The following is a 72,089-nucleotide window of genomic DNA, read 5'->3' on the forward strand; positions in this document are numbered from 1 at the left end:
TAGATCCCCCTTCTGTCTCTTCCTAGTGGAGAAGAGGCAACTTTCATTGATTTCTTTCTCTCTCTACAACCCCACTGTTCTCCAAAAACCCCAGGTGCAGGGGGAGGGGGAAATCAACAGAAATCAACCCTTCTCTTCCACCAGCAGAACTGTTCCACTGGATCAGAAATCTTCCATGAATGGAAGGAGACCTTCCAAATGGAGGAGGTAAACTCTGAATCCAAATCCATATTTTGTATTTCATACTAGAATCTGTTATTCTTATATATTAGTATATTACAAATAAAAACACACACACCATCAAAATGCTGTGGTCACAATATCCACATTGTTATGATGAGGTGTATTTGTGCATGTGATTGTGTGTTGCATGTTTCTATCTGTGTGTGCAGTGAGTGGGATCTTCTTGCTTCATTTGGTTCTATTTCATTGCCTCGCTTGTGTTTTCAATTAAATTTTCAAGGTGTTAATGTTATTGTTGATTATTTTCATACACTGAATGTATGTGGGTCTGCGTTTAACATGAAATGCATTCAGAAGTAAATTCTTGTATTTGACCTTCGTAATATAATTACATTTGTAAAGCCGGGATTAATGAGCCAATTATTTTTGACAAGATAACAGGCACATAACGCAGTTTGCTTTTCTTTACTGCTCTCTATTTCTAACAAATGATAAGCATCCTCAGTGCTAGTTTTGAATTTGATTGACTTTTATATTCATCATCTATTCTCAAAGAATTAGCTACAATTTGGAATCTTGCTACAATAAGAACAATGAAATTCTTAGTGCATTTTGTGTTTATAGAACTATTTATAGTCATATTTACTGTACACTTCTCCGGTAAGGATGAAAGGTGCTTTACAAATTCTTTTAATAAATAAAAGCAAATTGTAAAGGGCTCTCTCACAGAAAAAGAAACATACACTGATAAATATCAGGATCTTTTCCCCTCACATTTCTTAGAAAAAGAAAAGAGAGAACTTTAAAAGAAAGTACACCTTCTAAACAAGCAGAAATTAAGGACTAAAGGAGATATGACATTGTTCACGCATAGATCATCTGTACATTGACAACCTTTGTGGAACCCCTCAATAGACAAATGTCTTTGCCTTTATTTTCAAACATGTCCTGAGGTTAGTCTCTCCCCCGCCTCCCCCACCCCTTTCTCTCTCTTTCTTTATTTACAGGTAGGCTGTCAAGATTTTCATTTGGGCTGCTTTTTTTCTGCATTGCTCAGCTGAAGAATCTTGCATATATGCAAGATTTGTGCAGAGGTGCTGATTCTCACAACTGACACTTTTATGTGCACACAGCTTGGCTGTGAGCAGTGGCTCCGTGTGTTTCCAACACACAGGCAAGACAACCACTATAATGTGTCAACCAGCCCTAAGGTTGCACTACACACACACACACAACCAGTTCAGTACATAACAAGGGTCGCTCTGGGAGAACAAGCAACTATGCTACAAAACACTTCCTTATCATATCTTTGCATATAGCACACCTATTTGTTCCAAGGGCTTTCCCAAAAGGAAGCAGCTGCCTCATTCAACCTAAATTAGGCCATTGTCTTGATGCCATTCTTAAAACCATTGACAAATAGACACAGGGAGCAAAGGAATAAATTCTCTCTTATTTTCTCTCTTTGTAATTCAACAAAAGCTGTAACATTTGAAGATCATACATGGTGCTTTTATCTGAACAAGAAAAAGGTTTGATGAGCTGAATTGATATTTCTGCTGGCTTAATTCCCCTTTCAAATAAAAGCCTTTTGAAACCATATTCTTCAAAAGATCAAAAATGTTCATGGCGTTGGAAAGGAAGGGAGTAAAAGGGGAAAACAAAGGAGAGGTGAATAGAATGATATCCAGTTTAGCCAAACTGTAACTAGCAGGAGGCATAATGTTATTCCTGATGTGGGGAGGAGGATGTGAAACATTTGCCAATGATTAAAGTTTATTTGAAAAAGAAAGGAAAGAAAATTGGTTGGATCCAGATCTAGATGTGTGCAATGGGGCTGGCAGAAGCAGACTTCCTAGCCCCACTTCCCGAAGGCAACCCCTTAAAAATGCTGCATTGAGGGTCAGGGGACCCAGCTAAATGGGGTAGGCTATGGTGAAGGGGGGCCACTCCACTCAGCAGAGATCCAAACCTTCTATGAGGGTGGAGGGGTGGAGGAGCAGCAGTAGGGAGGAATGTCCTGCTATGACTGAATTAAACTCAGCATTAGAGCAAGTTCAAATGGCAAGGCAACAAAGCAAGCAAATGGTCACACACAAAAGTTCTGGTTCAGTATGGGATCAGGCAAAGGCAGTAGTGGTCCAGCTACAAGCAAAGGTCCAAGCACAGTAAAGCAGTAAGTTACAGTCCAGAGGCAGAGTCAAACAGGAGTCTATGGCCTTAGCTAGACCTAAGGTTTATCCCAGAATCATTCCTGCCTGCTCCCGGTATATCCTGTGCATCATTTACATGAACAGGCATGACCCCAGGACGATCCCAGGATAAACCTTAGGTCTAGCTAAGATGTAAGGGTCAGTAACATAGAAGGTCTAACACACAACAAAGTCTAGAAAGCAAAGTTCATAAGCAAGTTGTTTCTGCACTAGCTAGGCTAAAACTGAAGGCTTATATAGGCTGAGCTTTCTGAGCCCCACCCAATGCTCAGCTGCAGTGCAAAAGTCCTACACGGTAGGAGGGCCTTGCTCCCAAGGAGTTATCCTATGAAATCAAACATTCCTTCTCAGAGGATCCCTACTGGTCTGCCTCTTGAAGCAGAAACTCTCTCGGGGACTACATGGTTGCCCAGCCTCTGCTTCAGAGGTGGAACTCCTCTCCTCCTACAGAGATAAACTAGGTGTGATTTCCTCTGAGGGACTAGGCTTCCACAGATCTCCTGACATGGGTGGCACCTTGGCACTGTCTGTCCCTGGGTGCTCTAGCTCCTCCTCAGAGGTGGATTCCTCCAGCAGGGGCATGACAAGTGGGAATCATAAGGGAATTCCCTTAGCTGCAGTAATTTCCAGTAGTTCATTTCATACAGGATGTATATTCCAAGTTTTAACAAGTGCCCTCAAGGCAGCTTCCAAAAAATGCCCATATAAAAAAACATATTAAATAACAGCAAGTTATAACACCAGTAACAACTGCAAAAGTCGAACAGCAAGCTAAACAAAAAGCAAGTTAAGAAGAGCTGCCCAAGCCAATTAAAAGATGCTAATTATAACTAAAGGTTTGTGAGATGGCATCTAAAAAACAATTACCTGGGAAGAAAGTTCCAAAGTTTGGTCCTCATAAGAGAAAAGGTCTTTGTTGAGCAAAATCCAAAACAAGTCCTTCTTAGAGCAGACCCATTGAAATGAATGGGATTTAACTTAGTCATGACTAACTTAAATTCCATTCATTTCAATAGGTCTACTCTAAGTAAGACTCCCCATTGTATCAGCGCACAGAAGCAGTGTGTTGAAAAATGAAGCCACTAATCTGGAGTTGTACATGTAACTGTGTCCTCTGTGGAAGAAAAATGCATCCCTTGATCTTTGTAGTTTGTACCAAAGAGCAAGTGAGGTATAGTAAGGTGTGTGTGTGTGTGTGTGTGTGTGTGTGTGTGTGTGTGTGTGTGTCTGTGGCCCAATTCTTTTTTCATGTTAACAACCTCTTGTTGTATCAAGGGCATTTTCCCTGTGGTAGACTTTTCCCTTTGCAGCATGCATGTATGTCTACAGAGCAGATCAAATGCCTTAAAAATAGTTGTTTTGAAATTTTCCAGTTCATTTCCTGCTGATACAGCCTCTCAAACAAACTCTGTTGAATGGCACACATCCAACGTGAATTGTTGCTTTTTGCTTTAGGGCTTCTGAGCCTTTTGGAGTCAGCTGTATGTTTAGTTCAGCCAGGTTTGCTTCATTGTTTTCATACCTAGGTGGCCATGTGTGTTGGGAAGGCCTTCCAGAGGTTTCCAGAGATGTATAATGAGATTCAGAATCAAAACTGAACTGGAGGCACGTTGGCTAAAATACAATATAACGGCCTGAAACGGAATACATTGTTTCTTCGTGTGTATGCCAGAGGAGCGTGCTATTGTCTCTGCTGATTTGAAAGCAAACCACTGCGGTTCAGAAAAAAAAATAAACACTTGAAAACAAGGGCTGCAGGTCCTGTGCATGTTTAGGGCTCAACCCTATTCATGTTTTTTTGGGGGGAGCCCCAGAACTCCCAGCATTCCCCAGCCAGCATGGTTAGTTGGCAAATGCTGGAAGTTGTAGGACTTTTTTCTGCCTAAAAATGCATAGGATTGCACCCTTAATGAAAGCCTGATCCCAATGGAGGCTGCTAAAAGGCCAATAGAGTTCTTGAGGTGCCCTCACCTAAGCACAACCTTGTTTATTGGGAAAATGTCTCTTCTTTGTTGTAATAGTTTTCAACAAGTTCCATTGCTTATCTTACAAAATGGTTAAATTGGTACATCCACGAACAAAGAACAAGATGCATGTCAAACAAACAGAATACTATGTGCAGACGAGTTTTTAAAAAACCTGTGCAGATTAAAGAACAAATAACCTTTCCTAGGCTTGAGGAATGTTCTGTTTGTCATCTGAAGGCAAAAACTATCTAGCATGAGCTTTGATCATGTGTAATGGATTCTTGCAGACTGGTTGTCAACCTGAAAATTAAAACACCACATTGGAAAGCACACACAAGCAGCTGCAGCGAAGAGCGATTAATCATTTGCTCCAACTAATGAAGACATCATCATCCATGTAAATCAAACCAATCCAAGATCATTATCAGCTGAATTTTCATTAGAAATCAAAATGCCTTTATCCACCCGTGTAAAATACTAACATGAAAATGACGATATATCCTTTTCCTCGGGTTGCTCTCTCTCTCTCTCTCTCTCTCTCTCTCTCTCTCTCTCTCTCTCTCTCTCTCTCTCTCCCCAGCAGCTCTAATAATCTTGAAAGTATCAGATAAACAGACTTTGCTCATTTTATGAGGAAATGCCGAGACAGAAGATGCTGAAATAAAAAGGCACTATGCTCATGAATGCTAAGTTATTCAGATATTTAAATTAATTACATAGTTACTGAATGATTGCTTCCTTTTATCCCCAACCAAGTAAAAGCAAGAAAAAAATAGATCATGAAACACAGCTGAGATTTTATTAATTTTCATCTCCCCCCTACAATTAAATTTTAATCATTTTCAAAGATTTGGGTCTCATCCAACCCAGTTGCTAAGTTTAAATCACTGATTTAAAAAACATACATAAATTACTTTAGCATAGGGTACATATGAACATAGGAAGCTCCCTCATACTGAGTCAGACCATTGGTCCATCTAGCTCAGTATTGTTGACACTGACTGGCAGCAATGGTGCTCCAGGGTTTGAGGTGGGATTGTTTCCTAGCCCTACCTGAAGATACCGGGGTTCAAACTGGGGATATTCTTCATGCAAAGCAAGTGCTCTACCACTGAATTAGTGGGTTTCAGGGGTTTAGAGCAAGAGGTGTTTTTTAAGCTCAGGGGGAAAAAATTCAGTGTTAGTAGTATAGACTTCACAAACTTTAGCTCTGCAACCCATATCTAGGCTGCTGGGTTTTGCCTCCTCAGCCCTTTATGCATTTATTAGAAATGTCTTCTTAAAAGATTAGATGTAGTGTGGGAAGTGCAGAAGAAAAACAAATAGTCAGAATCTCTTATCTCTCAATATCCATATGATAATTGCTCCCCAAAACCCATTTAATTTCACAGCCAGTCTAGGATAAATTCATATCAAAATGCTGTATATTCCACAGCAAGTGGCAAGCTTGCTGGAAAGACATGCAGGCAACCTCCCCGCCAGCCCTGCCTGAAATTTGCACACCACATTTTTGTCTTTTTCTTTTCTTTTCTTTTTTGGTTGTTTGTTTTAAAGGGGCAACTGGGGCCGGATCTACACTACTGGTTTAAAGTGCTTTATAACAGTTTTGACAACTGTATATGGAGTGTGTCCTGGGCCCCAACAGTTGTCAAGACTGTTATAAAGCGCTTTAAAGCAGTAGTGTAGATCCGGCCATGGAAAAGAGTTCAGCATCAGGCACTCTATGGAGTTACGGATGGGCAACAAATGGATGGGCAAGAAATTCATTTATTAGTAGATGGGCAGCCACTGTTCTCCACCTCTCCCACCAGTGGAAAAACAGAAAGAAGCCCCATTCCTTTTCTACTCATGACAAAATCCCAAACTAGAAGGAAAGCAATCAGACGGAAAGAGGGTATCAATATCTGTCAGGCTGCAAAAAGCCGCCACTGCTGCCTTGGATGTCACATTAGATCAATTGACCATATGGGTGAACCCATGGAAGAACAAGCAGAGAGCATCAAGTAGCAATCAGATTCCCGGGGGGGGGGGGGGATTTCATCCCCCTCCTCCAAAACAAACAGAAATGGGAGGGAGGTTGCTTTAATATCAACATAGCAAGGAGCTAGCAATGTGCTGAGAATTTTAAAAATTTAATAAGAATGCCATTTTCAGTGCATCTTTCTACTCCACCTTTTCCATGTAAAGAGAGTCTGTTATGAGGAATCTTCTACTGACACCTGAATAAACATTACTTCATGCACAGCTCTCAGTTGTTCCAACAATTCATGCAGAGAGTGTAACTTTAAAATCCTTTCCCGTGTATGCAGCTCCCAGACCATGCAGTGACTGCCTCTCAGGATCATGTGGCATGTAAGAAACTTTTGAACATTGTGGGGTCAGATGGTCTAGTTCTAATGTGGGATGGGGAAAGGGATGGACCTTCTTTCCATTTGTCCACGGGTGGGAAAGGTTGTGAAAAGTAGCTAGATCCCATTGCACTTCATTTCCATTGAAATCATTGAGACTTAAGTTATAACCATCTTTGGACCCTCTTCCCAAATGGATGGCACTAGGCTCTCAGCATATCAGAATAGATAAACACCCTCCCACATTTTTGGCCATTAGAGAGGTGTGGTGTATAGTATCACATCAATTACAGTTTGATCCATTCTCTCCTGCTAAATTGACTTTATGGGAAAGAATTGGAGAGAAAATGTTTTTGTGAAGGACATGGATGGCTGGGGATGGTTTTCCCCACTTTGGATCAATTAGTGGGAGCTGACAATGAGTTTTTGTCATTTTCTGATTTATGTGCTAAATATAATTTAGCCACTATGGCTGAATGGCAAAACTTGCAATTGCAACACTTGCTAGAATCCAAGTTTAGTCTGGTCACTTTTACAGCTTCAGAGTTTTTAGAAACAATATTTCGGCTATAGCTTTGGCTATTGGGCGGTATAAAAATGTAATAAATAAATAAATAAATATTAGTAACACTTTAGGTGTATCAAACAATAAACCATGTATATAAATACCTATTATCAGTAAATAAATATACTCAGGGTCTAATACAGGAATGGAATAAAGAACTGGAGCTTTCTATTTTGCCTAATCAATGGATTGTTGCATTAGCATCTGTAGCTGAAATTTCTATGGATCTTAGCCTATGCTTTACTCAGCAAAAAATCTTGTTTCGAGTTTATTGGACTCCACAACACCTTTTTAATAAGGGCCTGTCTAATTTGTATAATTGTTGGGGATGTACCACACCCAATGCTTCTTTTAGTCACATGTTTTGGCAATGCCCAATAGTTGCCTCCTTTTGAGAGGAGGTCATAATAAGGATAAACTTTGTATTGGAACAGACTTTATTATTGAATGATGTGCATGTCCTCCTAAACTATTTATCAGTCTCTTAGAAGCTAATGAATAGTCAGTACAAATGGATTTTCTGAGCCCTTATGACAGCCAAAAGACTGATATTACTATTTTGGAAGGATAAATATTCACCTCCCATAATGCAATGGACTGAGGACCTAACAACATTATCAACATTTGAACAGGTGGTGGATAAATAGACATATATTTGGCTGACTTTTCTTGAATCATAAGCATAATCTCCCCCCTTTAAAAAAGGGGGGGGAAGAATGTTGTACTTGATGGAATTATGATATTTAATTTTCTGTTCCTTTTTTATTTTTATTCTCAGGATTTGTTTTCTGTTTTGTTTTGCTAAATTCACATTAAAAGGGAAAAAAGATTAATAATTAAAAAGTTACATGCATCTTATCCCATGGATTTCAATGGGACTTAATAGCAATCAACTCGATCTGGAAACAAACCCTCTGGGCTTCTCCACATTGGGCTTATATTGTGAAATCAAGATCAGTTACTCACAGTGATTTGCAAGTCCTTTATACTACATCGTCAACCTCCAGGACCCTTCGACGGTTTATTACCATTATCCCATCATTGTAAAGTGTAGGGAAAGTCCATATTTTTTCTCTAGGAAGCACTTATGAAGCACTTTACTTGCTGGGTGTACTTCCCTAATGGTGTTATAACAGCAGCACAATCTAGCAACTCTAAAATGAAACCTATAAGAAGGTAAACTTCAGAACCTGGGCCAAATGTAGCCCACTTGGAAGGCATGGCTACACCATGCATATATCCCGGGGTCGCCTCTAGGTTGTCCTTGTGTGTCCAAATGATGCACAGGGGATCCCAGGATCAACTGGGGATGACCAGAGACTTTCCCGGGGATAAATGCAACCACAGATTTTCCAGTTTTTCTATGGTCCCGGGACAACCCCAAGGACCGCGCCCTGTGTAACGCAGGCTCTCGGGTCCTCAAAAGGTCACGGAGCTGCACAGGGTGGCTCTGTGCCCTTCGGGGGGCAGCAATTTTGCCATCCCTGGGATGGGAGGGGGTTGGGGTGCAGCAATTTTTTTTCTTACTTACCTTTTTCTCCAGATCAGGGCCATGCAGCTGCTCTTCTAAAAAAAAATGGCACCTGCAACATCCCTCTTCCCTTCCAGGATATCACTCAGCCATCTAGAAGCTGGAGGTGGATCACAGAAGCAGGTAACTCCACTACCCTCAGGTGTAGATGAGCCTGGGGTCTCAGTCCATCTGCCCATGGTTCCCCAGACAGCCATGCCCTGTTCCCTGGCCACACACCCTTTGCCCCAGCTTCCAATCATTTAGTAGTTTCCTGGCATTTATGCAGTCCCTCCACATTCTAAAAACTTGAGATGCATCTCCTAAGGCTTAGTTATTGGCAAGAAGAGCTTAAAACTACAATAAACTGGTATTGTTGGTATCTTGGCTTTGCTCCACACCCCTTTTCCCTTTTGTCCCCACCCACCTGGGAACTTTTCTAAAATGGCATTCAGTCCTTGAGCTGAAAGAGGTTCAACACCCCTGTACCAGACCCATCCAGCAAAGCTTAAAGCAACAGATTAGCAATGCCTGATGGGAATTCTGAAAATCATTTACAGCAGGATAGGTCCACAAAATACAACTACCTAAACCTGTTGTTACCTGCTGCTTCCATTAAAAAAAAACCTCTTGTAGATATAATTATGGTGTTCTGGAAAATGATGGTTTCTTCTTCTTGAGTGGCAGATATGTTCATACTTAAAGGCAGCAGCCCTCTCCCCTCAACCTGAAGTGGCAACTCACTAACAGCTGAAAAATGAACTGAGAAATAACCCTAATCTGGAAAGACCAGGCAGGACAGTATTTACAGCAGAAAATGAAGAGACGCAGATGAACTGCTTTCTAAATGGCAGCATTCAAATACCAATATGGAAAAACGTCAGTCTTCCAGAGCATTAATATGGATGACACAAAGTTATTGAGTTAAAATCCTTAAGTAAAGTTTATACTAAAGCCCAGAAGTACAGAACTATTTCAGGTGGAGGGCTGGATTACCCACCAAGGCCAGATGATGTCAGGGGATGTGGGCCTGCCCTAGATATTATGTCAGGGGGTGTGGCCAGACTGCCTGCCAGCCAGCCATCACCCCCCTTTTTTTTCTCCTTTAGACTGCAAAAACACATAGAATTGTCCTTCCTCCCAGCACAGGGAAAGGGACAGAGGGAGCCCCTCATCGCCACTGCTACCTCCAATCTCAGTTCAGAAATAGCAGAGGGGACTCACCCATACGAGGGAAGAACAGCTGTTCTCCCTGTGTGCAGGGCAATCCCAATGCCCAGGCCACCCCACATTGGAGATAACAGTTTGGGTTCCACTGCTAGTGCAACAGGGGTTGCCCTCTGAGGAAACCTAAGCCCCACCCCTGGGGTGCCCCATTGTCCTGGATTAGGCCCCTCAGCTGATGGTTCTGCACCCCTGTTTCAGACCTATTCAGGAATTCAACCTACTCCCTTCAGGACTAGAAGCAGGGAGGGAGATGAGCATGCACCTAACTGCCAAAATCCCTGTCCCTCAATCCCTGACCTTCTCATGTTGAGCAGGGAAGTCTGAAGGGAGTTTCTACCATTCCAAGAGATTTGACTGCCTCTGACAGAGAAGCAAATGGTGCTTCTACCCAGCAGAAGTCAAGGAGCAGAGCATCCATAGCTGGTCAAATTTATATCATCATCATCATCATCATGATTTCTATACTGCCCAATAGCCAAAGCTCTCTGGTCAGTTCACAAAATTTTTGATAACTTGATTAGCTATGGGAGTCAATGTGATGTAGTGGTTAGAGTGTTGGACCGGGGCCTAGTCCCCACTCAGCTCAGTGGTTGACTTTGGGTCAGTCAGTGACTCTCTACCTCACGGGATTGTTGTGAAAATAAAATGGAGAGCAGGACGTTCATGTACAATATGCCTCCTTGGGCTCCTTGGAGGAAAGACAGGATATAACTGTAACAAAGAAATACCTGAGGTAGAAAATCACTCTCCCCCCATCCTGAGCAGTAGTAATATAATAATAATAATAAAAAAATAACTAACCATTTGGTCCCTTTCCTGTCACCTAGAAACAGCTGCCTGCGGCTGCTGCCTCATATTGCCTAATGTTAGGGTCAGATCTGTGATCATGTGATTATTTTATTATTTATTATTTTATTTATTTATTGTAGTTTTATACTGCCCGATAGCCAAAGCTCTCTGGGTGGTTCACAAAAATTAAGAAGCCTCCATGCAACTGGGAATCTTCCTTTATCCGCTCCGGTACAAGCTCAGCACAGGAAGGCTAAAATGATGATGCTGGGATGGGTTTGTATCAGCACCCATGTCCTTCCCCACTTTTAGCCCTCACATCAATGCCTGCATAGGGCTTATGTATCTTAGGCTAAATAAAATGGTTCCCCCCCCTACCATTTATATTACCTGTGATCCCTATTAATACTGACTTTTCCAATAAGCACATTCAACCCTGCTCATGTTGGGAGGGTACTTTCTGTCAACGGTAGCACAGGATATAATCTAATTCCTCTTGATTCCAACAGGAACTGGTCATTGTAGTTCACATGGCATTATCGCTTGCATTTCTTTGTGACAGTATATAAAACCTTTCCGTTCCTTAATTCGTACCCAGGCATATTACACACCGATTTCAGGCCACTTCATTTATCCGATCAAGTAGGCATCTGCCAACCACAAAACCAGGCCACAATAACCATAGACACATCTTTAAGCTCCATCAGACTCTGTTTCAGACCAGCACAACTACTCTATGTGTATTTAATGTGGCATAGGGACAACTTTAATTTCAGGCTGGGTCTGCTTCCTTTTCTTTCCCCACTGTCCACCCTCACTCTAAATAAATTTAATGGCTCCCCTCAGTCTTGTTAAATTAATTTGATTTGTTTTATGGCACATGTGTCAATGGTTCACAGACCATAGGGTCCAGCATTCCCTTTTATAAATAATCCCCCTTTTATGGTGCAATTAGGACTCTGTGTTTTTCTGATATTCACTCAGAGGTAAGTGTGAAAAATGATCAGTAGTAAAAAGGTTGTTTCCTGTCCTCCCTCACACAGGAATCCATAGAATCCTGTCTAAATGCTACAATAATCTGCACAACTGTCAGATTATTATTATTATTATTATTATTATTATTATTATTATTATTATCATCATCATCATGTTTAGACTATTAAATAAATTACTTTTAAAGCAAATCAAGAAATACAAATACATTTCCTGCCACAGAAAGAAAAAGCAGCTGCTAAATCATAATCTTTTCTGCTCCAGTGGAATCTCCAATGTAGAAAATCTCCAAAGTGGAAAATTTTGACCACTGTGTTCTAATGAAAATAATACAACTTGCAGCACACGTATTGGAGCAGATAACCAAAACTTTATTTTTGTTTATTTAATCAATTTCTTAGGCAGCTTTAAATGCCATCGTCTTCCCAAGGCAGCTGACAGAATCTAAACAATATAAAAAGTGTAATAAAAACATAAGCAGTTATAAGTAAAACAAGTTCAAATAAAATACAATTTTAAAATAAAATAAAACCAGCAGCAATTAAAAGTAAAACTTTCAATGAAAAGCCAGGGTGAACAGATAAGTTTTCACAAAAACTTCTTAAAAGTAGCCATGGAAGGAACCAGCCGTGTGTCTCTTGGAAGGGAATTCCTTGGGTCAGGGCCGACACTGAGAAGGCACTATCTTGGGTGGTCATCAACCGAACTGATTTTGGTAGCGGGCCAACAAAGCAAAGCCTCTGAAGCTGAGCTTAAAACATGGGCAGGTTTATATAAGAGCAGGCAGTCCTCCAAATAACTTGGCTGAAACCAAAATAACAGGGACCCAAAAGAAAAGGAGAGATATTTAATTCTTTGTGTTCTAATTTAAGATTTATGGGATGCAGCCCTATTAGTTCCTATTACCACTCAGACCTCAGTGGCTATATTCCAAGGAAAAGCCATGCTTCATTGGGTGCACTTACTCTACAGTAAAAATGGAAAATAAAACAAAAAGATGTAGGCTGTAGCTAGACCTAAGGTTTATCCCAGGATTGTCCTGGGGTCAAACCTGTTCATCTAAGTGCCACACAGGTCATCCAGCGCTCAGGCAGGGACGAACCCGGGATGATCCTGGGTTAAACCTTAGGTCTAGCTATGACCGTAGTCACTGCTAGGCACAACATTAAAGTAATGTCTGCTTCGGCCATAACTGAGGCCTCATCTGCACCAAGCAGTGTAGCATTGCAGTATGAAAGTGGTATATAAAAGAGAAGTGGAAAATGATCAACATATTAAGGAGACATTTGCAAGTATGCACATAGCATATAATATTACCAAAATGACTATGTTATCATAGTTCTTTGAGAACAATAGTCAATGGAGAGAAATTACAGAAATAAGAGTGAAACAGAGTATGGAGTATGTGAAAAAGAAAAAGGCAATGCCTAAAGGATTGCTTAGAATAAGCTGTGAAAAATAAGAGGATGTTTAAGAACATACGCTCTTCCTGCAGGTATATAAACTAAGAATAGAGACAGGGCACATAAGGGAGGAAAGGAAAATATAACATGGCAGTGGTCAACTGGGGCAGGATCTACTCTACTGCTTTAAAACGGTTTCTAACAGTAGTGACAACTGTTGGGGCCCAGGACACACTCCCTATACAGTCTTCAAAACATTTTCAAAGTGTCATATCCTTCTTGGTGTAGATCTGGATACATATGTTTTAAGAAGGAGTGGAATATAAAAACAAAGGAACTGAGCTGGATGGCAGATGGAAGGCCATTATGGAGATATGAACTGAATGGGGAAAGTCTGCAAGTCTGTAAAATTTGTGCAATTCAGAAAAAGCCGGTCCTCTATAGAATTTGCAAGTTGGGTTCATAGAAATCCACAACTCATTTAAACCCATTGCAGATTTCTCCCACATTCCTAGAAATGAACCATGTTTTCCTTATTGAAATCAGAAAGAATTCTAAAAAAAAAATGCCCCCCGGCAAAGTAATGAAGAAACATCTCTGCTCCCTCAAACCCTAAGTAGCATAGCCTCCCAAACCTAATCCACACTTATTTACTTGCTCACTCTTGAAACGGTGTCCACATGTTACCTCAGGAAATGGAGGCTGGCTCTGGAGAAAGCAACAATGAGACCTAAGTGGTCCAACTGATTTTGGCACCTCCCCACATGCCTGGTTGTGATGGCCTTGTGCATTCATTAGATGGCTGTTGCTGTATGACTAAGCCAGCCCAGGGAATATCTGGTTTATGTTCACAAATGAAGGACAGCTATCCAATCAATTCATGAGAAGCAGCTCTAAACTTGCATGGCAATGGAGAGATTACGATAAAATGTAATGTGCCAGTCAGGGCAGTGCTTAGCTTTCATTGAACCAGAGAATTCTGTCTTTGCCAGGAAAACAATTTGATATGAGAAACCTATTTTTAAACTTTAGAAATCTAAAAAGAAATATGCATGAATCAGAAAACAAATGAAGAACAGATGTGACAATTAGAAAGTCTGTGTCGAAATAACATGTCTTTTGAAAGTTTGTCAAAATAGCAACATGTATGGAATAGTTTGGGAAGATGATAGGATTTAGTTTTCATGACTACAAGAACTATGTATGTATAAACTTCTCTGAAGTCCCATTTTATCTGTTGACTCACTGCTGCTAATCTGTTTTCTGTATCCTTCCCCATGTCACCGCGATCTACAAACCACTTAATGCAGAACACAAACATAAGGCAATTAACCTGTCATTCAGTTACTAACCTGTTTAGAGATTGACCTGCCTGTCAATGAAAGCACACTCTCCCACATGAGTTTCCCAGTTCATTTCAGTGGAAGGACTGGACACCTACATGCAAAGAAATGTATATGACATGTAATGGAGCTATTGAAATGAATGGGGAAACCTGCATATTCAAGAGTTCTCTGTGCACATGCAAGCACCAACAGATTTCTGAACTAGGGTGATGTGATCACCGTTTCAAAACATGTAGAGCTGTATGCCCATTTAATTGTGAACTACCCAGAGAGCCTCAGCTATTGGGCAGTATAAAAATGTAATAAATAAATAAATAATTTCAAGTGAACATTGTCTCTCTTTCATTGCTCTGCACACCAAAAGCCATCCCTTTACCCAATTTTCACAAGACACTCTCAAGCCAGAATTAATCCAGTAGAAAGCCAGAACAGGCATGATTTTAAATCTGTATCTAGCACCTAAAGCATTCCCCAACACCCATTTTTACACTAGAATAGGCACATGGAACCCAGCATAGCAGGGCGGGTAGGATTTTAAGACCTGGATCAGGGCTCCATGTGCCTACTCAATAGTAAAAATGAATGAATTTTAAAAAAAGATGTAACTGCTAGATACAGAATCAAAGTAATGCCTGCCCAGAGTTGAACACAGCATAGCTTGTGAATGATGCATAATTCAATTAAACAAAAGCTAAGAGAAACTCCATGGGCTCTCACAAATCATCATAATTTCCTTCCTTCAGCTGGGTGTAAAGTTTGTATATCTCCTTTTGTATGCGGGGGGGCATTTCTTTCTCTGCGGTTTATTCAGGAGGTAGTCTTCATGCTTATAGATTCCCTCTGATACAGAGGACGTCCCTTGGGTTTCCTTTGAGCAAGTTATAGTATTTTAAAACTTGCCTGTGTTCTGTCAAGCAAAGACTGCTTGAGCTTCCTCTAGAGAGTCCAGCAGTTATGACAGGATTTGCAGGCAGGTTTGAACACAACATTTTGTGTGGCAATTAGGGAACGTTTCTTATACAGCAAATACTCTCATGGCTTAACATAGGTATTACATCAACTTGTCCTTCCCTGTTCTCGGGATCTAGGATTGCATTTCTATTGAGCTAAAATGGAAACAACTCCCCTCTCTTTTTCAACTCCTCTCTCTTCTCCCCCTTTGTGTAAGACACCTAGCAAAACAACTTTGCACCCTTTAAACAAAACCATTATCAAGAATTCAACTGCCCCTAATGCATTGTCTGCGTGTCCTTGGGTAATATGTCATCTCTCAAACCTGTTAATCTCAATGGAGAATTAGCCCAAGAATCATGTTGGGTGCCTCCACCCGCCACCACCGGCAGTGTGCAAATGGCACCTTAGAAACCCAAGAGCTATTTATACTTTGTTCCTTCTACCCCCTTAAAATAAAACCCCACTATCAGGCTACTATAACAAATGCAGGCCTGTATCTGCAGAGTTCTTTTGGTGGGATCAGAAAAGACACTTCTACTAGCAGTTTGAATGGGACCCAATTTTAAGCAATTCTCCTTTTCAGGTGCAGCCCCCTCTCCATGCCCCTTCCCATGATGTTCCAGATCCTCCCATCAGATCTTAGGCACATCTGGGGATGCACAGACATGTGCATGCCGCTTGCCTCTACTTAAGATCTACTTGTAAAAAAACCCCAAAATTAAAAACACACACACAATGATCTAAGGCCGTTTCTACACCTGCCTTTTCCCCCGGGATCATCCCTGTGCATCCAAATGACACACATGGCATCCCGTGAGCAGGCAGGGATGATCCCTCCATTTTCCTGGGATAATCCTTAGGTGCAGAAAGGGCCTCTGTCTCCAATGTAATCTTCTCCAATGAAAGCCAGACTTTTTACCGTTCAGAGATGTTGGGAGCACATAACAATACCATATCATTGGCTGTCTTATGGGCCGATATTAGGCTGTTGTGCGTGGAGTGTATTTCAGCTTTCTGGAGGTATCTTTCAAGTACACATAAAAAGAGTGGCTGTGGGTATTCCAGCACAAAGTAACTGGGGAACAAGAGAGAGGGAACACAAAAGTCAATTTTGTTTTTGTTTTTTAAGCAATTTTGCTTCTCGAGGCACTGAACTGGGTGTTCCATTGAATATGTGGTTTCCTTTGAAAGTTTATGGAAATGCTCCCCCTCTCATCTACTAAAATTCAAAACATAGACACAAATCATTTATAGGAGACAAAAAACAATAAGTAGTGTCAGCACAGAGGGCTATATTTTACTCGGCTGTGCCATGAGGAATTATGGTGGCTTGCAATGAGTAGAATATAAAGTAACATACGGTGCCTGTTGACAACATGGTTGGAAATTATAAAATGTAAAATCCAATATATTTTCTTCCTAGTGTCAAACAGCTGGGAGTTTTTTTTATGGCTTCTAGCAGGATGTCAAGCCTTTTCTCATGGACCAATAATTCTAGAAGCACATTTAAGTGCATGCTGTTCTTTATGTATTTTGATATGGTGTGTTTCTTAAAAAATAATTGCAGATTTTAATAGACTGTGACTCAGGCAGACACGACAACACTTTAAGGCTGCAATCTTACAGAACTTAATGGGAATTACTTCTGAGTAGACATGAAAAGCCGGGGAAGGCAACGGCAAACCACCCCGCTATAAGGCCTGCCAAGAAAATGTCAGCGAAAGCTGGCGTCCCTCCAAGAGTCAGTAATGACTCAGTGCTTGCACGAGAGGTTCCTTTCCTTTTTTCCAGACATGAAAAGGGTCATGTTGTCAGTGGTGGAAGTTGGTATCATACTTGTTTAGATAAACATGTAGCACCAAGATATTTTAAAAATAAAATTATAATGCAGCTTTTAAAAGAAGATGATGGTAACACAGTTCAGATAAGAGTTCTCCTGGTGAAACATGAGGCTAAGTAAGCTGGATAGTGGGCAGGGCAATCTTATATATAGATGGCATCAGAGTACTCAAAGGTTGGAGCATCTGACACATCTAATGCCCTGCCCAGTTTTTGTTTTTTGTTTTGCAGGGTGGAAGGAAGGAGGAGCAGTGTTTGTGAGGAACAGGATGCAATGAATTTAGACCAGCTCCAGGGCTGCTCTGAATTTTTGAGCTGGTTGGCAGCATAGTTTATTAATGATGATGATGATGATGATGATGATGATGATGGTGGTGGTGGTGTAAGGAAATAGCTCAGCAAAGCAATTAAAATACCAGATCTGTAGAATAAAATAAAATAGATAAAGATAAAAAGAAGTAAGCAAAGTCACAGAACTCACCCAAACACAACCGCCATTGCCATCGTCATCTTAGAAACTCTGAGTCAGTCTTACTTCTGGCATTTTCCTGAAAAGCCAATAATAATCATAATCATAATCATAATTCTTACCTGCCTCTCCCTCTGGATCAGGGCAGGGAACAACATGAAATACAAAAATATTATAAAATACATAAAATTGATTAAAATATATAAAACTAATACATTGTTAAAAACAGCCAGATTTCTTAAAATTCTACTGGGAAGGCTTGCCGGAAGAGATCAGTCTTTATAGCTTTTTTATATTCAAAAAGACTGTTGAGTTGTTAATCTTTCCCGGCAAGCCATTCCACAGTCTGGGAGCAGCAGAAGAGAAGGTCCTCTGGATAACAGTTGTCAATCTTGTTTTAGATGACTGGAATAAATTCTTTCCAGAGGACCTGAGTATGGGGGGGTGGATTGTTTGGGGGAAGGCGATCCCGCAGGTAACCTGGACCCAAACCATATAGAACTTTAAAGGCAATAATCAACACTTTATACTTTGCCCGGAAACTAATTGGCAGCCAGTGAAGGGATTTTAACGCTGTGTAATATGGTCACCCCTAGGTGTACTGGTAACCAACTTGGCTGTCATATTTTGCAATAGTTGAAGTTTACTGACTAGGCACAAAGGTAGCCCTATGTAGAGTGCATTGCAGAAATCAAGCCTCGAAGTTACCAGCATGTACACTACCATCTTTAGGTCTTCCAACTCTAGAAAGGGGCACAGCTGGCGTATTAGCCGAAGCTGATAGTAGGCACTCCTGGCCATTGCATCTATCTGAGCTGTCATTTGGAGCAACGGATCCAGGAGCACCCCCAAGCTGTGATCACAGTCTTTCAGGGGGAGTGTAACTCCATCCAGAACTGGTTGACACACCTCCAAACCCAAGTTGGGGCCTTTGACAGTAAGCACCTCCGTCTTGTCTGGATTCAGCTTCAGTTTGTTTTTCCTCATCCAGCCCATTACCGCCTCCAAGCATTCATTCAGAGGAGACACACTGTCCTTAGCTGTCGCTGTTGTTGAAGGCATAGAGAAGTATATTTGGGTGTCATTGGCATACTGATAGCACCCCACCCCATGCCTCTGGATGATGGCTGGGAGGGCTTTGGATCCTGCAGAACCAGAGCCTCATCCACTTTTCCCACTCTACTTTCCATCTTCTACAAGGTCAGAGAAGTGAGGTGCAAGGATCTTTCCATGGGGACAGGGAGGAGGGGGGTCTGAGATTGGATCTTCTTCTCCAAGACCAGAGCTTTATCTCCAAACTTGGAGGGGGGACTTTTGATCTATTCTATGATTGCAGTCTCAATGTGGTTTTGTGTTCTGGAACTAAGCTATTGGCCCATGTGAATATATATATTTTAGAAAAATCATTGCAGTGCAAGAGTGAATAGCTTCTTGCTAAGGTAAGTCTGGCTCCTGTCAGAACAAATTATTAATAGAAATAGCTATTTTGATAAACAGAAGGCCTTTTTTTAGACCACTGTGGCTGTTTTAACAGTTCTTCCTTCCTTCTCCTAGCTCTCTTCCCTTGGAAACTGGAAAAGTGGGTACTGTCAGAACCACTGAAGGTAGTCATCAATAGGGGGATGACGTGGAATACTTGCAGGAGGTTCCCGTTGTTCCCCACCTCGATCAGAATGGAGTGGAGGGTAAGAAATTATTATTATTATTATTATTATTATTATTATTATTATTATTAGCATTAGCATTATCCTGAGGAGATGGGTGAGATGACCTGTGGGCAATAGCTAGAGAATTGTGACATCAACAAGAGGTTGACGACGATGCAGCTTGGGGATGACTTTCCGTAATGTGTGTTTTAGGAAGCCAAGGATTGATCTTGCAACATATTTCCAGATCTAAGAGCCAAACTCTAAATTATGTGGTAGGTCAGTGATTGCTTTGCATCAGGGAATCAGCATAAGGAGGTAGCCTTGATCTAAATCAGCCTCCCCAGCTGTTTTTAAGAGAAGAAATCTATATGGGGAGATCCAAATCTCCCTTTACATTCAGGAACTATCAAATGGTTGTTTATTTCTATGACAATGTGGGTTCCAGAAGTTGTTCACCAGTACTGATACCGTCTTCTATTTTTAACATAGAACTTTAAAGAACGTGCAAACCAATAATCTGGTTCATACATAACACTAGCCCAGGAACAGATCTATACTATTGCTTTATAGTGGTATTGAAGCGCATTGCTAACTGTTGGGGCACAATCTACACTCCATATACTGCTTTCAAAGTGTTATTTCCTGTTTTTTAATTCACATTCGTAATGATTTGACACAAGGTGTAGATCTGCCCCATGTTTTATTTAACTAAAGGTCTCTTATATAGTTGTGCATACACACAAAAAGGCACCAGTCTTCTTGTGTGTGTGCTGCTTTTTTCTGTGGCTTCTTCCCTCCCATCCCTTATCATAATCATCTTCTCCTTCTCCTTCTTCTGTAGGAGAACACACATCTTGTCTCTTTTTGTTTGAACAAGAACAAGGAAAACAGAGTCAGATGAATAGGCAACCTACACACAATGAGAAATAAAGAAGGAAAGAGAAGGGCGGGCCAAATCAGTGTGTCCCTTTGGGTAGAACTAGACCTAATTCTCAACACAGGCCCACATTTAAAATGGTATTCCTGGGCCCATTGCCAGATCTACACCTTATGTCAAATCATTATGAATGTGGAACAAAAAGCAGGAAATAACACTATAAAAGCAGTATATAGAATGTGTCCTGTGCCCCAACAGTTATCAGTGCACTTCAATACCCCTATAAAGTGGTAGTGTAGATCTAACCCCTTTCTCTACCTTCTCGCACCAACATACTGGCAGTTTCGTTTGTTGTTTCCCTGTGCCCACCACCCATAGTAGTTGCAGTCAGTGAAGACGAGCAGGTACAAGAAACATGATGAAGCAAAAACAGAGTTAAGTCTCTCTAAATGTAATGGGAAAGGGAAAACTTGACACAGGGGCAGGATCTACACTACTGCTTTAGAACGGCATTGAAGTGCACTGACAACTATTTGGGCCCACGGCACATTCCATATACCGTTTTCAAACTGCTTGGTGTAGATCTGGCCAGGGTATTCTTTTTGCAGGGAGGAGAAGCAAGCGAAAAAGCAATAGAGGGGATGTAATAGTAGCAGGGACCAAAATGTTCCATGAGTGGGTGCATGGAGGGAATCTGTTCAGGGAAAGCCAAGCAGAACACTGAAACTGAGGGCATCAGCCTTTTTTCTTTTTTCAGTTCAGCCATAGGAAGAATTGTAACGTTTCTTCGTTCCACACTTCTGTCTCCTGTGGCATCATTTTACAAAGGTTGCAGAAGCCACTACTACCAAGGAGTAACATGAGCATAGTGGTGAGCAAGATAAATAATTTAGGCAGCAGCACTCTGGCTGGACATCAAAGGTTTGAGGTGAGAAAGAAGACTAGAAAGCATAATATTTGTAATAGTCAAGATGAAAAATGAAGGCCCGACCTGAGTAGGTTGAAGTTGAAATAGAAAGCAAAGAGAAAGTTTTGGTGACATTGCAGAAAGAAACAAGGGCAAGTTTTGGTAACAGAATCCATCCGGTGAGAAGGAGTCACAGAATTTGTCTCCTGGTGGGAATCTACACTGGTGTTATTCTAATGTTTTGAATGGGTTACTGTGACGCACAGCGTCACGTGACCCTGGGTCTCCAACGTTGTAAATGAGTTGTACTTACAGGTTCTATTTCTTAGTTCCAGCGTGGCTACAGATTCATGTGCCTTGTTCTACCAGTAATTTTCCTCTCCCAACCCAGAGCTGCTGGGTTTGCTCCGCCCACTTCCTGTTCTCCTTCCTTCGCCCCGTTTTGCAGCCACATGACACTGTTGGCTCATATTCAGCTTGTGACCTACAACAATTCCAAGATCCTTCTCACTTGTAGTATTGCTGAGCCAAGTGTCTTGTAACTGTGTATTTGGTTTCTTTTTCCTAGGTGTAGAACTTGGCATTTATCTCTATTAAATTTCATTCTGTTGTTTTCAGCCCAGCACTCCAGCCTATCAAGATCACTTTGAAGTTCGTTTCTGTCTTCCAGGGTATTAGCTATCCCACTCAATTTTGTGTCATCTGCAAATTTGATAAGCATTCCCTGCACCTCCTCATCCAAGTCATTAATAAAAATGTTGAAGAGCACTGGGTCCAGGACTGAGGATGAAGATGGAGGGCAGGCCCCATTTTTAAAGTTACATAGTAGTTCTTATAATGACCAGCTCTGTTGGAAACAGTCCAAGAGGAGGAGCTAGGACTGGTGTCAATGCCAGGCATTGGCAGGCACCTGCCAATGGCTAACACCTCAACAGGGGCCCGTTGACAAGTACATCCCGGAATCACTCCTCCTCTTTACTATTGCAAGCAATCTGCTTGTTTGCTTGCCTCTACTCTGACCCAGACAACGGTGCTGGTGAGTAGTAGCAGCAACAGATGCCACTGCCTGCTTGCCCACTGTCTGTCTGTCTAGAAAACAATCACAAGAAAGAAGCAATAGCAGATAGTGGCAGTGGTGTAGTAGTAAATTTTGAAGTGCAGGCTCTCATCATGACTGTCCCCTCCTAGACAAGGCCCAAAGGAGATTCCAAAAAGGTAGACAGCTGTGTGTTGAACCATATCAACAAGCCAATTCTAGGCATTTTCATATTCTAAGATCAAGTCTTTTGTAAAGCTAACTGGTCTTAATTGCCCATTGAAGACCAAGCCACCCCAAAATACTTTCCTTTACAACAAGGAACAATATGTTGTTGCTAGGAAAATTCATTTCTCCCCAGCTTCTCTGAGGATTGCAGCTAAGCTTAGAGGAAACAGGGAGTTTGGAGCAGGGTATGTGAAGCACATCATATCTGCATCTCTGTTCATAAGAAAAGGTGCTGTGTGCCCTGTCTCCACTACACGAGTGAACGGTGGTGAGAAGGTGGACTCATTGAGGGCGTCTTGTCTGAGGGACCTCAGAAAAGCCAGCACTGGTAGGAACCAACAGGAGCTGGTCACTCAGCAACAGCGCTGCTCCCCATCTCTCCCACTGCTGCAGCACCCTGAAATGGCTGTACACATCATTTGAGGGTTTTAAAACAAACAAACAAACAAGGTATTTTAACTGATAACGTATAAAGAGAGAAAATGAGTTTTTCCACATAGGGCTGTTAAGTGCTCTATCTACTTTCGGTTTCCATGGCAGAACTGAGATCCAAGCTCTGCACAAAGAGCTTTTCCTTTACTGCTTCTTCCTAACTCCTAAGTGAAGCTGTGCTAGAGCAGAAGAGCCCAAATGCACAAGTTCAAACAGCGCTTTCAGAAATAAAACCCCATTTTCCCCGTTCCATATATATATATATATATATATATATATATATATATATATATGAAAACAACAGAAGCAAAACTGGAGGTTCACAATGCCATCTAAAGAACCTGTAAACAGCTGTGTGAAAGAAACGCAAGTGTGCAATAAATGCCTTGTGTAGAAAAGCTCTGCATACAAGTTCTGCTGGATCAGGCCAGGAGCCCATCCAGTCCAGCATCCTGCTTTCCAAACTGGCTAACCAGATGCTTCCAGGAAGTCCACAAGCAGGACTAGAAGGCAATAAGCCTCTTTGCTCCAGCAACTGGTATCCAAAGGCAAATGCCCATGATGAAGGGATACTTAAGGAACTTGGCCTTTGCAAATTTCAACACCAAATGACCTGATTCACACCTCTCAGAAGCCCCCTTTGCATGTTATTTCCAAGAAGGGGCAAAAGGTGTAGAAAACAGGCTGCAAGGCCAATCTATAGTCCCACCCACTAACCTCCCGCTTCCCCCGTATAAATGATGTGGATGTTTGTAGCAGGGAAATGTTCATGCACAGACCTCTATGCACAGACAGATTGGCTCATCATTACCTTTGAGCATGCACGTTCCATTATTCACCATGACTAATAACCATTGATAGATGCTTCCTCCATGAATCTGGGCTCATCTACACCAAGCAGGATATTCCACTATGGAAGAAGTATGAAACCGATATATAAAAGAAAGGACCTACACTATTGCTTTATAGTGGTAATGAAGTACACTGACAACTGTTAGGGCCCATGACACATCTACACCAAGCAGGATGTAACACTATGAAAGTGGTATGAAAGCAGTACATGGTATGTGTCAATGGGCCCCAACAGGAGTCAGTGCATTTCAATGCCGCTATAAAGCATTAGTGTGGTTCCTGCCTTTTATATATTGCTTTCATACCACTTTCACAGTGTAATATCCTGCTTGGTGTAGATGAGCCCCCTGTGTGATCTAATGTAGGGGCCACCACCAAACAGCAGTGAATTCTTTGCTCTATCATGTCCTCCCTTTGTCATCTCTCCAACCCCCACCCCACCCCCTGCTGCCCCAACTAAAAAGTCCCAAACTCTTTATCTTCTCCTTCAGGGAAGGTGCTCCAGCTCCCTGATCAATTCTTGTCATCCTCTCGGTACCTTTTCCAGCTCTATAATGTCCTTTTTGCAATGGAATAACCAGAACTGTAAAGAGTATTATAAATGTGGTCACACTGTAAGATCATTACAATACTGGCAGTTTTATTTTCAATCCCTTTGCTTAGATTCCCTAGCATGGAATTGGTCTTTTCACACTAAGTTGACATTCTCCTACAGCTATCTACCATGACAGCAGCATTTCTTTTGGGTTGAAATGGGGAGGGCATGTTTACATAGCTTGAAAGGCATCAAAGAAAAATACAAGTATAAAATAAAGCTAACTTCTATACACAAACTTTCATCAATTAGGATGCTTCTAGGTGAGGCTTCCACCATGCCATCAGCCCTCCCACTTCGCAGAATTTTACGGGGTGGGTGGGTCAGACAACATTCTCTCCCACTTAAAACTGCTTCCCATCGCTTCTTCTTTTTCTTTACTGCAGAAAATCTCTTCAGGAAACAAACAAAACTGAATTGCTGCACAAAGCCTTCTGATTGGTAGTGCTAGGACCCCTCTGTCTGGATGCACCTCATCAGACTTAAACAGTTTCTAAGCATTCATACACACACCTTTAGATGCCACATGGACAAAGATTCCCCTGGACACGACAAATCTGACATTTTTTTTTAATTCGGAAGAAATCTCCTTTTCAAAAGTGATGCTAGCTTTTCATCTAGTTCATTTTTTAAAGTCAGGAACAGAGGCATTTTAAGATGCTAAGTAGGGATCAGCCAATACTAGCAAGGTGTCCACGTCAGATGGACAAGGACAGTACTTCCTTTGAAGGTAGAATTGACTAACAACACAGTTGTATACATATCTAGTCAAAAGTAAGTCCCATAGTGTTGTAGCCTTAATATGCCAAGAATAGATACAAAGGATTTTCCAAGTTGGGTTTCTTAATTAAAAGACTTAACCGGTCTCGCTAACTGTATGGGCCATTTAGACAAGGGAAGGGTTAATGTTTGGCAACAAAAGTTTATTTACATTACATTTGACAAAAAGTGATGTCCAGATTATAAAGTATTTTGGGTTAATTACTCTGTCATCCACATTTTCAGGACATCTTTATACAACAAAGACAGCAGGTATGTGAGTTGGTCAGCCTGAATCTAGGAATGGATCAAGATCAAAATTTTCTTCACAAACAGTCAAAGATAATACAGCATATGCATATAGTCAGAGAACTGGATCATATATATCTACAGAAATATTGCACCATGGAGTTCTCCATTTCAAGGTTCTAGCCATGCCCTCTTCGAAGATACTCCGTTACATTCCCCTCCATGCCCATTCCCTCATTTTAACACACACATGCACACAGAGCATGCTCAAGCTTAACTGGGAAGTTCCCCCTTAAGTTTCTCCCCATAAAGATTTTTTTTTTGGTTTTGTAAACCTTGGAATTTCCTCAAGTCTGCAGATACCTCTTGTGCATTGATGGTGCCATTTTGGCTACCTAAGAGTTCACATTTGGAGAATGAGATTCCTGTTATATGTTATCCCGCCCTTCAGGATTATTCCATTTGTCCTCACAACAACCATGTGAGGTAGGGTAGGCTGAGATTAGTTTAAATTATCCTAGAGAGTTCCATGGCTGAGAAGATAACTGATGCCTAGTCCAACTCCATTACTTTTCTCACTACACTATATTGGCCGCTTTCGTTATCATTTTATAAGCTAAACCTTTACAAGATGAACTCACCTTGAAGTTGCCTGTCAGTCAAACCAAGGTAGTGAATGGAACTATCTGTGCTGCTGCTCAGTGGATTTGGAGAGAACGATGGATGGATGGAATAGAAAAGACATAAGCTGCATAAAAAATAGGCTGGTTCTTTCAGAAAATGAAACGAATGGCTTGATGCAGAAAATCAACTGCTTGTGTCACAAGCTATGATGCCTCACTTCTTCGTAAGTTTCAGAAATTTGGTGAGGATAAGTGATGCTTGTCATACAGTACTTTAACTGTCATTGGAATCCAGAGAAGACCAAAACTCAGGCTTTTCAGGTTCTTAATAGTTGCTGGTTGTTGGGTCAAAATGAAAAGAAACTCAAATGTTGCTTATCAAACAAAGTCCTGTTTTTCATGTTTAACACCTCAAAGATCTTCAGTTCTTAGATTTTCAGTTCTTGGATTTTCCGTTCTTAGAACCTTTGCTCTTTTGAGGCAGTCAGCAAGCTATGTGAAATGAATTTTAATCAGGACCTGCCAATATTTATCAGTCTATCACACTTCATAACTCAGATAATAAAGAGTCTAGAGAAAAATGATGGGCTGGAGGAAGTGAAATCTTGAAGGCAAGACACAGAGTTTTCTATATCCAGGTCAGACAAGGGTATAAAAAGGTTCAGGATGAACTATACATTTTGTCAGAAGAATCGATAAGAATCATTTCCCTAAACTACAGGAGTTGGATGAATTAATATTTGGAGCCAATGGGAAAATAAATATTATTTGGGGATGAAGATAATAGTATATTTCCTTGTATATATCCACAACACACAATCACAAACCATCTTAAATTAATCTCCATATTTGTTAATATAAAGACTATCATGTTTCTCTATATTTCTGCTCTCTGCTAGCTCAGGAACCTGTGTGTTTTGCCAGGGCAAGATACAGATCTTAGTTACAGCTGGTGTTTCTGTTTTCAGAAATGGGCCATCAGCCATTGCTGCATTTCCCCAGAACGCTAGATATCAGGGGTGTGCAGAGTGGGTCTGCTCCTCCCTGAAATTCAGGGCACAGCTCCAATGAGGAGGGAAGTGTTTGACACTCATGCCTCCTGTCCTGATGAAAATCCCCTCTTGCACCTTGAATTTACTTTCTAAACGCCCAGATGGAATTGCTAATCATGCTATTCAGGGCTTTTCTACATGAAGCATTTACTGTGCGCTTGTCATTGCGGGGCAGACGCAAGAATAAAGAGATGACACACAGAACTTTGTGTTTAAACAGGGGCCACATTTATTCAAGATCTGCAAAAGGGGGGGAATCCTAACGGGCATCCAGCCTGGCCTGCACACAGGCCTTGCTACTATGCAAGGGTGAGCACTCTTGTTCAGGGGATTGGCACAGCCTCTTTCCACCTCCCCCTGGCCGTCCCCTTACGGGGTAGGGAAACCTTCCCTTGTCACTCCCCAACCCAGGCCACTAGGCTCAAGGTGGGGTGAGAAAGGTCGGCCTCAGAGGTAATCCTTATCTCCCAGCCCAACCACAAGGCTCAACACTGGGAGCCCTCGGGAATTACCTGTCACTGAAAACAGTGCCTCTGAATGCTCACCATTCCAATCCCTCTGGATGCCCGTTCCTACCTGCCGGTAATGAAATGTGACCAAATTAGCTATCTGCCGAATCAACCTATTTATTCTCCCCGGCTGTCTTACAGTGTGGAGTAGGCGAAAAAACTCATGGCCAATTCAGAACATGAGTAAAAAAATCCTACTCGGTCCCCTAAAGGCAACCAGCAAGCTCACACTGCCTACAGGGAGGGAGGGAGGGAGCCGCGCAAAGCAAAGAGGGCTGGGAAGGGTAAGTGGCCAGTTTTTACCCCTTGGGTCACTCCTCCCAGCCCGGTGGCACCAAACTCAAATGCCCAATCACCATTGGGTACTCCTCTTCCCTTGCCCTGCCCGCAAACCTCTCCCCATGCCCAGGCTTTGCTGGGCATGGCAGAATGATCCTTCTTCATTCATGGTAGTTTACCAGTGCTTTAGACAACGAATGGGGGGAAACGCTGTATTTTTTTGCTTTTGCAAAATGAAACCACCTCAATCCACCAGTGTAATTGCTCTACTGCATTTTGTCCCGCTATCCGTTGGGGGAATGTGGAGGCAGAGAGGGAGGGTGGAAAGTTGAAGCTCTGAATTGGCACAAGAGCACAATGGTTCATGTCTAGAAAGGGGACAAAAAGGGGTGAAGGGGTGTATACGATTATGTTGCAATACATAGCAAAATATGCATTGTGGGACGGACGCAAGAAATAAAGAGACGACACAAGTGTTGGGAATTAAACTGGGCCACTTTATTCAAGATCTGCAAAGGGGGTTCCTATAGGGCATCCAGCCAGGCCTGAATCAGGCCTACTAAGCGAGCGGGGCGAGCTTTCCTAGTCCAGCGGGCGGCGGGCGGCCTCGCCGCCCTGCTGTCCCTCCCCATGCGGGGTAGGGAGACCTTCCCCTGTCACCCCCAACCCATGCCCCAGGCTCAAGGTGGGTGAGAGAGGTTGGCCTCAAGGGTGGTCCTTATCCCCCAGCCTGGCCACAAGGCTCAACACTGGGAGCCCTCGGGAGTCACCCATCACTGTAACAGTGCCTTGGAAGCTCACCATTATATTCCCTCTGGATGCCCTTCCCTACCTGCCAAATATGTGACCAAATAACTCGCAGCCAAATTAACCTATTTATACTCCCCCGCTGTCTTACAGTGTGGAGTAGGCGAAACAACTCACGCCCAATTCAGAGCGTGAGCAAAAAATTCCTACTCGGCCCCCTAATGACGACCAGTGGATCACACTGTCTACAGGGCGGGAGGGAGGGAGCAGCAGAAGCAAGAGGGGTTGAGGGGGGCGAGACACATCCTTTTACAGGACTAAGCCCCTCCCAACCCTGATGACGCTACAGCCAGCGTCAGCAGGATGGCCCCGTCTCTTCCTTGCCCCGCCCACAAATCCCTCCCCACGCCCAGGCTTTGCCGGGCATGGTAGAATGGGCCTTGTGGGACGGACGCAAGAAATAAAGAGACGACACAAGTGTTGGGAATTAAACTGGGCCACTTTATTCAAGATCTGCAAAGGGGGTTCCTATAGGGCATCCAGCCAGGCCTGAATCAGGCCTACTAAGCGAGCGGGGCGAGCTTTCCTAGTCCAGCGGGCGGCGGGCGGCCTCGCCGCCCTGCTGTCCCTCCCCATGCGGGGTAGGGAGACCTTCCCCTGTCACCCCCAACCCATGCCCCAGGCTCAAGGTGGGTGAGAGAGGTTGGCCTCAAGGGTGGTCCTTATCCCCCAGCCTGGCCACAAGGCTCAACACTGGGAGCCCTCGGGAGTCACCCATCACTGTAACAGTGCCTTGGAAGCTCACCATTATATTCCCTCTGGATGCCCTTCCCTACCTGCCACAGGGGGCGGCAAGCCACTTGCTTAGTCGCTCCCCCCCCATCTCTCTAGGACACCTCTGAGGCCCCTTTGCAGATCGTATAGAAATAGGTCGTTTCCAATATCAGACAGGTGTACTCCGTCCTGTCGATATAGCTCCCTCCGGGTAAGTGTGATTGCGGGGTGCATGATGCTGACGTCCCCGTGTTTACTCAGCTCACGGAATATTTCACCGTTGACACGCCGCCGAGCTCGCTCCATCGGCTTGATATCTCCAGAACGCCATTCGAACCTGGGTAATATACAGGACCAAATTATTACCACTCCAGGCCAACGCCGCCGAATGGACTTGAAATCCGCAGTGGCTTGCAGTATTAATGCCTTGCCCTTAAGTAGCCCCAGGTCGTTTCCTCCGAGGTGAATGATAAGGACCTGGGGTGGCGTGGCCGCAGGTATATCCTGAAATAGAGTGGGGAGCAAGCGTTCCCACCGCATTCCACGTCTGCCCAGCCACCGAATGTTGGCAAACCGGCTGAAACCCAACTGGGTACCGAATGAGGAAGTAGCTGCTCTTTTGCCAGCCCAGAAGACCATGCTGTGGCCGCAGATGACGACGCGAACAGCCGCTCGCCTTTTCCAATGATCTAAAATAGACAGCGTCGTTAGAGAGCAGATAACGTTAGCACTATGGCAATTGTCTAATATAGGCTCGATAGGCGGCCGACTTCCATCGCCCAATGCTCTGGATTGTTTGCTGAGGTAGTTGTAGACTAGCCGCAGTGGATGCCGCCCCTATTCGGAAGGAATGTGTGCCAAAATCTGCCTCTTGCAAGCCTAACGCGTGCAATGCCGTTTTGGTAATTGTCCAGAATTGGTATTTCGCTAGCGGATTTGAGTCGGCATGGCAGAAAAGATAGCCGTCCCGTGTGCCACGGATGCTAATATACTTGTGCAAAGCACTTACCGGGCAGATGTCCTCAACCGGGGCACGGTTAAGAATTATCTCAACCCCCTTACCGGTCTGGTCGGTCTTAGACCTCCTCAGCCGTATAGTTACCCCCTGTTTGAGTGATAGGTCACTAAATAACAAAGCGGTGTGAGATAGGTCGGTTTTTGAACACGCCAGTAACTCAGAGATCCGAAAAGCTCCGAAAAACGCTGTTACAGCAACTGCGTGGAATAGCGTGGCCTCATAAGGTGACTGGCATAAATTAAGCCATTGTAATTTAAGTTGTGCCAATATATCTGGAGAGATAGGAAGGCGGTTATCCTTCGGCTGAGGTGAGGCCCTAGCCCAACCCTTTACAGCGTGTCTGACCCGGAAATCGGTTGTGTTGTCCGTCACACCACGCATCTTTGCTAAGAATGCCAGCGCTGCTAACTTCCCGGCTATGGTCCTTGCAGACAGACCTTTCTTGTGAGACAAAACGCAAAACTCTAAGATATGGTCAACGGGAATTGGCCAGGCGAGGGCCAGGTGTCTGGATAATCTAAAGGCCTGAAACTCCTTACCTACGCGCAGATATGATGTTCTAGTGCTCGGTGCTAGCGATTGCCATATAGCGCGGTCAACTTCGTGCTGCTAATGTCCCATAGAGTTGGGGGCATGGGCTCCGGTTGCTGACGTGCCCAAGGTGCCAGTTCCCTGAAGCGGAGTACCTGCTGACGCGACAAAGCGTCCGCTATAGAGTTGTCTAGGCCAGGAATGTGTCGGGCGCGGAATAGAATGTTATGCCGTAGGCAATGTAATGTGAATGCGTGGACTAGGTGCATAACTCGGGGGTTGCGTGAGGTTAACGTGTTGATAACGTGCACTGTTGCTTGATTGTCGCACCAGAAATGGACAACGGAATTAGCAAGCTCTTTCTGCCAAATGTGCGCAGCTACATAAATTGGGAAAAACTCTAGAAATGTCAAATCTGAAGAAATGTTTGAGAGCTGCCACTCAGTTGGCCATTCCTTGGCGCACCATCTGTCTCCCCATATTACGCCAAAGCCTAAAGTGCCTGATGCGTCGGAGTGAATCTGCATCTCCGCTTCTAAAAGCAAGTCTTGTCTCCAAAAGGAGATTCCATTGAACTCATACAAAAAGGTTTGCCAGATGTGTAAATCGTCTCGCATCGCCCCTGTGACTCTGACCTTGTGGTGGGGCTGTTTTAAGCCTGACATAGCGTCGCATAGTCTACGTATGAATGCTCTGCCGGGGGCTACCACTCTGCAAGCAAAGTTAAGGTGACCCACAACTTCTTGTAACTGTCGTAAGGTCACCTTTCTTGCCGGTATAATTTGGTTTAGGAGTTGGCGGAGTGTGTGCAGCTTATCTAAAGGTAACCTGCAACATTGACTGCTGGAGTCCAACTCGATTCCTAGGAAAGTTATGATTGTGGTGGGGCCTTCTGTTTTGTCATCGGCTAGGGGAACCCCCAGGTGGTCGGATAGGGCGCGGAACTCGTTCATCGTGGTGCTACAGATGTTCGTGCCGGCAGGGCCGACGAACAAAAAATCATCAAGGTAATGCATAGAGTTCCTAAAACCCGTTCTGGTCTGTAGCGCCCACTCGAGAAAGGAACTGAATTTCTCGAATAATGCGCACAAGACCGAGCATCCCATTGGAAGATTTTTATCGACATAAAATTGCCCTTGGAAATAAAATCCTAATAAATTGAAATCATCTGGATGAATAGGTAGGATGCGGAAAGCCGACTTAATGTCGCACTTTCCCATCAATGCGCCTTGCCCGTTTGATCCCACCATTTTAATGGCAGAATCAAAGGATGCATAACGCACAGAGCATAATTGATCGGGGATGTAATCATTCACGGATTCTCCTTTGGGAAAGGACAGATTATGGATTAACCTATATTCGCCAGGGTTCTTTTTAGGAACGATACCTAATGGAGACACTCTTAAACTAGCTAAGGGTGGAAACTTATAGGGGCCGGAAACCCGGCCGGCGGCTATCTCTTTTTGAATTTTGTCCTTAACCAGAGGTTCATTACTGTTCACCGAATTATGGTTGTTAGCAAAAGAAGCGGTCCTGGTACCGACAAAGGGGATACGAAAGCCTATCGAGAAACCGGATAGTAACAATTCGGCGTCGTGCCTGTTAGGGTAACTGTAAAGCAGGGTCGAGAGGGGGCCCAATTTAATTGGGCTGGGTCCCTTTTGAAGGAGGCTGTTGCTGCTGTCCGCCTTGACGACGTCCGGCCTGTCCTTCCTTAAAGGAAGGCCTGCCCGATCGCGCTTTATGGCAATTGGACGAAGGGTGTGCTCCCCCACATGCGAGGCATTCATGTCTATATTTACATGGGGAGCGTAAGCACAATCCCTTGGAATTGTACTCCCAGCAAGGCGGGCGTGATTGAACCCCCCGCCCCGCGCTCCCCTTGGGGAATGCGGGATGTTTCCTTTCTAGAACGTGGCCGCTGTCGGCCCTATCACCGGAAGCAGGCCTGGCCGGAGTCATGAACTGCAGCCATAAATCATGGTCTCTTATGTCCCAGTGAAGCGAATGATCGAAGGCTGCCTTTTTACGAAAGGCCTCGTCATATGCCAGCCAGGCACCGCCCTCATATTCAACATAGGCTCGGTAAATCATGTCCAGGTACTTGGTCAGGACGAATGCTTTTGTTGGGAAATGTTGCTGCAGAACCCCCATATAAATTAAAAAACCTGGCAGCCAGTTGGCCCACGTCCGGGCCGCTTTGCGCCTTCGTAACTGCTCTAACTCTTTCGTGGACAGTTTTTCTCTTTCGCTACTTTCTAATTCTCTGAAGAGCAGCGAGAAAATGTCTACGTATTCACCTTTCACTATCTTTTCCCTGGTGGAAGGGAGCAGGTGATATCCCAGGGGTGTGGAAGCGCTGCCCTGCGGCAATGCGTTGCGCTCTGCGCCAGAAAATGGATCAGTGTCTGTACATGTTCTGGTATCTGTATTTACACCACCACCCATAGGACCTTGCCAGACTGCCGCGCAGGAGGCGGTGGTTGTAGTTGGTCCTGAATCGTGTGTATCGGGCCCTAAGAGTGTGCTGGACGGTGGCGGTTGTGTCACATTGATCCCCGAGCCCCCGCTGATGGGAGCGGACAAGGTGGTGGCAGATATCCCGGGTACGCTGCCCCCAGGCGAGTCTTGCGCAGCTGGTGTGGGTGGTTGTGGCATCTGTGGCCATTGCATGGCCGCCAACCATGGGAACCAACCCCACGGGTTCATGTGAGGCGTATGCATAGTGTGTTGTATACCTGCGTTCTGTAATGCTGGAACAGGTGCGGTGGGCTGCGTTGTCGTCTCCAGTAGCCAATGATGGTGTATGGCGCTGTTCCACAGTTGTAGCGGGTGTGGGTTCAATAGCTTCAATCCTAGCCGCTAGTGAATGAAGCAGATCGGAATGATTTTGGTGGCGCGTCCTGCGGGGCCTTCCACTTATAGCCTGAGGAGCTATGGTGGCCGAGGGGTCCAACCCCCTGCTCCTTTCTAGAGCTTGTACCTTTGCTAGCAAGGCGGCTACCTGCGGGTCTAACTCGTCGGAGGAGGAATCATCACGATGCCTTACTCTCTTCGACTGTGAACGGGGGGCTTTCCCTTTTCCCTTGGCACCACCCACGTTCTTTTTGGGGGGCATCGTGGATATGTACTGGCTGTTTATAATCTCGGAGCGAGCCCAAGCTAAGGGGCAAGCCTCAGCTGTCTATACCCTCGAATGACACCGCTCAATTCAAGGCAAAGGCAACCGCTGGGACGCGGAGCGAACCCGTACGCCTGCACAGCACGCCACCGCAAGCCAGGGACGAACGTGTGATGCCGGCCAGGAGAGCACACGGCTTGCAAGAAGCAAGTGAGCTCTATCACTGGTTCAACACCCACCGCCCCCGCGACCGAGTGAGAGCAGGTCTTGAGCACCGCTAAGCCCCCCGATGGGTGCTCCGGCGGTACACAATCCTACGTGCCGGAGACAGCAGGCCTCCGCGGCCCGAATGAACAGCTTCGCAGCTGCCCCTCAGAGCACGCGGCCCCTACGTCCCCCAACACGCCACTGCCACACTCGCCCGCGGGAGGGTCCTGTCCCAGGCGCGGGCAACACGTGCTGCCAAGCAAGTCCGCCCACACAATGCCCAGCGGCCCACCAAATGCCTATAAATTAAGCGGCCCACAAAAGGGAACTGGCGGCCGAATCGTCTCCTAGGGAGGATTCTTGCTGGTGTCTTTCAAGGGGGGTGAAACAACGTTGAGAATCAGGCCCTGTCTTGCTAGCTCTCCAGAGTTCTAGGCCAACACCCTAACCACTACACTACACTGGCTTTCCCGTGATTAGGTTCTACTGGTAAGGCCGTCCCCACGTGGCTCCAAAAAAAAAAAAAAAAAAAAAAAAAAAACTTGAAAGCGAAACTAAATATGGCCGCCGGCTGCTGCTAGGCAACACTGCGCTGCAGCGGGGTTTCCCGGGCCTCGAGCAGCGGAGGCGAGGAGGCAGGAGGCAAAGGCCGAGTTAATGCAGGCCGCGGTGCGGTGGCAAGCCGGCTATGAAAAGGAGGATACGGCTAATCCGCCGCGAGGCAGGGGCCTTGCGCGGTATAGAGAGGAGCGGAGGGGCTAGGCCTGACCGCAGCCGAGGAGAAGGCCGGCTAACCACGTGCCGGCGCAGCGAGTCCAGCGAAAATGCAGCGAGGGGAGGTCCGCTCCCGGCAGGATGCGGCGGCAAGAACGAGGCGAAATTGTAAGCGGAGATGGGCCACGGGCGGGAGGGGGCCGGCTATGCGCAGAAAATGCGGCGGAGGGAGGCTAAGCCCGGGCCGCGGCTCTGCGTCTTGTAGACAGGCCGGCTAAATGCGGCGGGGGAAGGCTAGGCCCGGACCGCGGCTCCGCGGATGGGCCCCGGGCGAGAGGAGGCCGGCTGTGGGGCGGCAGAAAATGCGTGGCTATGAAAAGGAGGACGGGGGACGGCTAAGCCCGGGCCGCGGCTCCGCGGCTTGTAACCAGGCCGGCTAAGTGCGGCGGGGGAAGGCTAGGGCCGGGCCGCGGCTCCGCGGCTTGTAAAGATGCCAGGAGAAGCACCTTAGCGGCGAGGCGGCCGGGCGGGAATAGGAGAAATAAAGCGAGAGGCTGATACGAGGCGAGGGCAGCGCCGCGAGGGGAGGGAACTCACTACTAAGGCCAGATAAAACGAAACCGGAAATGCTGCGCACGTGGCCGAAACTGAAACTGAAATTAAACTATGATCCCAAGCATGCGCGGCAGTCCCACCCTCTTCCTCCAAACCTGAGGGCCGAAGCCCTTAGCAGAAGCGCGAATATGGTGCAGCTCAAGTCCCGGAGGCGAGGAGGAAGCTTGCGCGGCTCGAGGTCCTGGTAGGCGGAGGAGGAAGCTTCCTTCCGAGGTCAGCAGCAGAAGCAAGAGGGGTTGAGGGGGGCGAGACACATCCTTTTACAGGACTAAGCCCCTCCCAACCCTGATGACGCTACAGCCAGCGTCAGCAGGATGGCCCCATCTCTTCCTTGCCCCGCCCACAAATCCCTCCCCACGCCCAGGCTTTGCCGGGCATGGTAGAATGGGCCATGCGGGGTGTGTGTGAGGAATGTGTGTGTAGAAAACCCACACACAACCTGAAAGGAGGAAGAGCAGGACGTTGCAGGTTTAAAAGCCTCGTGTGGAAAAGCCCTAATTATCATTGTCATTCAATTCCTTGATCACCTTTGAAAATATTTCCCGCAATCCATTACCAGCTTCTGTGTTTAACCATTTTGAAATGCGTGTATTTTGTTCATGAAATATCTCATGGTGAAACTGAGGTGGTGGTGGTCGTGGTGGTCCCTTTCTTTCTTTCTGTACTCTGGCTGTTAAAAGGAGCACTATTTTACTTATCTACTTGAGCATATCTGATCTTGAAATCAGTGTGAGGACAATAACTATGAAACCCTATAAGGTTTCCACTCATTCCTTACAGCAAAACCACACTTCAAAGTATGTTTTTTTCCTCCCTTGCGATCTGATTCATCCATTTTTATACCCCTGTCAGGAAGTGAATTGACATTCATTTCACATAGGGTGAAATACAGAGCACTTGGGCACTTCATTCTAAAACTTTGGAGTGGAGAAAGTAGATACACCATATCAATGCAGCTTCAAATGTGCTTAATAGGGAAAATTAGCAATATTTAGAAATTGATGTAAATGATATTTATAGACCTATTTTGACATGCCTGTAGTTAATGTCATCAACTAATTGAAAAAGGCATCACCTTGCCCTCACTGCTGACAAATAAGAGCAGCGATTTTACTGAGAACACTAGATACATCATCAGTGTCATGAGCTTTAGCCTGTGATATTTTCAAGAGTTTGTCCTCAGAGAAATCATCTTCTGGAATGTTAATCTGTTGCTTCTCTAACTTTCAGCACCGTTTGCCACATTCTTACTACACTCCACATATTTTCAGACTATCATTAAGCAAACTGAACTCACGGAAATTAATTTCTAAATTGGGTATGTAAGAGAAAATGTCTAGATGAAAGGAATATGATGAAAGGAAAAATAGAACTGTTTAAATATAATGGCATGGGATGGATCCAGACTTCCTGTTCCAGGAATGAAAGGTCATTTGATCTAGGGAGGAAACTAGCCAGTGAAAGAGGGGAATAGTTTTGCTCATTCTGCCTTTCCCTGTAGCCACTTATGCCTTCCCAAAACCTGGAGCATATCAGCTTTTCTACACAAAGTATTTATTGTGCCCTCATGATTTCTCACTCGTGGTAGTGTGGGGGTGCTTTAGAGAATGTCTTCAGCCTTCAGGGCCTTTACCATGGGAGAGATCTGGGAAATCCCAGTATTCTGAGGAATGGCAGAATGAAATACTAGTGTAGTTGTACAATTCCACTATACTACAGTGCCACTTAAAGGTTATGTAGCAGAACATAGAGAAGGGCAGAAAAGAAATATGTATAGAGGAAACCATGGTAAAGTGGTGGGTTAAAAGCCTCAGTTAGAAAAGCCCTATATTTCAGAGGGAACAAGAGGCTAGAGGAGTCAGAGATCAGCAAAAACTGCCTCCCTCCTCCGCACTTCCACTAGCAGGGAGCTTCCCCTTAGCAGAACTGTTCAGCAGGAAAGAGAAATTGCTGGCTATATATAAGATAGATAGATAGACCATCACAAATTTACAAATAGGTGATACACTACATCAATTGATCAGAATAGGTAACAATGATTCATGATGATATCCAGAGCAATCAAGCAATTCCTTTGATTAAGCTACTTTTACCTTCCATCTCCTACTTTTACAAACTTCTGTTGCACTTTCAACTAACTTTTCTCCAGTCTCAGAAGCAGGGAACCAGCCAATGATAAAACCAACTGATTTACATTCAGCACTGAGTCTTTGGGGAGGAAAAATTAAAGGAGGAAATGCAATCAAGAATTGCATCTATAAGAATAATTTTCATGCATGGCTCTTTGCTTGTGTCCATAAAGACTTATGTGATCAGCAATTACAATGTCTGGCTTCAATATAAGGTAATGAATTCAGCAGTTTACATACACATTCGGTAAGTAGCATCTTCCTTATGCTTATTCCCTGAGCTCCATGGTGAGCAACCAGAGGCATGAATAAGGCAGAAGCAATCCCCCCAAAGAGAAGAGAAGAGAAGAGAAGAGAAGAGAAGAGAAGAGAAGAGAAGAGAAGAGAAGAGAGAAAAAGGGAAAGAAAGAAAATGAACACAGCTATTTCTTTATAATTGGGCTAGATTGAACGGTTAGGTTTACTCCGCGATGGGGGGCCTGAAAGTTGTGGCTCAACCCAGAGTTGCCAACCTTGCAACTTCCATTGTTGTTGGATGACAACTCTCAGCATCCCTGACAATTGGCCATGCTGGCGAGAGATGATGGCATCTGGGAATCCAAGATTGGGAACCACTGGTCTAGAGAATTATATGGTAATGAATGGGACTGTTCAGACAACACACTAAGCCACGTTTAGGCCACTAACCCTTTTGCAGCAAATGGTTAGTGGACATGTTTAAACCCTGGTTATGTAGCCACCATGGTTAGGAATGGTTCATACAACATACTAAGCCATAATGTTTAGCTCAAAATGCTTAACCATTGTGGCTTAGCATGTTGTCTGAACAGGGTTAATGAATGGTCACATTAAGCCAAGGACCACTACCTCGTCTTCCTCCTAACTTGTCCCAAGCTAAATAGAACACCCATCCTGCAAACATACAAGTCAAGATACTGAAGACGAACAAGAGGGGAAGCCTCTGTCACATTCAAGTTTTCACTGTCGGCTTCTCAGTGGCATCTGGCTGGCTACCATTAGTAACAGAATGCTTGACTAGATGGAGCCTTGGTGTGTTCTTGCAAGATTTTTCTTATATTCTGTGTTGATACTTGTTGTGTTCAAGTGTGGAGAGGAAAGGCGGAGAATTGCACTGCATGAAAAAAGGCAAGGCATGTCATATGGTGCTTCTCTTGCTGTAGAGAGAGTGGGAATTCTGTTTTAATCACTTGCAGCAATGTAGCATCATGCTGCCCAAAGGGGGGTGGCGGAGGGAATATCTAAATGTCCCATTAAAAGAAATGTTTTGAAATATAACTGGCTTGTTAAGCTACTAAAGAAAACAAAAACAGATGTAGAAAGAGGGGAAATTGAAATGGATGTAGAAATAGGAGACAAATTTTAGTATCTATTCCATCCAGCCTCTGGACTTTTTTTTTTACAGAATATATTTCAGAAGATTCAAGCTGTAGAGCTCAGGGAGTAAAGTCAGAGACTGGCCTTGAAATAAATGCAAATCTTTAATGAAAGAAATTATTGATCACCTTCAGACATTCAAGTATGGTAAAGCCAAAGAACTGTAGACCAGTGAGAGATCTGAAAGATACAGTATAATGCAGTCAAAAATACCATCAAAGGAGAAATTCTGAAAACAGCAAGTGTTAAAGAAGACTAAAAAGCCACTAATCTGGAGCCTATTTGAGGGGAGTGAAGGAGCCAAGGGAGGTCTTAAAAATTTCAGATTTCCCAAGTCTCATTTCTCTTATGGAAAAAAAAAGAAAACTGACTGAGAGTCTACTTAAGCATATAGTATATGTTTAATCCCAAACCAGTGCAGGGTCTGTCAAAAGACTGGTGATAGTTCCAAAACAAAGGTGTTAGTTCACACAATGGATAACTAACTTATGGAACTAATTGCCACAAGATATTGTGATTGCAACTTTGATAGAAGCGTTCAAGAAAGGCTTAGACAAATTGTTTGAGGATAGATCTGTCAATGGCTATTAGCAATGCATCTAAATGCAATGTCCATGTTCAGAGGCACTATGAGTTTCTCTACACTTAGCAAAATTCCCAGAGCCATACCAGGACTTTCTCTTCTGGAGTCTTTGCACTTTAATGATTGGCAAAATACATGGGCTCTGCCCCCTTCCCATATGTTTCACTGACACCTCCAGCAAATGGTGCTGTTTTATTGCACAATTTAGGTTTATTGCCGCATTTTCAGTGTATTTTAAAATGGTGGATTATCCCTTGAAAACAAAACAAGAGGTATTAGAGGTTGACCTGTGAACTTCCATGAGTGAACAATCACAAGTGCACGGTAAATGCCTCATGTAGAGATGCTCTATAACTCTGGTTACTAGATCCTACAGGCAGATAGCACCAAGCGAAACTTGTGCACCTCTCTGGACATCTGATTAGTCACCAATGGAGACAAAGGATTTAGTTGGACAGCTGATGCAACAACTTTGATGAAGCTAATGAGGTTTGAGACTGGTCAATGCATGGATTGGAGACTGCCTGCCTAGGATTCCTATATGTGCCAGGCATGTGGGTTTTCATAAAAGAATGGCAGGATGTGATACAATAAATAAATAAATAAATAAATAAATAAATAAATAAATAAATAAAGCAAGCAAGCAAGCAAGCAACCAACCAACCAACCAACCAACCAGGCACCACAATGTTTATAGTCTATGTTCCATATAGGGTCTCAACCAGAAGGGACCAGAAAAGCTGAGAATGTTACAATCCTTGTGTAAATTTACAAAGTTTTGAGCTCACTGAAGGTCATGGTCTCCACAGAAGATGAGTGGCCTAGTTGACAAGGGTCTTGCTTTCACACAGGGATGGGGAACCTGTGGCCTTCCAGGTGCTGTTGGATTGCAACTCTCATTCCTTACCATTGGGTAGGCAGGCTAAGGCTGATGGGATTTGCAATCCAGAAACAACAGGGAGTACCACATATTTCCCAACGCTGCTGTAAGAGGTGTACTCTATGCTCCATATAAGGACTGAAACATAAGAGTCATTGTTTGGATGTCCCTAGTATTGCAGGAAAAGCCTATGGAGTGGTTTGCATCTCGGTATACTGGCATAGTATGAAAGGAACAGCTAGCAGAGGGACATCTCTAAGCAAGAACTTTCTAACATAATACAACATTCATGTTCATTTAAGGCAAGGTGACATTTAGGCGTTTCGGTGAATCCACTCTGGGTTTCAGACAGAATTCTAAAGGAGCTATCCAAGGTGTGAAGCACTTTGGATACAGCTCCTTTAGAATTCTGACAGGTTCTGGCTGAAAGCTGGAGCAAATTCACTGCCCCACTGACATTGGAGACACCAGCTTCCACTGCATAGGGTCGTGGCCTTTCCAAGGAACATCTCATTTAACAATTGCTTTTGAGGAATGAATTTATTTTAACCATAATTGCAAAGGACTAAAAATTATCCATCCCTTTTCAGAAGTTAAAACATTTTGTATTATTGTACCAATTGCAATATTCCTTGGTCTGTGTCTGTTCCATCATGTCTTTCTTTATCAAATAGTTGCAGAAAAGTATAAAAGCACTCCGCTCCTTTTATATTTGCACTGTGCACACTTTGTCCTTTAGAAGGATCGGCATTTTATTTCTGCCCCTGGAAAAGGTCATTCTACAATGGATGCCTCATGTGAATAATTAAGAAAAATAAAAGTGATTTTTCTTCAGCATGGTTTTTAAGGTTTGCCAATTGATTAAAAAATAGTTATCTATTTTTTAAAAAGCATCATTTCAGGAAACCTGTGCCTCTGACCCCCATTAATAAAATTTTATATTTTTGTAATTATTTTTACTTGCAACAAATGTTTATTGACTTTCTATAAAAGATGACATTTCATAAAATGAATGCCTTCTTTCAGTTGACATTTAAGAACTCTCTCATATACTTATAGAAAGTAACCTTCTCTCTCTCTCTCTCTCCCCCCCCCCCCCTCTCTCTCTCTCTCTCTCTTTTTTTACTGTTCATTTTACTCCTCTGGATAGCACAATAGCACTGAGATGTGTACCCATGGGGGCGGGGGATGTGAGGTATTCTTTACTTCAGAGAGGTAGAGATCTCAGCTTTCCTTTTATCCTGAACTGATAAGGGATTTGAACAGTCATGATGGCCAATTCCTGTGTTGTTTAAGCTAGGAATTGAAGGAGAAGTGGTGCATGTGAGCCATTTCCAATATCAGTTAAGAACCCAGGAGTGCCCTGTAATTATGGTCATTATTTCTATCTATACAGTAATGTGCTATAAATTAGCATATGCACAATTTATGCAAACCTTCTCCCCTTTTGTCCTCATCTTTAGTGAAGTAGTTCTTCTTTTTGGGGTGATGCATAAGTGGCTACCCTACAATACTCAGGAATGCTGGGAGCTGTGATCCAAAACATCTGGAAAACATCACGTTTGGGAAGGCTGGTCCAGCAACATGTTACGTTAACAATCACATTGTGACTTAGTTTAAAATTAAATACCAGGGACAGGGCTCCAATTGTGATTGGGACTGTAGCGCGCATGGGGAGAGGGTTAAGCCTTCCCGCCCTAGCTTCGATCCTGATAAAAATCCAACTATGAAGTATGTGGGGAGGGGAATCCCACTGCTGATAATTCAAGGCCTTTTTATAGTGAGGCCCCATTTTTGGAACTCTCTCCTTGACATTGTTTACCTGTCTCTACTTAGACAAGCTTCAATACAGGTGCTGATTGTCAATCCATGTTCCCTCACTGAGGTTCAGCCTGTGCAGGATTGGTTCTGGCTCAGCTTATAAGTGGTATTGAAGCATATTCTTATTTGTGTCCAAAGATTTATATTATATTATATTATTTTAGATTTATATTATAAATCTAAAAAAAATTTAAAATTATAAACTGGATGTGCTACTGGTGGTCATTTGTTTTATTTTGGAATTCTCTATCATGTGCATTGGATTCACCTGCATATCACTTGACATCAAGTTATTGAGAGAGAGAGAGAGAGAGAGAGAGAGAGAGAGAGAGAGAGAGAGAGAGAAGTTTGTTTTATTGCCACTGTTTTTATCGCTCCTAGTTTTGTTGTTTTATGGCTTGTGCTGCTGTTCTGTGCAGGTGTTCTTGTTTATTGATTGTAATGGCTTTAATATTACTAAGCTGCCTTGTAAAATTTTAATTGAAAGGCAGGATACAAATGTTATAAATATACCCCTCCCCCCCAAAAAAAATAGTATTACAACTCCCTCACCCTTATCTCAGTAGACATGTAGCTCTATGCAATAGCTCATGAGTAGATTTTTTCCCCTGTTGTAATATATGTTTTAATTGTGCACTGCCCAGAGAGCCTCAGCTAATGGGCAGTATACAAATGTAATAAATAAATAAATGTGCAAGACATGGACTGCTCCATATGTACATCAGAGACAAACTACACATTATGTTATTTACATTTTTTTTTAAAAAAAAAGTGTGCTTAAACTGGCCATTTTAATATTTTGAAACAAAAGCAGCTCTGGCGCCCGGATGTAGAACTGGATCCCATGCTAGTTTCTGGCTAAAAATTGCCCTTTCTGTGGCTACTCTTTCCTCGATCTTTTTGTCAAAGAACAGCTCATTATCTTTATTATTTATTTATATATAGTGCTTTCTAACAAAGTCCTGTATATGAGATAAAATACATCAGGAGTTTACAAATAATGGAATAAATAAAATATTTCTAATAAAAGAACTTAGCTGGATTTAAAAGAACATAACAATAAAACCTTTTAAAAAACATATAAAGTATGTTATTTATTTATTTATTTATTTATTACATTTATATACCGCCCCATAGCTGAAGCTCTCTGGCTATCACAAGAACCATCAGCATGCTCTATCTCAGGTACAACCAGCCGACCCCCTTTATTCAAAAAGAAAGGTTTTCAAACCTTTCTTGAACACCTCCAAACTCTCAGTTAACCACAATGGCAGGGGGAGTGAATTCCACAGCTGAGGGACAAGGTCTTGGAATGCATGAAACCAGGACACCGCTATCCATGAGGTATAATGAGTCAGGAGGACCTGACCCATGGATCTGGTGGCCAGGCCTGGAACATACCAGGACAAAAGGGAGGAAAGGTAACCTGAGTGGTGCAACCAAAGGGCCTTAAAGGCCAGGGGTAAGATCTTAAATTGGACCCTGGACTTCAATAGAAGTCCAATGCAAGGCCCTACAACGGAAGGAGGTATGGGCAAATCGGGGGAGGTCAGAGCTGTCCTAACAGCACTGTTCTGGACCAGGATCAAAGGGCAGAGAGAGGAAAGAGGAAGACCCGCTAGGAGACTATTACAGTAATCCAGGCATGAAGCAACCAAGCCCCAAACCAAGAGGTCCACAGTCACCTGAGACAGGAACCAGCAGATGTTCAATAGCTGGGAGTGGCATAAGCAGGAAATTGGCATCTCAGATCTATATTAGTAGCATGCACCAGACAAGAGATCTAGAGCAGCTTTTTCTTCACACACACACACACACGTTCAGTTTAAGCATGTTTTTTTTAAATGTGAGAATAATGTAATGCGCAAAAAAAAGAGAGAGTTAAAAGCACTTCTCTTAAATTTCACAGCAATTTTGTTGTAACTTGTTATCACTAGTTCTAATCACTTTAATGATCCTCTCCAATGAATGAAAACAGTAAATTTGATCTTCGTGCCTCCTGTTGAGAGTCAGAATAAAGAATCAAAGCCATATGTTGTGAGAAAGTTGTTGTTGTTTTAAAAAGAAAAACTTTAAACGTGTGTGCAAATGCACTACACAATTCTACCTTGTAAAGTTTTCAGTCATGTTCTTTAGCTTTTGGAAATGAAATGGGAGTCTAGTCAAAGAGGTGTGTGTGTTTTTATACGCCTGATATAAAGTAGCTTTTTTAAAAAAAAATACTTTAAATCAAAATGAGTTCTCTGTAGCAGCTGCTCAAGCTGTTAAATGATAATTGCATGCAAGTGAATTATATTCTTCCTGAAAACTCTTCTGTATAGATAATAATAATAATAAAAAAAACTTCTTAAACATTTCAAAAGCCCATATTCTTTCATTTATGGGTTTAGGTTTCCTTCAAAGGAAACCATCATTACAGTACTTTCTTGTATCAAAACCTTCAAAAGGTAGCTAACAAAAGGAGTATTTGATAAAGATCTAAAGCCATGGCAAACCTTTGATATATAATGAAATAATAGTGAATCACCTTTCCACACTTATGAAACAACGAATCTTTTAAAAATAACATTATCTCCTTGCCATATTGTACAGGCTACCTCCTGTATTTTCAGTTGAAGTAAAAACAAAAAATAAAAAACTACCTCTCACCCCTGAATAATTTAATGCATTATTCTGTTCAAAAACACAATCCAGCACCTCAACCCAGATTTGATTGGCATGCATTACACTCCATATTAATATTATGCTGAATTGTTCTTTTAAAAGAGGGAGCATAAAATCAGATCCTCACCTAATAGCACATTAAAGGGCTAAAAAATGAATCATTTCCTCAGTTTTGAAAAATGTAATAGATCAAATTAGCATTTGAGTGAGCTAATCGAGAGGAAAATGTGCACAAAACAGACCCAGGAATAGATTGGTGCTTGGGAAAAATAATAATAGTAGAAGGTTGACAAGGAATGTTCTGGCATGGGCACGCCATTCATGTATTTTTAGCAGCACACAAAAGACATTAAATGAGTTGAGGCAAATTGGAGGTATGCTGATTGCGGCCAAATTAAAAACATGCATAGATTTGACATAGTGAGCAGGAAAGCAGAGTGCCATAGAGATCCATTTGTCTTTTTGTTTTTAAAAAATCTTGTTATGAGCAAATATTATCTGACAAGTTAGAGTGGAGAAGAAATACTTGGATTTCAAACCTTTTGCAACCACAGACTTTCCATGTGGTCTCAGAAGAGGAGCCATGCTGGATTAGATCAAGTGTTCACCTAGTCCATTATTCAGTTCACACAGTGGCTAAACAGCTGTTGATGAAGAACCCACTGGTCTACATAGGCAACTGGTCTACATAGGCCTACTGCCTCTGACACTGGAGGTAGCACATATAGCACTATGAAAGTGGTATATAAAGGGCAGGTGCCACACTACTGCTTTATAGTGGTATTGAAGTGCACTGACAACTGTTTGGCCCCATTGACACATACCATATACCTCTTTCATACTGCTTTCATAGTGCTATATCCTGCCTGGCGTAGATTAAGCCTCAGGCCTTAGCTAGATCTAAGGTTTATCCCGGGATCATCCAGGGGTCATCCCTGTTCATGTAAATGACACACAGGGGATCCCGGGAGCAGGCAGGGATGACCCCGGGACGATCCCGGGATAAACCTTAGGTCTAGCTAAGGCCATAGTTATCATGCACTGTGTGAAGAAGTACTTATTTTATCTGTCCTTGGATAAGTCCTGTCTTTCATTGGTCTTTCCATGGGCAGATTTAAGGTGCAGCAGCAACATAACCAGCAATGCAAGGCTTACCAACCCAACCCAACCCAACTTGTCAGGTATCCTTGGGCAGGAGCAAATTGAACACTAGCACTAACATAAATTATGTTACACTAGCATAATGGACCTGTAGTGCAATAGCATTAGCTGGCATAACAGGATTTCTTGGGAAACCAGTCATGACGCTATTGGAATTGCATTGGAGGTCCCTTATGTCATTCATGTCGCCCAAGACAGGATCTACACTACTGCTTCAGAATGGTTTATACTTATAGCAGTATTGACAACTGTTGCAGCCCATGACACACTCCATATAGTTTTCAAACCATTTTCAGAATATCATATCCTGCTTGGTGCAGATCTGGCCTAAGATACTGCCTGCCCGCCCCACTCCCTCCTTTATTACCAGACACAGCACAATCACAGATTATGAGTGCCATCAGATGGGGTGGGTGGGATTGCATCCATTGCTTTGCCTCCTGCTCCTGTTCCACAATGGGGACAAACAGCTTCCTCTTTCTTCACATGGGGAAGAAAGAGGAAGCAAAGTAACAACCATCTGGCCCATTCAGTGGGCATTTTTATTGCGCTGCTTCTCCTGCACACAGCAGGAAATGGCAGCACATTTCATCACAGCCAAAAGAATCAGATTTTCCTGGTCTTTTTTTGTGATGGAAAAACTAGCAGGAGTGGGAGACATGTGGGAGGTGGAAATGATCACAAAAAGGACCCATGAAAATCCGTGAGTGGCTAGGAACGAGCATCTGATAAAACGCTTGTCCGTTGACACTCTCACTGGCCTCCACTGGCCAGGAAAAAAAACAGAGAATCTTGTCTAAAAGAAGCTTGCTTCCATCTCCATCAGAATAGCAAGACTACACTTACATGGCATGCTACACCACAGCAAAGGCAAGGGGCAGTCGTCAACAATGGAACAACAGTCACTGCTCCAGCACTTGTGATGAGTCTTGGCCTGGGAAGCAATACTATCACAATAAGGCATCCTTGTGATCATCATGTCATCATTATATACTTCGGCCATAGCTAGATGGGGTGATATCCCAGGGATCATCCCTGTGCACCCACATGATGCACACGACATCCCTCCCCTTCCCCGCGATATCACCCTACCCTTTAGGCACATTTTTTCCATGGTCTCAAGATGAACCTGAGACCGTGGAAAATGTGGCCCACCGTCACGGTTTGTCACGGCTCCTCGCAGTTACTCACGAGGAGCTGGGAACCGTGCACAGGGCGAGGGTGGGGTGGGGGAGTGGGGAAATTATTATTTTTTAAAAAAAAAAAACACTTACCTTTCAGTGCACAAGCACTCACGCACTCCCACTGTTTTTTTTTAAAAAACAAAACAAAAACAAATGGTGGGCATGATGTCCTGTACTTCTGAGGCCATCGCGCACCATGTGTAAACAGAGGGGGAGATCTCGCGATAAAAATATCGCAAGATCTTCACCCCTCCATCGCATTAGACCTGTAGGCCTATCTGAGGCCTTCGCCTATAAACTACTGCATTCATGCCCGAAATAATCTTGTATTGTTTGTGATGTCTTCTAACCTCAAAGCATCCCAAGATGTCACCAATTTAGTATACAGCAACTAAAAAAAAATTTCTTTAGAATTCTTACTAACAGCTTGGTCACAATTCAGATAAATTTAGATGTACTTAATTCTTATTAAAAATTGGTCTTGAAGCATACCTAACATTTCTCTGGCTGGAACCCTATGAAAGCAAATTAATACCAATTTCAAGCAAAATAAATTAAACTACATCTTTTGCAATAACTTTCAGGTTCCTTAGATATTTTTTTTTAAAAAAAAAAACACTCATGGAGAGGAAAAGAACAAGGAAGTTTTATTTAAACTTCCAGATTTTTTTCTACTCCCGGCTTTCAGAGATACTCTGAAGAATCATCTCTGCCTTCTGCTTACTTCCCTCTTTCACGAATTGCCTTCAAATGTTATTTTGGGTTGTATGGCTGCAGTTTGCCCATGATTGGCTACTGTATCATATCTGTAATGTGTGATATTCCACATCATATGTAGGTTTCTTAATGAGCAGTGGAGGGATCCTGCAATGGAGAGTAACCAGATGACCACTTGAATCATAATCATTGGAACTCACAATGAAGTGGGAATGATGCCACACTGGACATCTCTTCCCAGAATAGCCTTGAGCTTGTTAAGAATGGAAAAGTAAGAATAAAGTGAAGTCAGTGGTGGAGATTGATTAACAACAGGTCAGGAGGCTTAGAGGGGCTTTGTTAAAAGCACTGAAAATCTGATATAGAAAAAGAATGCAAAGCAAATATGGCAATCACACATCCAACTCTTTTGTTGCATATAAATAAATTGATGGAATGATCTACATGTGGTTTGCATGTTTTTACAATATTTATTTAAAAAACATTCAGGGCAGAAGCCCTTTCAAGGCGGCACACAACAATAAAATACATAAAAACAGTTAAAATATAATAGATCTGGGATCTATTAAAAACTCTAACTTGTCCCATTCAGTTTAGTGGGCCTACTCTAAGTAGAAGCAACATTGGATACAACCCCATATTATAAAGACTTTGTTTCGTTGTCTTTTACTTTTCTTTATATTCTCATCATTCCTTGTTCTCTCTCAGTCTCTCTTCACGTTTTCATTTCATTCTGCTTAGACAATCACACATACACACACACACACTCATACAAACAAAAACGTACACATACCGAGACGAAAACAACTCCACAATGATTCCACAGTAGGTGTCCTTCCTAATGAAACAGATGGCTTCAATTCAGCTTTGATGAGAGAGATACATTAATTTACTAAAAGATATACTAAGTCACATGCCACTCAAAAACATTAATTTTACATTAAAGATTTGTTTCCAACCACAGCTTTTTGCGCTGCCATTCAGACTAAGAGAAACCCATAATCTGTAATCAAATGAACGTGTGTTTCACACCTAGAGAGACACACATACATGCGCACACACTCCACACCTTCAAATGTCTATGTTGCCATCATCACTGTCCTCTTGTAGAGGGAAAGCCCAAGAACACAGCACAAAAACATAGAGTAATCAAATGGACATTAGTTGCAAAGGGTCAAAGGTTAAAGGAACTTAGCAGCTTCCCACCATGTTCCACACTGACCATCATCACAAGGATTAGTTTCCACTTACCAAGAGAGCTCATTGCCTAACGAGAGAAGGTCAGTTACCCTATTTCTTCGATTCTAAGACACACTTTTTTCCCCATATAAACATCTCTAAAAATGGGGTGCGTCTTAGAATCACAGGTGTGTCTTAGGGTGTGTTTTTTCTGTTGGTGGTACTGAAATTAGTGTGCATCTTACAATTGATGGTGCCTTACAATCGAAGAAATACGGTATATTTTGATTTTTGATATAACCCATCTGCTGTAACATACTGTTGAAAACATATTATTTGTGCTCTCTCTCTAGGTTTTTTGTATAGAATTATACTTTATGGTGCATAACAGAAACATGGGCAGGATCTACACTACTGCTTTAAAATGCTTTATAACAGTTTTGACAACTGTTGGGGGCCCAGGACACACTGCATATACAGTTTTCAAAACGTTTTCAAAGTGCTTTAAAGCAATAGTGTAGATCCCCCCATGATTAGTAAAAAAAACAAAAAAAACCCGCCATCCACCAATGCTTTACCTGTTCTTTTCCTATGGCAGCTGTGTGCATATAATTGTTGCAGTTTATTAGCCAGGCAACAAGGGAGAGGACCTTTTCAGTGGTGGCCCCCCAATTATGGAATGATCTCCCCTATGAGGCTCGCCTGGCGGCAACACTGTTATCTTTTCGGCGCCAGGTCAAGACTTTTCTCTTCTCCCAGGCATTTAACAGCATTTAACAATGCTAAGTTTGTTTGTTTTTAACGGACCCCAGAACTGTTGTTTTTAAATGGATACCGTTGTTTTTATACTGTTGTTGTTATGCTTTTGACTGTTTTAAATGCATACCTTTTAATGTTCACTGTTTTTAACTATTGTAAACCACCCAGAGAGCTTCAGCTATGGGGCAGTATATAAACCTAATAAATAAATAAATAAATAAATAAATACAAGGAATTGTTTGGGAATGATTTAATGGAAAAGTCCCAGCTTTCTCAAGCTTCTTCTACCTGCCATTTAATTACATGGGAGCCAGGGAGAGCCAGGCACTCTGACCTTTTGTGATAGCTTAACTTAGGTCCATTTTTGAGATGGCTGCAGGGGGACCGATCTGGATCAGAACATTAGTGTGGGGATACGAGTTTTCCCCTTGCTCTGGGCCTGATCCGGATCGGAGAGTTCATGGCTACAATTTCTAATTCAGCAGGTTCAATATGTCTTGACTTCTGGGGATGAGGATGAGGATGAGGATTGTCTCTTTCTCGCTCATGGCAGTTTTTCTAGACAGACATGACGGGCTTTGCTGTCATGCTGTCATTTACAGATTCAGAAATTTCTTGACAATTGAGCATGTTTTAAGTATGACTGCTTTCTGGATGTTGGTGTGGATGTATTTTGGTAGGCCCAATTTCTGAAGGTTTTCTGTATAGTTATTTGATCTGATGCTGGTGACTGATGTGACTAGCGGAATAATTGTAACCTTTTCCTGTTGCCATAGTTCTTTGATTTCCATGGCCAGTGGGGTATTATTATTATTATTATTATTATTATTATTATTATTATTATTATTATTATTATTATTTACATTTCTATACTGCCCCATAGCAAAAGCTCTCTGGGAGGTTTACAAAAGATTAATAGAAACGTATGAATAACAGGTGCTCACTTTAACCAGAAGTTAAACAATGAGTGGCTACAAAGTTAAGGAAATAATGAAACAATAAACTTATAACAAAAACAATCTTTTACAATGTCTGTGACTCCACAATGAGTCACAGACATTGTGGAGCAGCTTTACTATTGTATTACTGTTGTCTGTATGCTTATTATCTTTGTCTGTATGCTTCTAAAAAGTGTAACACATTTTATTCTTGTGTATGTATGTGTATATGTATATATATGTGTGTGTGTGTGTGTGTGTGTATATATATATATATGATTGTTTTTGTTATAAGTTTATTGTTTCATTATTTCCTTAACTTTGTAGCCACTCATTACAAAAGATTAAATCATGAAATATTAAAAATCGATATGCAAAATTTAAAACCATAAAAACATAGAACAGACAGCGTACAAAGACAATGTACATTTAAAAACAACTTTGAGCTCTCAGCCAGACTTAAAAATACATCTGGGATCGATTAAAAACTCAACATATGCCATCGTTATGCCTTTAAGGTTACAGTCCTATGCATGCTTATTTGGGAGTAAGCCCATTGAACACTTCTGGGTCAACATGCATAGACTGTACTGTACATACACCAAAATAATAGCAATAGGCCACTCAATAACAGTCAGGGGCAATAAAATTCACCATAAAATCTGATTTCGTCTGAGCAGTTTGGACTTAGGTGAAGCCTTTGTAGTTTCCAATCACTTTACAAGTTTGTAAATATTCATTTGATTTCTTTCAGTGATTTCTAAAAGTTAGATAAGTTAACTCCTAATACAGACTGATGGAATTGTTATTTGTTCCATCGTATCAAAGTCTGTGTTAGAGTAAATAGGACCGACTCTGTGAAACCTTTTGTCCTTTTCCAAGGCTGTGGCTGTAAACGCAGGGCAAAGGATGACAGGCAGAGGAGACTCCAGCATAGATATCTGTGTTTTGTTTCGTTTTTTAAAATGGCTACTTCTATGATTTGCAGGGCTCCCTCCTTATATAAGCTACCCTGCAGTTCTGGCACCACAACACCTCTTAAGTCGCATCGCCCCTTCCTATCATTGCCAACAGGCACTTGGCTTTGAAGGATGCTTTATTAAAATGCCCTTAAGTTATAAAACCCAACTTTGAAGGAGAACAGAAGGGGGAGGCTTGAGTAAGCTGTAGATCAAAGTGGATGCATTCCCATTGCCACTGGGAAGTAAAACCTGTTTTTACTCAAGACACTCCTTGTGAAAAATAATTCCCTGGTTATCAACAACGGAAGAAAATGAGTGAGACCTGCACTGCCTCCTTTTTCTGTACACTTGCCATCCTTTGAGTGTTTGATCTTTGTCTTCCACAGTCTCATTTCTCTATTATTCTCTCTTCCATAAAAACCTGTGGCAATATTTCTGCCATATGCAACTATCTAAGTTTCATATATATCTCCAAAATTATTGACATGACATGTTGTTCATTTATTCTCTTGTTCTGTAATAGGAAGGGATCATGCTTACAGGAGCCATTATCAACTACTGAATGGACCCAGTTTCCAAGGGATTCCAATAGCTTTATTTTTATACAACAATGGCTTCAGGCAAACTTACACAGCTGTCAGAGTTGGGCATATTGTTCCCATCCCCTCTGAAGGCATGACCACTGCTGGCACCCTAAGCACGGACTCAGCCATGGTGCACCCCAATAGTCCCTGAGGAAGGAAGTCTGTCCACCTTTTTCTCCAGAGGAAGATGGAGTAGAGGAGGCAGGTGTGTAACTCTGTCTCTTAACCTACTAATCTCATCTGGCTTCAAACTGAATGGACTGCAAAGCTATATGCTGGTTGGGGAAGTCTTCCCCTAGTGGCTGGAAGTGTTACTGCAGGCTTGAACCACACAGATACATTATATAAATTAAAAGTAATTAATGTATTTTAAAAAGGAAAATGCCCCTAAGGTGCACATCCTTTGGATCCCCTTGCTACGTGGACCATGTTTCTGGTGTTTAGGTTTACGGTCTTGACACTATGATGCTGGAGGATGAACACACACATATATAGACCGTATTCAGATGACACACCTTGCCACAGTGGTTAAGCTTTTTGAGCTAAACATTATGGCTTAGTGTGTCATGTGAACCATGATTTGGTGTCTCATGTGAACTATTCCTACCCATGGTGGCTACATAACCATGGTTAACATGCTCACTAACCATTTTCTGCAACAGGGTTAGCAGCCTTAGCTTAGCGTGTTATCTGAAAGGCCCATCTACAGTAGTCATTGATGGTCTTATCCTCCATGAATTTGCCACTTTTAAAGTTATCCATCACTACATCATGTAGTAGCAAATGTCATAGTTTAACAATGTACTGTGTGCCACCATTGCACTTCCCAGGATTCAGCTTCTCCTTATCCACTTTCTCCATAATTTTATACACCCCTTTCATGTCCTCCCTTACTCTCTTCCCCCCCTCAAACTACAAAGCCATAAACTTTGTAACCTTTCCTCACAGGGGAATTGTTCCTGTCCATTGATCATATTGGTGGCCCTTTTATGTACCTTTTCCAGCTCTACAATATCCTTCTTTGGTGCAGTGACTAGAACTGTACACAATATTTCAAGTGTGATCACAAAACAAATTTGTATAAAGGCATTATGAAATTGTCCAGTCTGATTTCGATTCCTTTCCCAATGAACTCCAAAATGGAATCACTTTCCAGTAAATCATTACCAACATAGAGCCCATCAACGTATAGAAAGTTAAGATTTTTTGCCCCAATGTGTATCAGTTTAGACTTGCTTATATTGAACCACATGTGCCATTCTAATTAGGGATGTGCACCGCTTCTCCTCAGAGCGGAGAATCAGGAGCGAATTGACCTGATCCGCCTTGCCCAGAGGCGGAGTAGAAGTGAACCGGAGTCCTGGAGAAACATGGCGAAGAGAAGCGGTCATAGGCGAAGCGCTTCTCTTTTCGCGGAGCGATCTGCCCGCCATTTTGGATAATTTCGCCCATAGGATTGCATTGCGGAAAAGATTAGGGGATAACTGTGTTGTTTTTAAAGCTATCTTTCTGAAATTTCGTGTGCTTAGAGAGTCGTGGCTGGGGGTCATTTTGAGCCTACTCTCAGCACTCTGTGTGGTGCGGTTTGCTTGCTATAATTTTCTAAATAATAGGGTAAAAAAAGCGGGAGAGGTACCTTTTTGAAGTACTGAGAGGCAGATTCAACTCCCAGTCATGATCACCTGATGAAGCATCCTCCAATCCCAAAGTTGGAGGGGGGGATAGGCAAAACGAGATACTACTGGGAAACTTCTCTTTCTTAGTCTCTTTAACCTCTAAGGCATCACCCCAACCCAAATTCACACCCCTTTCAATATCTCCGTCAATTTTCATGTTAGAAATGTCAAATTAGGCACCATAACACCTCATGCACGTATACACATGCATGCCAAGCCTCAAGCAAATCCAAGCCTCCCCTGATTTTTGGGGAATTTTTGAAAATCGGACACCCCATTTTCAGACATGGACTTTTCTCTGACATTTTGACAGATAAAAATTTGGAATCAGGAACATCCATGTTCCTGGCAAGTTTCAAGCAAATTCTATCATCCCCTGATTTGGGGGGGGGGGGCTTTATCCTCTAACACAGCACCCCTAACCCCAATTCACACCCCTTTCGATATCTCCGTCAATTTTGACATTAGAAACCTCAAGTTAGGCACCATGACACCTCATGCACGTATACACATGCATGCCAAGCCTCAAGCCAATACAAGCCTCCCCTGATTTGGGGGGAATTTTTGAAAATTGGACACTCCAGTATCTCAGGGATTTAAAGCGGCAGACAGCTCAATGGGGCAATTTCAAAGGAAATCCCAACATGCCATGAAATGGGGAGTAGATAACCCTAAATATGAATCTTCTTCCACACTTGAAAAATTGATTTGGAACTTCAAAAAGTCTAAGTGAGCGCAGGAAGGACTTGTCCCCTGAGACAAAGCAAGACATACACAAACCATCCCTGTGAGGCGGTCACAGAAGAGGACAGGCAGAGGTTTGCATTACTGGCTTTGAAACAATCCTTGGCTCACTTCCTTGTGCCCCCAGAAATGTCTGCTGCCTGCCTGCCTGCCTGCCTGCCTTCCCCCCTGGGTGCTGCAGTGGTGGGGCATCTGCCGGGACTGACTCCCCCATACTAGATCTATGGCATCTCTCTGCCTGCCTCTCTGCCTGCCTGTCCTCCTCCTCTGTGACCACCTCGCAGGGTTGGTTTGCAATGCATTATTTACTGCTGGCTTTGAAACAACCCATCCTTGGCTCACTTCCTTGCGCCCGCCTCAAAGGGTTGGTTTGCAATGCGTTACTTACTTACTGCAGGCTGGGAAACAAGCCATCCTTGGCTCACATCTTTGCGCCCGCCTCGAAGGGTTTGTTTGCAATGCATTACTTACTTACTGCAGGGCAGCTTGGAAATGAGCCACCCTTGGCTCACTTCCTTGCGCCCGCCTCAAAGGGTTGGTTTGCAATGCGTTACTTACTGCTGGCTTTGAAACAAACCATCCTTGGCTCACTTCCTTATGCCCCCAGAAATGCCTGCTGCCTGCCTGCCTGCCTGCGTGCCTCCCCCCTCCCCCCGGGGTGCTGCTGTGGTGGGGCAACTGCCGGGACTGACTCCTGCATACTAGATCTATGGCATATCTCTGCCTGGCTCTCTGCCCGCCTGTCCTCCTCCTCTGTGACCGCCTCGCAGAGATGGTTTGTGTGTGTCTTGCTTTGTCTCAGGGGACAAGTCCTTCCTGCGCTCACTTAGACTTTTTGAAGTTCCAAATCAATTTTTCAAGTGTGGAAGAAGATTCATATTTAGGGTTATCTACTCCCCAATTCATGGCATGTTGGGATTTCCTTTGAAATGGCCCCATTGAGCTGTCTGCAGCTTTAAATCCCTGAGATACTGGGGTGTCTGGTTTTCAAAAATTCCCCCAAAATCAGGGGAGACTTGCATTGGCTTGAGGCTTGGCATGCATGTGTATACGTGCAGGAGGTGTCATGGTGCCTAACTTGAGGTTTCTAATGTCAAAATTGACAGAGATATCGAAAGGGGTGTGAATTGGGGTTAGGGGTGCTGCGTTAGAGGTTAAAGGCCCCCCCAAAATCAGGGGATGATGGAATTTGCTTGAAACTTGCCATGAATGTGGATGTGCCTGCTTCCAAGTTTTTATCTGTCAAAATGTCAGAGAAAAGCCCATGTCTGAAAATGGGGTGTCCAATTTTCAAAAATTCCCCAAAAATCAGGGGAGGCTTGGATTGGCTTGAGGCTTGGCATGCATGTGTATACGTGCATGAGGAGTCATTGTGCATAACTTGAGGTTCCTAACTTGAAAATTGACGGAGATATAGAAAGGGGTGTGTGAATTAGGGTTAGGGGTGCTGCGTTAGAGGTTAAAGCCCCCCAAAAAAATCAGGGGATGATGGAATTTGCTTGAAACTTGCCATGAATGTGGATGTGCCTGCTTCCAAGTTTTTATCTGTCAAAATGTTGGAGAAAAGCCCATGTCTGAAAATGGGGTGTCCGATTTTCAAAAATTCCCCAAAAATCAGGGAGGCTTGGATTGGCTTGAGGCTTGGCATGCATGTGTATACGTGCATGAGGTGTCATGGTGCCGAATTTGAGGTTTCTAACGTTAACAGAAAAAAAGTTGTAAGCTTTTTTGGATTTCAATGCAAGCCTATGGGTGGGGAAAGCGGAGCTCCGATCCAGATCCGGAGCTTTGCAGCAAACCGGAGCGGACTGTAGGCGGAGCGGAACGGAGCGGACCCGATCTGGAAGAGAAGCGGATCGGGGGGTCCATGCACACCCCTAATTCTAATACCCATTCCTCCACTTTGGAGAGATCCTTTTGGAGCTCTTTGCTGTCTCATTTGTGTTAAACACCCTAAAAAAAAATTGTGTTGTTGGCAAACCTGGCCACTTTGCTGCTCACCCCTAATCACAGATCATTTATGAAAAGATTTAAAAGCACTGGTCCCTCCCAATACAGATCTTTGGGGAGGCACTATTTACATTCCCTCATTGTGAGAACTGACCATCTATTCCTTCTCTTAGCTTTCTGTTCTTTAACCAGTTACCAGTCCATAACAGGACCTCTCCTCATATCTCATGAGTCTTTGAGGAGGGACATCATCAAAAATCTTTTAAAATTCCAAGAAAATATTGTCTACTAGATCACCCTATTCACATGCTTGTTAACACTCTTAAATAACTGTAAAAGATCAGTGAGGCACGGTAACTGTAAAAGGTTAGAGAAGCATATTACCTATCCTGAAGTTCCCCCCACCCCCACCCAGCCTGTAATTTGCATTGGGGAAAGCTCATTTCTTTCAATGGGAAGTATGGATTGGGACCACAGAATTAAAAATCCCTACTCCCCTTCTAGGGTCACATTCCAGTTTGTGTCTTCCAAGTTCATTTTTGAGACAAGAAAAAAATCAAGCGTAGCTGCATATGATGTATTAAAAGTAACGTTTAGTGTTACTTAGATTCTGTTTGAAAGAAATTTTAGGAAACTGGTAAAAACAATATATCAAATTTTGGTATAACGATGCTTATTAAAATAAAATCATATTGTTAGTAGAAAATATAAAAATATTTTCTACTAACAATATGATCTTATTTTAATAAGCATCGTTTTACCAAAATTTGATATATTGTTTTTACCAGTTTCCTTAAACTTATTTTGCTTTCATGTTTGTTTTTGGTTTAAGATAACACTCTTTTTTACACTTCTGAAAGAAATGTTAGTTCATTTTTAACTGTTGGCTCCAAAATGAAAATCTAGTACCGTTAAAGTGAGATGCACATGGTTCTACATAAATCCACAGTGTCGTTTTTCATATATAAGACTGTCTACATTGAGTTTAAAACTAAAACCAGTTAGAGAATCAAAATGCTTGAAAAAGAAAGGCCAGAATCCCAAGTGTTGGAAAGTCTGGTGTGACTTACAGCAGAGTTGTTTTATACAAAGCAAATGTGGTAATGCAGCATTTATTATTAGAGGGAATAAATACAGCTAAGAGCCAGTCTAGAAGTTCAAATCAACTTGATTTATTAGTGCTTTTATTTACATCCTCAAAGATGTGTATACTGTTCAACTACAAGCACCCCCTAAAACTAGGTGTGCATGAGTAAGTGAAGGGATGAGATATGGTTACTTGCTTTCCTTGGGGGGAGAGCACCTGTTGCAAAGGTGAAGAGGAAGGGGAGGGAGTAGGAAGAAGGAACCAATCAATTTATAGGACAACAAAGGGGATGAACAAGACAAGTGGCTGTTGATACAATATGTTCTTTATCACCCCCTAGTGTCTGGAAGCATAAGGAGTTGTTCCTATTTTCCAATACAAAGAACTATGTGTCATAGAATACATCCTTTTACAACAGAAGGAATTTCAAAAGCAGTTTGTGATATGGAATTATGAGTGGTTATTTCAGGGAGGAAAAGAATTCATACATCCTGCTGGGTCAAATGAAGCTTCTGGCGGATCTACACTACTGGTTTAAAGCGCTTTATAACATTTTTGACAACTGTATATGGAGTGTGTCCTGGGCCCCAACAGTTGTCAAACTGTTATAAAGCGCTTTAAACCAGTAGTGTAGATCTGGCCGTGTTTAAAGCAGCTCTATGGATTGTGGCCAGGGCCTTCCCATATTGTTAAGATAAGGCAAAGCTAAGGATATTTTTGTGTTCTGAGCAGACAGGGCTGCCTTTTAAAACCATTCGTTGTTCAAATTCAACTTTGGAACACTACTGTCAATATCTTGAGTTTATTGAGCCCCATTGTGTGAGAATAAAGCATCTCTCACCGTTAAATTCTGTTCTCCTGCCATCACATGCTGAAAGTGATATTAATGGCGGTAAGAGCTAAAATAAAAATTGTTGCGGGAGAATTAACTGCTACCAAAAAGAAAAAAAGAAAAGAAAAAAGCTTTTAAAGCCACGCAACGATCCTGAAATAGCTATTATAAACATTTGTGCTTGCTATGGCTTGCAGTTAAACTTTAAAAATAGCACTTAAATATGCATGTTAATAACATCCACAAGGCATTTCTTTCAAGCCTGTTTGGGCTGTTGAAGGGTTTAATTTAACCACAGCATTCATTTATGTCTAGCAGTTAGAATTTTCCTTAAAGCTCAAAGGAACTGGGGGTTGAACTATGATCTAATTGGTGAGGAATGAAGAATGTTTTTCATGTTTTATAGACAACATGAATCCTGATCATTTTACATCAGTAAATTATAGAGCACTCCACTCACTCCATCTCCCTCTGGCTGCTCAGACCCATCTCTCATTAAGCTATAAAAATAACTTGCCGTGTTTGGGAGCTCCTAGAAAGCTCCCTTGCCAGACGGCGTTATTTTTGTATCACTAATGCACATTCACTAGTCAGTTCAGAGCACGTTAGATTCTTTATTGGCTCTAAGTAAATTAATTTATAGCTACACCTACATGTCAGAGGGGATGTATGGGGAAGCCAGTCTGGTAGAGGGAACAATAATTTATTATTGATTCCCCCTACCCTTATCCACCCCCAGCTTCTTTTTAAAAGCAGCTACAACTCATTGGCTTTTCTGTTCCGCCTTCTACATCACAAATGATCTACAGGACATGGCTGGCGTGACAAAGCATCTCCAGTAGGGAAAGGAAAGGGCGTAAAAGTCATCGTTGTATCACTTCAATACAAACTGTGTGTCATAGAAACAAGAATCATTTTGGGTTTTTTTTAAAAGCAGGTACAAAATGAAGACTGCAAATTATGCTCTCTAAATGGATAATTTGCCTTTGAAAATAAAACCCAGGGATCATTTTACACATACTAACATTTTGGATTTTTAAAAAAGTTGTCTATGTTAAAAGTGCTCACAGTCAAGCGGAAATCCACTTCAATAGGATTAGGGCTTTTTAGCACTATGACAAATTATACTCTTTTAACTGAAAAAAAGTTTACTTTGGGAGTTCAAACAAACATTTAATTTCAAAGGAAAGGAAACGGAGGAGCTACTTCAGGAGGAGCTACTCTGATTTGCCAGTATTGATTTATTGCATTTTAAAGAGAGGGCAGGAACATATTTCCTCTGCCTGTCATCTTCTCAGGTTCTAGCCACACGAAACGCAAACATAACATGTCTGCAGTCAGGTTTAGATAAGAATCTACTACCATCTTGCCTTGTGAGTCACAAGAGAAAAGCACCAACAGAGCCTGCCAAACCCTGCGGTATCGCTGCTGTGGGGTGACTGCAAGTAATCTTCACTGGAGGCAGTGTGGGCTCTCTGACAGCCATTCGCCTCACCAAGCCCGCCCCCTGCCCCTTGCCCAGCTTCCAGGACCAATCGGAAGTCATCTTCCACCCAGGAACACCCCCATTGTGACACTCAGGGAGGACAGATAGTGGAAGAGCCATAGTGACCTCACTCCAGCAGGAAAAGTTGTGGTAAGTTCCCGACTTTTCCAATGCGCAACTTCAAGGGAAAGTCCCGCCATGGCCTTGAGGTGGCTGCTGTGCTGTGTAACCGATGCAGCACCACTGCACAGCCACTGCTTGGCTTTTAAAATGTATAGTATTATTGACTATATAATAAATAATACCATACATGGTTATTATTTGTTATAGAACACAAGTTAGTCTTATTGGAAGCTATTTTCTCACCATGAACTGTGGCTTTTACTCTGGATCTTCCTTTCTTCTCCCATTTTCAAACAGAAAATACAATCGACTTAACTCTTTTTTAAAAAAAAAAAAAGATCCCAAATTCAAAGTTCAAATAACCCACCAGTCAAATGAACCGTCAAGTTGGACTCAAAGGAGCTTTAAGTTGCTATTCCGAGTTGGCCATTTCATAACCCTATATTGCATTGCATGTGGGAAGTACATAGGAAAATGTAAAATGAAGCCAGAACTTAAAGATACATTTGACAGAAATCCCCATGATTACAGCAACATGTTTGAATTCAACACAATCTTGAAAATTGCTCCCAACCATATCCCCGGTATGTTCCAGGCCATATCCAATAACACAGATCACACATTTCTGTGAATGCTGTGGAATGGCTGTGACTGCTCTGGTGTATATAAGTATTGTGTGAACCAGCCCTTTGACTCCACTGTAAGAAAAAAATTCTGGAGCAAATCATTTTTTAAAAAAGTTGCATGATGAAGGGATCATAAAAACATAAAACGTGCCATGCTGGATCAAGACCAAGGGTCCATCTAGTCCAGCACTCTGTTCACACAGTGGCCAACCAGCTGTAGTCCAGGGACCAACAAGGCAGGACATGATGCAACAGCACCCTCCCACCCATGTTCCCCAGCAACTGGTGCACACAGGCTTACTGCCTCGAATACTGGAGATAGCACACAACCATCAGGGCTAGTAGCCATTGATAGCCTTCACCTCCAGGAATTTATCCAACCCCATTTTAAAGCCACCCAAATTGGTGGCCATCACCACATGAGATCAGACCAGCAAATGTGCATGGTTAGAAAAACAGACCTTTATGTGAAGCACACCAATAGTGTGTGGATTTCATAATGTCTGAAAGGCTTAAGTTCCTGGGTGTGGCATCCAACCACATAATAAAAAGTTAGAAAGGACTGTAATTATCCCAAGCATGTAAGAGCCAATTCGACATAGGAAAAAATGAGCTGAAATTAAGGGGAAACTTGATTAATATTGACTTGGCATTACAAAGCACAACCATCCAGTACGATAGATTATAATTATGTTGTACAAAACTGTAATTTAGTCAAATTTGAAAAGGTGATGATACAACGTGTCATAAAAATATATTGATGTTGCCATCGAAATAAACTCAACCATTCAGCTCCTAAGTGTTTTTTATTTTATTTTATTTTGTACTCAGTTTTGTGCAGACCAGTATATTTGTAATCTGTCTGGATGCTTTGCACAGGAGGCTGAAACCGATCCTGCTTCAGCTGAGCAGAATGCCTGTTGAATTTTAATAGGCTGGATTGTTTCTTTTAATATGTGGTTTTGTGCAAACTGATTATGTTAAAGTGAGCTGTAATTGAATTATTTCTAGGCTATTATTTGGAATTATTTGTTATTTTATTAGCACAAGGTTTCTGCATAGATATTTATAATTTCTAAATATTTAAAATAACAGTTTCAGCCAGAACTAATTTACATAAATAGCATATTACAGATCATGATTGTTTCATTATAAACTTTGCACCAGACTGGCTGTTCTTCTCCCACTTTTTATGGGTATTTTTCTTCCACTTGTGCATTACAAATAGTTTGTGTGCAAGGTAAAACAAAACTTGGAGCCATTTAAAACCATTTTGATCCAAGAAAACATGTCCACCAACTTTAAATCCAATTTTCTTATTAGACATCTCTAGGGTAAATCTGCCCATGTTACTAAACCTCCAATCAGTAGGATATACTTTTCCAAAAGAAACTGTATTTGAGTCTGCACCCAGTATTTGTTTGATGTTGAGGATATGGATCTGGGGTGCGGGTGGGGACATGCAGCATCATGCAAGAAAAATACGTCATTCTATTGTCCACAAAAGATGCACATTCTCTTGACTGGCATCTGCCGGAGCTTTGCTGGAAGTGTACCTTTCACGGAAATAGATGCATATCCTTATCCTATGTTACATTTACACACCTGTTAAGACAGACAGCTATGTGTCTTTCAAAAGTTTACTGTAAGGCAACAGAGGAGTGATCTTAAGCTAGAGTTCCCTGCAGGATCTGGCAACTTAGTTATGTTTTTGCCATAGGCTTTGTTGAGTGGGCTGAGTTTCTGAGTTTCTCAGTCTGCCATATGAGCCCTGCCATCTGACTGAGAATATAAGAAGAACCACGCTGGATCAGACAAAAGGGCCATCTAGTCCAGTACTCTGTTCACACAGTGGCCAACCAGCTGTAGGCCAGGGAAGCAAACAGAAACAACAACTTTCATTTAATGCTTGTTTGAAAGTGTAAGAACCACATTGATGAAATCAGTGCAGGCCTAAATACTTTCCAAGTATTAACGAATCATAATAAACCCCATGGCATCCCCAACTTATTTCAAAGATAAGACATTATACTGTGGGCTGAAATACTTAAATTGAAATGTCATACTTTATCTTTGAACTATTTTGCAGAGTGCCACTGGATATGTTAGATTCTTTTAATTAATTTTCACTGGCTTTAGAAATAATGCAGTCTCCTTTGAAAAAAAATCCACAGCACAGCCCACAAACTTCCCTTTTTCGTGAGGAGGGAGTGACTATATACTGAAATAAAAACCAAGAGTTCATTTGAGAGCTGTGGCACCCCGGCTGTGGAATGAGCTCCCCAGAGAGGTCCGCCTGGCGCATACACTGCATTCCTTTCGTCGCCAGCTGAAGACCTTTTTATTCTCTCAGTATTTTAACAACTAATTTTAACTTACATTTAAATTTTACTGTTTTAATTCTGTATTTTAATCTTATATCAACTTCTGCTGCGTGGTTTTATTCTGGTTGTGCTTTTTATACTGTATTTTGTATTTGTGTTTTTAGATTGTTGGTTGTTTTATTATGTTCTTCATGGTTTTAATTTTTGTGAACCACCCACAGAGCTTCTGCTATTGGGTGGTATAAAAATGTAATAAATAAATAAATAAATAAATTTGTGATTTTTTTTTTCTAAAAGTGGGAAGCCTCCATGTTGACATGCAGAGGACCTCTCCATGGGAGGCACAAATTTCCTCCTAAAACATACACTTTTCTTACAGTGGGTTAGAACCAAACTAAGTTAGTTGAACTTAATTCCAACTGAAATCATAACTAACTTGGCCCATTGATATCAATGGAACCTAAGTTCAATTAACTTACACATGTCTGCTCAGAAGTAAGTGACATTTGGTTCATTGGGACATACTCTCAGGTAAGTGGATATAGGATTTCAGTCTTAGTTTGGATCCAATCCTATGTGCCATTAATAATTTTGGTGGCATAATGCTTTCAAAGATAAAAGAAATGTGATGCAGAAGATTTATGTCTGGATCTCCTGATAGTTCCCCCCCCCCTTAAGAGAAGCTTTATTTTGATTAAAACATCTTGGGGGACAGTAGAGTTAACCTTCTCCCCTCCCCACCCCACCCCACCCCACAATGCAGTTTTCCAGATCAGAAAGCTCCATCACACTAGGGGTTAACACACTCCCTACCTCGCTTCTCCGCCCATGTTTTCCTTCCTCAAGTTACTTCCTCTTTCAAAAGAGGAAGAACCCAATGAGCACAAGGCCCATTGAGTCTGCTGTTCTAATGGCGCTGCTTCTCCTGCACACATCAGGAGAGAGCAGCAATTCCGAGTTTAAAAAAAACATCAGACTTAATGAGGGACCTGAGCAAACTCCATGAGTGCACAGTAATGAGTGTTCAATAAAACACTCGTTGGATGGAGCTTTAACAGTGCAATCCTAGAAATGTTTACTCATAAAGCAACAAGGGAGACAGCTTTCTCCCCCCACCCCATTATGGAATGATCTCTCCAATGAGGTCCACCTAGTGTCAACAATTCTGTCTTTTTGGCACCAGGTCAAGACTTTTCTCTTTCCCCACGCATTTAAAAGCATGAGTTTTTAATCTATCCTGGATTTGTTTTTGGCTTATTGCTCAAAGTTGGTTTCAGAAGTATGTTGTCTCTGTGAGTTGTCTCTTGTGTTTTAAAATTTTGCATATTGTTTTAATGTTTTAATCTTTGTAAACCACCCAGAGAGCTTCAGCCATGGGGAGATATAGAAATGTAATAACTAATAAGGACATTCCACTAAGTTCAATGGGGCTTATTCCTTGATAAGTGAACCTAGTACTACAGCCTAAATCACTCTCCAAAAGCTCCTACCTGCTCGGACCCCAATATCATCTTCAGGGGACCTTCTTCGTGAGCCCCGGCAAAAGAAAATGAGGCAGATGGCTACCAGGAAGAGGGCCTTTTCTGCTATGTGCCCCCCCCTCAACTAGAGAGGTTCACATGGTGCATACGTTGTACTCCTTTAGGCGCCAGCCAAGTGAAGACCTTTTTATTTTCCCAGTATTTCAGCATTTTAGCATCCTAGTTTTTTAGCTCTGCTGTTTTAAATCTATTACAACAAGGTTGGGAGAACCAAGGTGTGTGTGTGTGTGTGTGTGTGTTTTGGGGGGGGGGGAACTTGATATAACCAAATTAGTTATAAAATCCAAAGCTCACTGGACTTTCATTTTCTTTCATGGCCTCTTCCAGATTAATGTTTACATTACACAGTACAACAGTATACCAAGTACTCAGGAAGTCTTTCTTAACCGGAGGGCATAGTGCATGTGCAACCAATCTCACAAACTACTTTAACTAACTCAGGCAAACGACACAATCAGAATGTTTGCAAAACAACATACTGACATGGTTTGTACATCATGGTATTGCATATAAGCACTGGGCTCATGCACACTGTCCAGAGGTCTTTTTAGTGCAAACCTGGATCTGAGGCATGTCTCTCTCATGACAAGCCAGAGAAAACCCCCAATGGTTTACCGTTGGGTTATTTCTCCAGCTTGCTGGGTGACAGGCAAGCCACAGGTCTGGTTCACACATCATGCTAAACCAAGGGTGGGCTACTTTGGGGAGCCATTTTTGCCTACCTGGAACCCCCACAGGCTGCACTCCTGCCATTGTCATGGTACTATATTTGGCACTGGCAGTAAAAGAAATGGTGATCAGATGCAGATTTTTAGCAGTTTATAGCGGTTTGCTTCCAAAATTCAGCAGCAAATCACTGATTATGTTTGCCACCACCACAAACTTTAGCAACACAGCAGTGGGCAAAAAGAGGTAGGGGGCACACTAGATGAGGGTGGCAGGGGCTACATGTAGACCATGGCCGCATGTTCCCCACCCATGCTAACAAACCATGAACTAAAGATCTGTGGTTTGTTTAGCCGAGTGATTGGGCAACATTTATGGACACACTGCTCATGACACATGAATCCTCCCAGTGATTAATTTTACAGTTACTTAATGTGTGTGTGTGTGTGTGTGTGTGTGTGTGTGTTTTCTAGGCATTAAAGACCTATGTTGAAAATTGTAAAGAAAAGAATTTCTTGTCACATGAATTTTTATCAAAGCCATAATCTCTGTTTCTCAGTAGAGGCTATCAGATCTCAGTGCCATAATAGCCCCAGGAAGAAGTAAATGAAATCACCCAGCTCCAAGTCCAGTCTCCTTTTTCAGGGATCAAATACCCTTTGCTATGTAGTTTATGAACGCATAGAGAAGATTGCTTCCTTTGAAGCCAGAGTAATGATATGGTGATAATAAACTGAAGTTGCCCTCTTCCCATTCTCAGTAGGCTTTTGAAGTCTTTAAGCTGTGTTTCTTTGCCACTTACATGAAATTTCACTAGAATCACTGAGGTTTGCTTTGATGCAGGGTTTTTCAAATCAGATGCAAGTGTTTGGAACATGCGCAAACAGAGGAGTAAAACAAAGCAGCAATCTCAACCATCCCAATGGATAAACATTAAACTCCTCTCATGAAGTTGTAGAGAGAAAGTAACATTTGATTTTTTATTTGAATCTTCTAGGTTTAAGGTTGGGCTTGCTACTTACAATGTAAGCCTGCCTGTCTCTATTGGAGGCATAAAATAATATTTTCAAATGCAAATGCCCATCAGTGCACCCTAAAGTATTCTATCGGGTTATAAATATTACTGTTAGATATTTTCAAATGTCCTAACTTGGCTTCCAAACCCAAGGCCTCTTATGAGAGCATTTTTTTTATTGATAGCTACTCAGATGTGGACAGATTTGGTGTAAATTCACTGTTTCCTGATAGTACTGTGACAAAGCACATGCAGTACAATGGTCCAGTACTAGTAAAATATTCAACTGAGGAATACTCAAAGAGCAAGAGTAATTTGCTAAAGGCACTTTATACCATTACAGTAAAGCTGTTCATCTGACAGTGTTTCCCTCTCATCTTAACACAGTTGTGTGACATATTAAGTCCTGGTTTTCTTTGAATGCTAAGTGAGGAAGTAACCTTTATGCTTTAGTGATCATTAAAGGGCAAGTGACTTGGGCAAATGGGAAGCAAGGTGTTTTTTTCTGCACTCAAAACTATCCTCTTCCTATATAGAAATCGTAAGTGAAAGAAGGCTGGTGAAGAAAATGATCATCATTTTCAGCACTACATATAATAATATAGGCAGCTATTGTTATGGGAAGATTGTCTATGAAGATCCATACAAATCTACAGTTTGTGAAACTTATAAACAAAATATGCACATATCATAACTATAGATTAGGTTGTGTTTCTATCTGGTCCAGCATTCATAGAATCATAGAATCATAGAATCATAGAATAGCAGAGTTGGAAGGGGCCTACAAGGCCATCGAGTCCAACCCCCTGCTCAATGCAGGAATCCACCCTAAAGCATCCCTGACAGATGGTTGTCCAGCTGCCTCTTGAATGCCTCTAGTGTGGGAGAGCCCACAACCTCCCTAGGTAGCTGATTCCATTGTCGCACTGCTCTAACAGTCAGGAAGTTTTTCCTGATGTCCAGCCGGAATCTGGCTTCCTTTAACTTGAGCCCGTTATTCTATCTAGTACAATTTCTATCTAGTCCAACATTCACAGAGCACTCAACCAGCTCCCTGTGAGAAGCCCATACATAGGACATGAGTGTGATAGCACCTTTTCTCTTGTGTTCCCCATCAACTGGTGTATATAGGCTTGCTGCCTCTGATACTGGAGGTAATATGTAGCCACTAGGGATAACAACCATTGATAGCCTTGTCCTCCATAAATGTGACTAATCACCTTCTAAAGCTATTCAGGGTACAAAATTCCATAATTTTACTCTGCACTGTGTGAAGAAGTGTTCCCTTTTATCTGTCCTGAATATCCCACCATTCACCTTCATGAGATGACTCCAGGGCAGGATCTACACTACTAGTTTAAAACAGTTTATAACAGTAGTGACCACTGTTGGGGCCCAGGTCACACCCCATACACAGTTTTCAAACTGTTTTCAAAGTGTCATATCCTGCTTGGTGTAGATCTGGTTCTAGTAGGAGGAGAAAGGGAGAAGAATGTCACCCTATCCACTTTCTCCATATATGCACACCAATTTTGTACTTGGTCACTAGAATACATGCCTGTCTTTTCAGCAGCAAAGCCAGGAGGAAGTCCCTGTGAATTCACTTTCCATAGTATGCCTGCCTTTACCCCTAAGTTTATCTATATTCCAATACATTGAGAAAAGAAATCTATGGCTAATCAGTTTCCTTAAATTTGAGTTTCCTTACTGTAACTCAAATTTAATTGGCTCCTATCAGCCCAACAGTGTTATATTGCTGGGCACTAAAGAACAATTGAGTAATGCCAGTCTGGAAGAATCTGCCTGACAAAACTGAAAGGCTTTCAGGCAAAACAGATAGATACTGTTCTGATGCTGCACATACGTAATTTATTCCTTGTTTTCCTCAGTATAAAAAGGAATAACCCAGGCTGGATTCTCCCTTTCTTTAGCTAGCCCACCTTGTGATTCAGGAACCAGGCTCAAGATGTTCCACCTTGTCCTAGTTGCCTCTGCTTCTGGCTTCATAGCCTCACCCCCTTCCACCTTCTTCTTTGCAGGTCCTGGGCTGGATTTCCCATCTCAGATTCCAACCGTGATATTGCCCTCAACTTTCTCCTCCCCACCAAAGCATGGTGTCTGTGGTGGCCACTTACTGTATGCATTATCAAAAAAATGGGGCGGGGGGGAGAAAAAACGCATCACCAAAAGAGAGGATACTTGTTTGCATAACATTTGTATATGTTAATTTATAGAGAGAGATGCAAATTTAGAAACAGTACTATAATTTTAATAGGAATATGATACATCTCACCAGAATGGGGATGGCTGTAACCTAGGCGATGTGTAGGCCCGCTCAGTCTGCTGTCCAGGTACTAATTGTAGCCGAGCAACTGCAAGCTCCTGCTCTCCCTTCTTCTCATGCATCTTCATCCTTAAAAGAGACATGGACTGGACAACCTTTCAAATAGTCAAAGTCAAATTTTATTGAATGAATCTTCAGACCATTTCAAGCACAACAAGCACACATTAAGTGCATGCATATTAAAATGTAAAACCAGCATAAAATAATCCATGATTTATTTATTGCATTTTTATACTGCCCCATAGCTGAAGCTCTCTGATTGAAGTGATAAAATATAAAAGTTATAAAATATATGTGTATACCTTTTAATAAAATGAGTTAGTATAGACTCATTCATACCCCCCACATGTTTTAAAAGTTGTTACATGGCTCATTTAATCAGACTTTTTCCCATTAAAATGGCTGCCTTAACTACAAAGAGAGCAACCCTCTGAGTCATGAACTGGTTATACCCTCATAAGAGGAAAATTCTCGTAAGAAAATAGAGGACTCCTTCAAACAGATGACTGTCTCTGATAGCCCTTCATATAGAGGATTGTCCTCTGTAAAGTAGGACACATGGCAACCCTAAATTCATGTCTGGCCTCAGGACTCGTGTTTTTCCATTACTGGGCCCAAGGCCATGGCTCAGCCTTAGGGGGCTGCTACAGATTGAGACATGAGGTAAATAGAAAGAAAAGGGAGATTCTGATTCACAGCTAATTTACTCTAGTTGGCTCTGTAGCTATTATTCAGTCATGGTCAGTTAAACCAGTCTCTTCCCCTTTTAGGCGAATGAACCTTATTTTCTTTTCTTTAAAAGATTTTCCACTGAACAAAGGAGTTTTCCTTAGCTGTACCCAAATGACAAAATGTCTTGTCACTAGGGACAATTCATACAACTCCAATAAAATACATAAAACAGTAGATATTTAATAAAACAAAAATATGGTGTGTTTTAAATCCATTGTGACAGGGCTAGTTGGGGATGTTTATTCCAAATCCCTCCCCACACCAGAGTATACTTCTGACTAGTAGATTAATACATGTGCAATTCATTTTGCAACGTGGCGTCAGCCCTTTCCAGTAATGTTATGTATTAATCTCACCACTAAAGGTAGTGCTAAAGAAAGCTGCCCTTGTGGTCCCCAGGCATTTGTGGGCCGCAGTTGATGCGGTAAAGCTTTGTTTGAAAATGTACAGTGCTTGCTAAAGACAATCACAGGAGGGAGACCCTTAATTTAACCTCGAGCTTGCAGCATTTCCCCTGGGACACAGATGACTGATAGTGTGGCAGCTGGCGAGGAAAGTACAAAATTATTAAGAAATGAAAGCAGCAAATCTGCAGTGTTGATTTTCTTCCCCTAAATCACTGTTTATACATATGGTCATGCATGTCTGGCTCAGAGTGGAGACACTAAGAAGCAGCTGAAAAGCCGCTTTTTAAAATGCACTGACAGTTGGGTTTCCAGAAAGCCATATCAGAAGCACATGAAATATCCTTGTCATATCTTCATCAGTTTAACAAAGCAGTGTCATAAGAATCCATCTCATTCTTCCTAAAAGACAGAGAGAGAGAATTGATATTTTTCATCTCAGAAGATAAGAGATGCATGAAAAATAACGAAGCATAGGCCAGCCTGCATTTCTTTTAAAATACATGATATACTTCCACCTTGCACCGAATCAGGTTGCACCATTAAACTGATGAGAAATTCTTTGTAACTTGCATCTCCCTTATAACATGTGAGTTGGTCTAGTCAGAGAGATCAGCTTTACCTCTTTCTGTGTTGAGAAAGCAGGCCAGCAAATGCTAATGTAAAGGAAATGAATCCTTAACAGACAACATGATAACCTTTCCCATGGGAACATTAGAGAAGGTTGTTAATGAGCACTCTAATAGCTTGCTTCTTAAGTAGTTTAAGTAAATAGATCTTTATTAACAAAGATTACACCTGATATTTTTCTGTATAATAGGTCTGAAGCTTGCATGGCCAAAAGAAACAACAACAACAACAACAACAACAACAACAACCCTGCCCTACGGAAAATACTAAAAATAAATTCCCTCCTTAATGTTGTTGCTGCTGGTTCTACTGAATTAAAGAGAGTATTATTCTGACAAAATTAGAACTCAAATGGCCGGTTATTTTCTGATGATAAATCCTCATAAATCTAGATCAAACTGAGTCAAAGTTCTAGTCTACAGTGGTAGTTTAAAAAAGAAAACACTAAAAGATAACTAAAATGCTTTCCACGCACCACACTTTAGAATAGCCTTTCCCAGTGTAGCACCCTCCAGATGTGTGAGACTACAACTCACATGATTCCCAGCCAGCATGGCCAATGTTTGTGATTGTTTTTATTCTTATTGCAGATGATGATGATGATGATGATGATGATGATGATGATGGCAATGGCTTTCCTTTTAGGAATGGAAAAGGCAGTAAATAAATCCCTTAAACTAGCCTTCCCAACCTGGCACCCTCCAGATTTTTTTGGACTGCCACTCCCATCATCCATGACAATTGGCCATACTGGCTGGGAATTATGGGAGTTGCAATCCAACATAACTTGAGGGCACCAGGTCAGAGAATGCTGCAACACAGCTGCCTGCACTTGGGGTAGGCCCTGGGGACCGTCATAATGAGTGCCTGCACATCAAGATGTACCACTACACCACCAAGCATTAGTAATATGTGTAATTACCCAAAGTAAAGTTTCACTCCATTCTAAGAAAAGTGAACATCTGGAAGCATCACAAAAGATAACATATTCTACTCTGCTTCATTTTATATTTAGTAGGATTCTTTAGAGCTCTGGCATTATGTGGATATCCTGTCTGAAGAGCAAATCTCTTTTTTATTCTTAACAATAAAATCAGCTGTTTACAAAAACTGGTTGTTCAAAAGATGTTCATGTCAGAACATGAACATCCCTTTTTTTCTTCTTCTTGTACTCCTCTTTAACCTTGATAATAGTAAATAACAAAAAGACCTCCAACTGTGATGTTTAAGTGTCTGCAGAAAGAAAACATGAGATCCGTGTTTTGTAAAAGGACTTCAGCTCAGCAGAAGGGCAAGGCAAAATGTAACCCCTTAGGAAGCCATACCATTGCAATGAGCAGGAACTAATGAAATCCTAAGAGGGTTTGTTACAT

This window comes from Elgaria multicarinata, chromosome 6, assembly GCF_023053635.1.
Source record: "Elgaria multicarinata webbii isolate HBS135686 ecotype San Diego chromosome 6, rElgMul1.1.pri, whole genome shotgun sequence".
Taxonomy (NCBI): domain Eukaryota; kingdom Metazoa; phylum Chordata; class Lepidosauria; order Squamata; family Anguidae; genus Elgaria; species Elgaria multicarinata.